Source organism: Prionailurus bengalensis, chromosome X (assembly GCF_016509475.1).
Source record: "Prionailurus bengalensis isolate Pbe53 chromosome X, Fcat_Pben_1.1_paternal_pri, whole genome shotgun sequence".
NCBI classification, from domain to species: Eukaryota; Metazoa; Chordata; class Mammalia; order Carnivora; family Felidae; genus Prionailurus; species Prionailurus bengalensis.
This window is the reverse complement of record NC_057361.1, coordinates 127,115,972-127,186,185: the sequence shown is the minus strand read 5'-3', so window position 1 is coordinate 127,186,185 and position 70,214 is coordinate 127,115,972. Positions and strand designations below refer to the sequence as shown.

General features: G+C 50.2%; 2 protein-coding genes across 4 annotated transcripts; one reads left to right on the top strand and one right to left on the bottom strand.

The window, feature by feature from the left end:
- Positions 1-32,231: 32,231 nt before the first annotated feature.
- Positions 32,232-32,439, bottom strand: LOC122477178 (40S ribosomal protein S29-like). Its single transcript, XM_043570039.1, is given in 2 exon segments — positions 32,232-32,381; positions 32,383-32,439. Coding segments are annotated over 2 exon segments (207 nt in total).
- Positions 32,440-36,143: 3,704 nt separating this feature from the next.
- Positions 36,144-68,578, top strand: PDZD4 (PDZ domain containing 4). 3 transcript variants are annotated; one of them, XM_043569798.1, is made up of 8 exons: positions 36,144-36,515; positions 62,312-62,547; positions 63,503-63,593; positions 64,106-64,204; positions 65,180-65,242; positions 65,725-65,826; positions 66,104-66,214; positions 66,405-68,578. In XM_043569798.1, the coding sequence occupies exons 1-8, from the start codon at positions 36,456-36,458 to the stop codon at positions 67,923-67,925; spliced, it is 2,283 nt and encodes a 760-aa protein (XP_043425733.1). In that variant the 5' UTR covers positions 36,144-36,455; the 3' UTR covers positions 67,926-68,578. The 3 variants fall into 3 exon arrangements, with proteins under 3 accessions (XP_043425733.1, XP_043425732.1, XP_043425734.1); XM_043569797.1 differs by having other exon boundaries at positions 62,312-62,565; XM_043569799.1 differs by lacking the exons at positions 62,312-62,547; positions 63,503-63,593.
- The last annotated feature ends 1,636 nt before the right edge of the window (positions 68,579-70,214 follow it).

Below are 70,214 nucleotides of genomic sequence, written 5' to 3'. Positions count from 1 at the left end.
AGACACCCCTTCTTGTATGTCTTCTTTACAAATGTGTATTCAGGTCTTCTGCCGGTTTTTAAATTGAGCTATTTGGGGTTTTTTGCTATTGAGTTGTAGGAGTTTTTTTTTTTTAAACACACATTTTGGATATTAGCCGTTTATCTTATTTATGATTTGCAAATATTCTCTTCCGTTTTGCAGGCTGCTTTTTCAGTTGTGTTGATTGTTTCCTTTGCTGTGCTGTATCCACGTGGGGCTTGAACTCACAACCCTGAGACCAAGAGTTGCATTCTTTACCAACGGAGCCAGCCAGGCACCCCATGTAGTGGCTATTTAACTTGATGTAGTTGATCGGTCATTCTGACTGGCCTGGGAGATGGCTAGAAGTATGGATCAACATTGATTCATAGGAAACTGCTAATGATTTGGCTGAAAGGTCGTGACCTGGCAAGAACAGGTTTGGAAGTTGGGGGACAGGTTTGGGGAAGAGGAATGTAGATGGGCCTCTCAGAAGGGCATTCACTGTAGGGAAGACTCTCAATAGCCAGATGGATGCCACTCCAGTGTTGTCTCAACGGGCCCTTGAACTAAATGGCTATGGTGACAGGAGGGCTTATGTATGACTTCAACATTATAGACTGTCCCTTGCCAAGGCCAACCTGGCCCTCGCTGCAGCTGCGGGCCTAATCCACTCACAGCAGAGACTCACTGCCCCATGAATTGCAGCCAATTTATGGCTCCAGAGTGGAGACAGCACTCTGAAAAGTGCTCAGGGGCACCTGGGTGGCTCGGTCGGCTGAGTGTCCGACTTCGGCTCAGGTCATGATCTCACAGTCCGTGAGTTCGAGCCCCATGTTGGGCTCTGTGCTGACGGCTCAGAACCTGGAGCTTGTTTCCGATTCTGTGTCTCCCTCTCTCTCTGCCCCTTCCCTGCTCAGGCTCTGTCTCTTTCTGTCTCTCAAAAATGAATACACGTTAAAGAAAACATTTGAAAGGTGTTCAGACCCTTCAGGAATTAAAGTTTGAGAAACTCCACCAGCTATAGATCCTCAAGCGGCCAAAGTGCTAGCTGCTGGTAAGAGAAATATGGAAAAGACAGAAGAAGAAGGAAGGTATAAAAATCAATTTGGGACAAAGATCTACTCATCTTGCAGCTGCCTAAGTTTATTTATTCTGTGTGTGCTAATTTCTCTGCATAAATCATTTCTCATCAAACTGGTCTTACAGCCCCTTTGGCCTTTGGAGATCATTTTGTATATACCTCCCTTTCACAGAATATATATATATGTGTGTGTGAATTTTGTCTTTGTTCAAAAATTATGTTGTTTATTTTGGTAGGCAGGTAAATCACTTGCCAATCAACTTGATCCTTTTAGGTTAGTTTTTTTTTTAATGTTTATTGTATTTTTGAGAGAGAGAGAGAGAGAGAGAGAGAGAGAGAGAGAATGTTAGTGGGGGAGGAGCAGAGAGAGAGGGAGACACAGAATCCGAAGCGGGCTTCAGGCTCTGAGCTGTCAGCACAGAGCCTGACATAGGGATTGAACTCATGAGCCATGAGATCATGACGTGAGCCGAAGTTGGACGCTTAACCGACTGAGCCACCCAGGCGCCCCTTAAGTTAGTTTTAGTCTTTGTTAGAAAAGTTTTATTGTCGAAGGGGGGATGGGCTAAATGGGTAAGGGGCATTAAGGAATCTACTTCTGAAATCATTGCTTCACTATATGCTAATTTGGATGTCAATTTTTAAAAATAAAAGAGAAAGTTAAAAAAAAAGAAAAGTTTTGAATATCTTTTTATCTAGGACTAGTGTAGCATTACTATTAAGGTCTGACTCTCTGGGGTCTCTGATAAAATACCCTGAATTTTTATTGAGAATTCTACTGTCTGGCTAGTTAGAAGATGAATATCTTCTACCCCTGTGTGAGCTCAGGAATTGTGTAGTTAACCATTTTGTTTGGGTTTTGCTTGATATCATGGAACTTCACTTCATGCATATACAACTTGGTCATTAGCAACACGCCCAAGTAGACGTCTACCTAGATTTTTGAGGTACTTCCTTTGTGTAACTCATTCCAGGTCCCTGGCCTGAAAATTCTTCCTGCCTCGACTTTCTCACAGTTAAATCTCTATCTCCTCAACGCAACAAGACTACCTTGATCTGGTTCAGTCCCTCTTCCCAGAACTGTGTTCTTAGAAGAGTCTGCTGAAGTGAAGCCAGGGAAATTATAGGGCTTACCTCATTTGTGCCCCCTTTGTGAGAGTCCCTTGGCTCCTATTTTCCAATGCTTGGTCACAGTTTCATGTGTTTTTGTTATTTTCCTCTTTTTCTTGTGAAAAACAATGTAATTCTTTTTGAAATTTCAAGTTAAGAAAATTATATATGGTGCCAATAGAAAAAGATACTGAAAATTTGCATATTTGGTTCATGATTAAAATTTTTATTTGGCTTTATTTATTTTTTAAATGTTTCTTTATTTTTGAGAGAGACTGAGTGTGAGCAGGGGAGGGGCAGAGAGAGAGGGAGACACAGAATCCGAAGCAGGCTCCAGGCTCCGAGCTGTCAGCACAGAGCCCGATGCAGGGCTCGAACCCACGAACTGCGAGATCATGACCTGAGCTGAAGTCGGGTGCTTAACCAACTGAGCCACCCAGGCGCCCCCTTATTTGGCTTTATGAATTTAGTAGTACAACATTTTAATATAGTAAAACAATCAGTGAAATGGTAGAAATTACAGACACAAATGAATTACAAAGTTTGTGCAATATTACTTTTAAAATCCTTTTAACTTTTAAATCTAGTGTTAGAACTGAGTCCTTAAATCATTGATCCTCAAGTTTTATAGTGTACAGGAATCATCTGGAATCTTTGCCAAGGAGCAGATTCCTGAGTCCCAACTCTAGTATTTTAATTGACTCAATTTTGAGTGGGGCTGAGATATCACCATTTTTCAGTAATACTTTTATTGATTCTGATGTAGGAGGTCCAAGAGAAAATGCAAATGAAATGTCCTTGTGCTGTTGATATTTTCCTTAGGAGTAACTGTTTAATGACAAAGGACCATATTGGTTCTGCTGGATGAAAACATAATTTAAGCGTTACAATGTCTGGAGGCTACGCAGGTCTTATGCGCAATCATTCCAAATAAGAGAACGCAGAAACTAAAAATTTTCTTTTCTGATTTGAACTTTTTGCCTCTCAACTCAGGAGAGAAAAGACGAAAAGATGATATTTAAATTGGGCATGGGTTAAAACATCTTCCAAGCCACCTTTGCGAGAATATTTAAGTGCCTTATGATCACAATGAAGACGTATCGTATTTGAAATGTTTGACAGAGCTCAGGTGGAAGCTGAAACCGCCTAACGTCTAGAAGAATGGGGGAAAAAGAAAATGCCATTTGTGACAAGATTTCATAGCACCCGAGCTCTGGTTTTAATCGGCTCCAAAAGGCAGTTGGCATCAGGTGCTATGCCATGTGCTAGTATTACTTGACTCTGAAGTGAGTCTCTGAAGCTCATGTCTGGGGAGGTCTGGGAGACTGAGGACATTCTCCTTATACTGAGTTTTCCTCTACACTGTGTCCAAATTAGGGCTTTTGCAGGGTTTGGGAGGAGAGGTCACTGTGTCCCAGAAAACCCTAAAGAATAAAAGCTCCTGTACGATGTTCCCTTGACCCCTCCAAAGGTTCAGATTAAAATCATAACAGGCTTGGGAGATTCATTCTCTGAACTTCAACCAGAATCCACAGGCTGGGTTCTGATTTGCTGGAGGCTCTCCATCTATCCTGGAAATTGCTTTTAGCAAAATTTGCAAAGTCCACGAGTGCTGGCTCTTGGCAAAATAGAAAAGAAAATGTAAAAATGGGCTTTGTGCTCCTGGATCTGTGCTTTGAGAAATCTAAATATATTTTAACAAACACCGATGTAGGAAGTGCTAAACCCATATCCCTACCAGTTTCTTTTCCTACTTGAAGTCTTTCCTTTATTGAAAAGTTACTGGATAGCCAGACATAAAGCACTCTGCATATTTCCTTCATTAAGTTTCTTATGAGGCAATCTTATGAGGTAGGTGCTATTTTTATGCCCATTTTGTAGGAAAGCTAATTGAAGATAAACACTATATATTAAATAACTTGCTTACGAGTAAAAGCTAAATGGGGTAGAACAATGGGGGAAGAGTCAACATTTAAATCCAGGCTATCTGACTCTGAGGTTCATGGTTTTAGTGATTACACTGTATTGTAATAACTCAGCCTCTCAACCTATCCTTCCTGGCTATATCCATAAAACACCTATGCCTATAAGGTCCACTCTTTCCAGACCATCTTCCCTGACTTGGGATAATATATCATCAACCTCCTTGAGTTTTGAAGCTCAGACTTTCTTGCAGGCTTAGAAGTCAGTATTCCAATCATATCTGACAGGTCCCTTGTTGGACTGCCTTTGGAGCTCCAAGTCTCTTTTTCAGCAGCCAGATTGGGAATCCAGTACTGTAGACATAAAATGCTCATACTTTCTCATGACACATGAATTCCAATGACTCTTCCTCTTCCAGTGCTGACCTGTTCTGGAGTAGTGCCTGGATTTTTCCTTCTGTCTTCTTTCCCGTTTCACAAAGTTCTGCTTGGCTTTTGTATTTCTACTTTCTAGGACTAGACTCTGTTCTCAGGTTGTCATCTTTTGAGCCAGACATCTTCCACATACAGACACAGTGTTCAATGGTGACGCCACCTGGACTCCTTATTGGTACGGTTAGATTGGATTCCCTATTACCACCTGAGTGGATACACTTGAACAAACATTTAGGGAGCATTTTCCGAGTGCAGGCTCTGTGTTAGGGCCCCAAACACACGACAAGGCATGTTCTCTGTCATTGTCATGTTCACAGTCCAGTGACTGCCCTATATTAAGGAGCCATTTCCTTTCATTTCCTTTCATCAGTTAGCCTTATTCACGGAGTTTTTCCTATGCAACTGCCTTCCTCCAGTTTCACCTTAGTAGGAATATCTCTGCTTGGTCTGTTACAGTTCAATCTTCGAACCCAGATTCGTTAGAGGCCCACCGTGGCACGTGCTTGATAATCTGAGCAAGAGCACCTCCTGTCTCTTCCATGCCACTACTGAGACGTGACCCGAGGCTGACCAGCTGCTTGCCTTCCTCCTCTTCAGACACACGCTCTAGTGGCGTGGACTTTTTTGCTCTATAAACCATTCGAGATTCAGCAACGTTGAAGTTCCTAGCGAGTCTCAAGCACTCACTGGGAGTGAAAGTTGTAGGAGAAGAGTGGTTGAACTCTTCTGAGACAAGCACTGGCAGACAATATCCCACAAGCCCCAATTTGGCCCATCCCCTGTTGCTGCAAATAAAGCTTCATTGAAACACAGCCAAGCTTTTTCATTTCAGTGTCGCCTATGGCTACTTAAAGTATGTACAGTCTGATCGTTTATAGAACAGTCTACACGTCCTTGTTCTAAGACATTAAACTCTTTAGGGAGCATATTAAATAATAATACATGGTTATCTTAAGCACTCTAATGGTTAAGAGAGTAAATTTAAGATGGATATATAACAAAAAGGATACACTCTAATAGTCTTTGTATTTTTTGGCCAAGTCTCTGGCCGTATCAGTGACCCTCGGTCCCACGTTGTTCTCGCACTTCTTCCAAAGGGGACGCCACTAGTCCTTTCGTACTTTTTATGAGATGGTACAAAGTATTTGGAGTCTTAGGGTCTTGGTTGATGTCTTCTTGCCATGTTGCCAAACAGCATTTAAGTTCCATTTGTCCAACCTTCTTCAAATTCACGTTCTACCACCATTTCAGTCCCAAGCAGAAGAAACCTTCCTTCTAAGCTCAGTGCTTTTATATTTGACTTTGGTTGATTTGTTTTCTGAATATAAACAGTTTTATGGTCCTTGAAAAGGTGAATTTGCTCCTCTAACAAGTTCTCCGGAGATTAAACCAACTTTTTAACAATATTACTAATAATGATAAAAACAATAATTGTGAATAATTATTACATATTATAATTATAGTGATAGTGAGCATTATAATAATAACCTATACTAGCTTTGAATGCTTATTATATATGTGGGAAATGGTTCCAAGTTCTGCACATAAATTAAGTCATACAATCCCCATATTTCAGTCAGTCTCGCACCAGAGCCCATGTTTTCAATCACCATGCAAAAGACATATTACTAGGGAGTTTTTGTTGGTTCTTCAACCTGGGCAGAACATAAGTGGTATTACTAGTTGAATGTCTCTGAGGGTGTTCCCTAAAAAAATAGAATACACACATATAGATAAACATATTTCATATACATATATATATACATACTATGCATTAAGTACACCATAAATGTTTATTGAAAGATGCATAGAAAATTTGCTTATCCAAAATATTGTCAGAAAGTATATGGAAGGCATCGTTGTGGTTTAGAAGGAATGCTTTGATTACTTACCAGACGTAAGCATACTCTCCTAGCAATCGTTTTGCTGAGAGTAACACAGTTGTGTAAATTGGATTAAAACACAGAAGCAAACAAAAATCAATTTTGGACTCCTGACCAGTGATAGAAATAAGTATTACAGCTATGTACAATTTCTTCCTATATTATATTATATTATATTATATTACATTATTATAATTTATTTTCTGCTTCCTTTCCTTTCCCCTTAGTACTTTATATAGCAATTGTTTTGATAGGTAATTTTACAATTTAGTCACTGTGTCACTTAATGTTCAAATGGAACTACGACTTATTTAGAGGAGAAATTATCAATACTGTGGCTGTGATTTGGAGATGATTACAAAGGCTGTTGGGGCTTTGTGTCTCTCTTCCTTGGGGATAGGGTGGGAGCATGTTGTTGTTGTTGTTGTTGTTGGTTTTATTATTTTTTTAGAGAGATGGGGCCAGAGCGAGTGATGCAGAGGGGCAGAGAAAGAGAGAGAATCTTAAGCAGGCTCCATGCCTGACATGGGGCTCGATCCCACAACTGTGGGATCATGACCTGAGCTGATATCAAGTGTCAGATGTTCAACTGACTGAGACACCCAGGCGCCCCAGGTAGGGTCATATTTTTATCAATAATGCTGCCATTTTGTCAGGCAGAGACAAAAAGTTGTCATCATTGCCGATTGAAGTTCAAATACATGTAGAAGTGTTTGTACTGATGCTGAGAAGCCAAGGGGGGCACGGTGGGTGGAGGGGAGGGGGGTAAATACAGCTTTGTGATGCTCGCACTGGGACTCCACAACCACATTTCTTCCTTGTCTCCTGGCTCTCTGTTAGGCTCCAGCAGCAGGGACACTAGAGGAAGACTGTAAGCCTGGAGAAGGGGACAAAGATCCTGTTCCTTCCTGTTTGCTTTCTGTTCCTACTGCTGTCACCCAGCCTTGGCCTGCAGCCTGGGAGCATCAGTTGATTTCCAGCTAATTTCAGCTTTCTTAGAACTCATCAGGGGTCACCCTTCCTCAGAGGTCGAAGTCCCAGACCTGTGTGGCCCTTCCTCTAGGCCTTGGCAGTACGGGCAGCAGGCACTCAGCACCCTCTCCTCAGAGTCTGATTTCCAGCTCTGCAGAGCCCCTCCTCTGAGCTTCGAGGTCCATAACCCAGCACCTTCCTTTTCTTCTCCCAGTCTTGAAGGTGGGAGTGGCTTCCCGCCCTCATTGCCTCTGTGCTCAGTTCCTCTAGTACCCAGGCGTCTGCTGTTTGGTTAATCAAGCCTCTATATTAAATCTGCTCTGTGGAAATACTTTGTGTACCTTTTGTTTTCCTGGCTGGATCCTGACTTATAGTGCACTTTAAAGGTTATATGCCAATTATATTCTCAATATACCTAGCAAAAGAAGAAAAATGGGCAAAGTAGAGGAAGAAGGGGTTTACAGAAGAAAACCCCCAAAATGTTAAGAGGCATGTAGAGAAGAGGCTCAAAAAGATATTAAGATGCTCAAAACCATTGGTTATCACAAAAATCCAAATGAAAGCAACAATGAGCTATCACTTTCTATTCATTAGCTGGCAAATACACATACACATCTAGAAACAAACATAATACCAAATGCTGGCAGAGGTGTAGGGATATAGGGGCACCTGTGTACTGCCACTGGGAATATAGACAGACACAGCCATTCTGGACAACAACATATGAGTATTAAGTAGATGCCTAGCCTCCACATCTAGTAATTCTGTTTTTTGGTATATGCCACAAAGTAGTTCTTACACAAGGTGTAAGGTGGCATGTGTAAAAGAAGCTCATTGCAGCTTTGTTTGTGGTGCCCGGGAAGCACAAGCAATGTGGACATCCATCACTGAGGAAGGAGTAAGTAATTTGAAGTACAGTTCTCACCGAGAACAAGCAGACAAGCTCAACCAACTATGGAAAACATTTGCTTGAAAATATCCGAGTGACAGGGGTACCTTGCTGGCTTAGTTGGTGGAGCATGTGACTTTTGATCTCGGGGTTGTCAGTTCAAGCCCCATGTTGGGAGTAGAGATGACTTTAAAAATCTTTAAGGGGGCACCCAGGTGACTCAGTCGGTTAAGCATCCAACACTTGGATTCATCTCACAGTTTGTGAGTTCGAGCCCCATGCTGGGCTCCGTGCTGTCAGCCAGCTTGGAGCCGGCTTGGAATCTGCTCCTCCTATTCCTCTGCTCACTCTCTCTGTCTCTCTCTCAACAATAAACAAACAAACTTAAAACATTTTTTTAAATAAAAATCTTTAAAAAGAAAAAAAGGAAGAAAATATCCAAGAAGAGATAACAGGTAGTGAAGCATTATGGGGCCAAGATATGGGAGAAAGGGGAAACAGAAAGAAGTGATCTCAGTTGCTGATTCCAGAAGAGTCAGCTGGGAGTATGAGAAACTGGGCACAGCTGTGGACAGACTTATGAGGCAAGGGATCCTGACTTCGGGTTCAGGGCCCACCAAAGAGGTGGCATCTTTGAGTTGAAAACCCAAAGGTCTAGGAGTAAACATAAACTGTATATAGAATAGCCCTATAAATGGACTGTAGCCCTGTCCCATAAGGGACTGTAGTCAAGACCTGAGCTGTTTCAATACCTAGAAACTGGATTAAGGAAATCCAAGATTTCTAGTGTCTTAGCTGCCTGCCAGAAGCAGATATAAATCTTTTCTGGAGGAAGATAGCATCATCCTTTGCCTCATTTTAGTTATGCACTTTTCTATATACAATGTCCAACATTCAATTAAAAACAACCAGGTGATAGGGAGGGAAGAAAGTGTAATAAAAAATAAAGTTACAAAAGCAGCAGATAACAATAACAGAAGGGCCCTTCACTGGCTCAGTCAGTAGAGCAGGCAACTCTTGAGCTCAGGGTTGTGAATTCAAGCCCCACATTGAGTGTAGAGCTCATTAAAAAACAAGCAAAGAAACAAACAAAACACAGTAACAGAGCTCCAGGGACTCCAGCAAGGGAATTAATGCCAGACTTTATTTTGTTTATTTATATATATGTATTTATTTTGAGAGAGATGGAGAGAGCGTGACTGGGGGAGGGGCTGAGAGAGAGGGAGAGATTGAGAATCCCAAGCAGGTCAGCGTGCAGAAACTGTGAGATCACGATGTGAGCCAAAATCAAGAGTTGGATGCTTAACCGACTGAGCCACCTGGCACCCCTATAGACTTTAAAATAATTCTAGTTAATACATTTAAGGACATAAAAGACAAAACCGAGAAATTGTGAGACATTTTGAAACTACAAAAAGAATAAAATAAAAAGTCTAGAAATGTGAAATACAGCAACCAAAATTAAGAGTTCAGTGGGTTGGTTAAACAGGGGCTGAAGAGAAAATCAGTGAGCTGGAAGTTAGGTCAGAAGAAAATAGCCAGGGGCGCACATTTGGCTCAGTGGGTCAAGTGACTGACTCTTGATTTCAGCTGAGGTCATGATCTCACAGTTGGTGGGATCAAGCTTCCGTCTGGCTCTGTGCTGACAGCATGGAGACTCCTTGGGATTCTCTTGCTCTGCCCCTTCCTCGCTCATGTGCGCACACACACACACACACACACACTCTCAAAATAAATAAATAAGCTTAAAAAAAAAAAAGAAGAAAATAGCCAGAATAAAGTCTGGAGAGGTAAAAGGGTAGTACAAGTGTAGAATACTTGCATCCAATGAAAGTATCTATGATAGACCACAAAAGTGGCAATAAATTCTTCCTATTGCTGTATTCACGTCCTTTTACAACTTGACTTTGCAGCTCCTCCCTTCAGGAGATGGGATCCATTTCTGCATGGTCAAATATGGCCTTGGCCATGTGATTTGCTTTGGTCAATGGGACATTACTGAGTGTGAAGCTTAAAAAGCGTTTGTACGTCAGGACTTTCTCCCTTGCTGCTCTCTGGAATACTACGACCACTACCATGTGAATCCACCTGGGCTTGTCTGCTGAAGACACAGGCCCCAGTGACCCCAGCGATCCTGTCAGGTGACAGTAAACACATGAGTGAGCCCAGGCGAGACCAAAATAAGAACCATGCAGCTGAGCGTGGCCTAAATCGCTGACACACGTAATTGTGAGTGAATGAATTATTGTTTGGTTGAGGTTCACTGCATACCAAAGCTAACTGATAAACTTTGAGGAGGAAGTAAAATAAAAACACGTTCAGAAAGAAAAAAACCAGAGTGAATTCCTTATTAGTAGAGCTTCACCAAAGAAAGTCGCAAGCTTTTGAAACATGGACTGTAATTGAACAATGCTGAGACATCTAAAGAGCATAATTAGTGGCCTTGCCTTGTTGAGTATGATATAGGTCAGTTGTGCTGTCCAACTTGGTGGTGAATCATATGTGGAACAAGGTGTATGTTAGGTATGCACAGTAGGACCAAGTTACAAGGTGTGTCTTAACACCCTTTGTCAACTGTAAACCCTAAAGTCTCTAAAATATGAGGTCCATTTCTGTCATCAAAAGATCATTTAGGGGCTCAGTTGGTTAAGCATCCAACTCTTGATTTTGGCTCAGGTCGTGATCTCGCGGTTTGTGAGATTGAGCCCCGTGTCGGGCCCTGTGCTGTCAGCACAGAGCCTGCTTGGGATTCTCTCTCTTCCTCGCTCTCTGCCCCTCCCCCACTCATGCTCACTCTCTCAAAAATAAATACATGAAGATTAAAAAATAGTAGAAAAAGATTATTCAAATTTGACTATAATTTCACAGTATACTTTGTTGGAACTGGCTCTTGGTGAAGGATTGAAGTTGAATTTTGAAAATATACTATCACTTCCTTCATTTTAGGTAAAAGTTTAAAATGAACATCCTGAGTTTATGAAAATTACTTTAAAAATTCTTTTTCCGGGGCACCGGGTGGCTCAGTCAGTTAAGCATCCGACTTTGACTCAGGTCATGATCTCACGTTTCTTGAGTGCGAGCCTCACCTTGGGCTCTGTGCTGACAGTGCGGGGCCTGCTTGGGCTTCTCTCTCTCCCTCTCTCTCTGCCCCTCCCCCCCTCAAAAAATGAATAAACTGAAAAAAATTTTTTAAACCTCTTTTTCCATTCCTGACAATATATTATTATTCCTCTACCATGAGATTTATCAAAATAAAATATTAAATAGTTGAGATATATATTATCTTTTGCAACTAAATTCTCATCAGTCTGGCCTTAATTCAATAAGATAACAAGCAAGAAGCTAGATAATATACCAAATTTAAAAACTTTAAATATTAGTATACATGGTATGCATTCCATCATTGATGGGGCAGTGTTTTTCTTTACTGGAACAGACATTTACTCAAATCCATGGATTTGCCTTCCCTGCACACAACGTTTCTGTCAAAACCACCATGTGTGGACATACAGAGTGCCTTATCCACCCTCATGGCATTCCACACAGCATTGCTTCTGATAAAGGAACTCACTTCACAGCAAAAGAAGTGTGACCAAAAAAAAAAAAAAAAAAAAAAAAGAAGTGTGTTGATGGGCCCATGCTCATAGAATTCACTGGTCTCACCATGTTCCCCACCATCCTGAAGCAACTGGCTTGATAGAACAGTGGAATGGCCTTTGGAAGACTCAGTTACAGTGCTGGCTAGGTGGCAATACCTTGCAGGGCTAGAGCAAAGTTTTCCAGAAAGCTATATATACTCTGAATCAACATCTAGTAAATGGTGCTCTTTCTCCCATAGCTAGGATTCATGGGTCCAGGAATCAAGGGGTGGAAATGACACTAACTCCCTATAACTCCTAGTGACCTGCCAGCAAAATTTTTGCTTCCTGTTCCTGTGACGTTATGCTCTGCTGTCCTAGAGGTCTTAATTCCAAAGGGAGGTCTGAGAAGGGAAATGATTCATTTTCAGAAATACCAAATAAAAGCTGTGCTGTCTAGTTAACAGTAGGTTTACAACCTATTGGAAATATGTACACCCCCCCCCCCTTAATGGAGTCCCAAACCCTTGGACATTTCACTTCCTGGTTCTTCTTCCCTTCTCCGATTCATTGGCTTATTTTCTCAGGCTTTGCAATGAGCATGCTCCAAAGAACAAAGGGAGGAGGGATTAAAAGTCTCTCCATCACCTCAGGGAATGTATATTTGTTCCAATCAGACTGCTTTTAGTCTTCCATGGGCATAGGGAACGTCCGGGTAAGACTGTGACCTCTGCAGTACTCAGCCAATGAGGAACCGGGGAGGGGGGGACTTGCATGCTAGGAGATAAACAGTCTGCTGTAACTGCCCCTAGGGAAGAGACCAAAGCGGCCGGGCAGCAGTCTTAACTTCCAGTTCAATGGAATCAGTGTTGTGCTTCCGTTGGAGATAAGACTTTCCTCCCGTTAGAAATAAGCCCATCGACACAATCAAAGGAGGGACGCAGGGACTTGGAGCACAGTGAAGCGAGGCTTTAATCCACGTTCTCGCACGAGTGGGCGTGTGATGGACAGGCACACTGGGGCAGCTACAGAAGACAATTTATCATGTTCTTTATATGTTCAAGATACCTGTCCTTTTTCAGGTATGTGGCTTGTTACTATTTTCTACCAGACTGTAGCTTGCGTTTTTATCCCCTTACTTAACACAGTCTTTCAGAAGGCAAAAGCTTTTAATTCTAATGAAGTCTGATTTATCAATGTTTCCTTGTATGGATCATGTTTTTGTGTCATATGTATGAGCTTTTTTGCCTGGCCCTAGGTCCTGAGAGATTTCTCTTCTATTTTTTTTTTCCTTAAGAGTTTTACATTTATGCCTATGATCCATTGTGAGTTAATTTTTGTATAAGGTGTCAGACTTTGGTCAAGGTTCATTTTTTGGCCTATGGATGTCCAGTTGCTCCAGTGGTTCCTTGGAAGTCCATCCTTACTCCATGGAATTACTTCTGCGTCTTGGTCGAAAATCAATTTGGGTATATTTGTGAGGGTCTATTTCTGGGTTCTCTATTCTGTTTCATTGATTTGTGTGCCTTTCCTCTACCAATAACCACACCATCTCAGTTACTATAACCATATAATAAGTCTTAAAGTTGGGAAAAGTGATTCTTCCCACTTTACTCTTTCTTTTTTTCAATTTAATTAATTACTTCATAAATTTACATCCAAGTTAGTTAGCATATAGTGCAACAATGATTTCAGGAGTAGATTCCTTAATGCCCCTTCCCCATTTAGCCCATCCCCCCTCCCACAACCCCTCCAGCAACCCTCTGCTTGTTCTCCATATTTAAGAGTCTCTTATGTTTTGTCCCCCTCCTTGTTTTCATATTATTTTTGCTTCCCTTCCCTTATGTTCATGTTTAAAATTTTTTTTCAACGTTTATTTATTTTTGGGACAGAGAGAGACAGAGCATGAACGGGGGAGGGGGCAGAGAGAGAGGGAGACACAGAATCGGAAACAGGCTCCAGGCTCTGAGCCATCAGCCCAGAGCCCGATGCGGGGCTCGAACTCACGGACTGCGAGATCGTGACCTGGCTGAAGTCGGATGCTTAACCGACTGCGCCACCCAGGCGCCCCTGTTCATGTTTTATATGAGTGCAGTCCTCATATGAGTGAAGTCATATGATACTTGTCTTTCTCACTTAGCACAATACCCTCCAGTTCCATCCACGTAGTTGCAAATGGCAAGATTTCATTCTTTTTGATTGCCGAGAAATACTCCATTATATATCTATCTATATAAATATCTATATACACACACACACACACACACCCCATCTTCTTTCTCCAGTCATCCATCGATGGACATTTGGGCTCTTCCCATACTTTGGCTATTGTCGATAGTGCTGCTATAAACATTGGGGTGCATGTCTCCTTTTGAAACAGCACACCTGTATCCCTTGAATAAATACCTAGTAGTGCAATTGCTGGGTTGTAGGGTAGTTCTACTTTTAACTTTTTGAGGAACCTCCATACTGTTTTCCAGGGTGGCTGCACCAGCTTGCATTCCCACCAACAATGCAAAAGAGATCCTCTTTCTCTGCATCCTCGCCAACATCTTTTGTTGCCTGAGTTGTTAATGTTAGCCATTCTGACACGTGTCAGGTGGTATCTCATTGAGGTTTTGATTTGTATTTCCCTGAAGAGGAGTGATGTGGAGCATTTTTTCATGTGTTGGTTGGCCACCTGGATGTCTTCTTTGGAGAAGTGTCTATTCACGTCTTTGCCCATTTCTTCACTGGATTCTTTGTTTTTTGGGGTGTTGAGTTTGACGAGTTCTTTATAGATTTTGGATACTAACCCTTTATCTGATATGTCATTTGCAAATATCATCTCCCATTCCATCGGTTGCCTTTTAAAAGTTTTGCTGATTATTTCCTTCGCTGTGCTGAAATTTCTTATTTTGATGAGGTCCCAGTAGTTCATTTTTGCTTTGGTTTCCCTTGCCTCCAGAGACATGTTGAGCAAGAAGTTGCTGCGGCCCAGGTCAAAGAGGTTCTTGCCTGCTTTCTCCTCGAGGATTTTGATGGCTTCTTGTCTTACATTGAGGCCTTTCATCCATTTTTAGTTTATTTTTGTGTCTGGTGTAAGAAAGTGGTCCAGGTTCATTCTTCTGCATGTCGCTGTCCAGTTTTCCCAGCACCACTTGCTGAAGAGACTGTCTTTATTCCATTGGATATTCATTCCTGCTTTGTCAAAGATTAGTTGGCCATACGTTTGTGGGTCCATTTCTGGGTTTTCTATTCTGTTCCATTGATCTGTCTGTTTTTGTGCCAATAACATACTGTCTTGATTATCACAGCTTTGTAATACAGCTTGAGGTCTGGCCCACTTTATTCTTTCTTAAAGATCGCTTGTTATTCTAATTTCTTTGCCTTTCAACATAGATTTTAGGATAATATTGTCTATATCTACAAGAAATTTTTCTGGGATTTTTATAGGAATTGCATTAAATCTGCATGTTAATTTGGGGACAATTGACATCTCTTCTATGTTGAGTCTTGTTTAGATCTTTCATGAGGTTTTATAATTTTCAGCATACAAGTCTTATATATATTTTGTTAGATTTATACCTAAATATTCTTTTGAGCTCTTGTAACTGATATTGTATTTTAATTTTGGTGTTCATATGTTCATTTGTAGTATACTGATTTTTGCACACTGATCTTGTAGACTGTAGCCTTGATGAATTCCCATATTAGTCCCAGGAGTTTTTTTGTACACTCCTTGGGATTCTCCACATAAACAATCATGTCATCTACAGATAAAGACAGTTTTATTTCTTCCTTTACTTTAAAAATTTTTGTAAAATGTTTATTCATTTTTGAGAGACAGAGAGTGAACAGGGGAGGGGCAGAGATAGAGGGAGACAAAGAATCCGAAGCAGGCTCCAGGCTCTGAGCTGTTTGCACAGGGTCCAACACAGGGCTCGAACCCACGAGCTGTGAGATCATGACCTGAGCCACAGTTGAGACGCTTAATCAACTGAGCCACCCAGGTGCCCCTATTTATTCCTTTCTGACCTGTATGCCTTTTATTTTCTTTTCTTGCCCTAACTCTTGCAAGCGTTGCATTGCAAGCCAATGCATTGCCAAGAACTTCTAGCACTATTTGAATAAGAGTAGTGAGAGCAGACATCCTTGCCTGGTCCCCTCTAGATCTTAAGGGGAAAACAGTCTTTCACTTTTAAGTATAATATAAACTGTAGAGCATTTGTAGCTGCTTGTAATCAAGTTAGGGAGCTTCCCCCTCTCTTCCTATTTTTCTTAGAGTTTTTAATCGTGAACAGGTGTTGCATTTTGTCAAATTTTGTTTGTATCAATTAATACCAGGATGTATTTTTTCTTCTTTTTTTAAGCTGTTAATATGGTGGATTGCATTGATTAATTTTCAAATATTGAACCAGCCTGTATCCCTGGAATAGACCCTCTTTGGTCTTGGTGTATAATTCTCTATCCTGCTGAATTCCATTCACTAATATTTTATTGAGAATTTCTAGGGGCACCTGTGTGGTTCGGTCAGTTAAGCATCAGACTTTGGCTCAAGTCACGATCTCACGGTTTATGACTTCATGCTCCACATTGGTCTTTCCATTCTAAGCACCGAGCCCACTTCGGACCCTCTGTCTCCCTCTCTCTCTGCCCCTCTATGCTCATCTCTCTGTCTCAAAAATAAATAAACATTAGGAAATTAAAGAAAAAGGAATTTCTATGTTTAGGGGCATCTGGGGGACTCAGTCAGTTGAGTGTCTGCCTCTTGATTTGTGCTCAGGTCATGACCTCATGGTTCAAAGGATCAAGCCCCAAGTCAGGCTCTGCACTGAGAGCTTGGATCCTCCTTGGGATTCTCTCTCTCTCTCTCTCTCTCTCTCTCTCACTCTCTCTGCTCCTCCCTCACTCATGCTCTCTTTTTCTCCCCCAAACAAATAAAAACTTTAAAAAACTGTGTAAAAAAAGAATTCCTGGGGGCGCCTGGGTGGCGCAGTCGGTTGAGCGTCCGACTTCAGCCAGGTCACGATCTCGTGGTCCGTGAGTTTGAGCCCCGCGTCAGGCTCTGGGCTGATGGCTCGGAGCCTGGAGCCTGTTTCCGATTCTGTGTCTCCCTCTCTCTCTGCCCCTCCCCCGCTCATGCTCTGTCTCTGTCCCAAAAATAAATAAAAAAAACGTTGAAAAAAAAAAAGAATTCCTGTTTATATTCATTGTATTCAGGGATACTGGTTTGTAGTTTGCCTTAATTTTTATCTGTCTTTGTCTGGTTTTTGTACCAGAATAATACCAGCTTCATAAAATGAATTGATGAGTGCTCCCTCCTCTTCTATTTTCTGGAAAAGATTGTATAGAATGGACAGTTATCTTCTGTTAATGTTTGGCAGAATTCTCCAGTGAAACCATCTGGGACTGGAAGTGTTTGTTTTTTTTTTTTTTTTTTGTGGGGGGAGATTTTAAATCAATTCTATTTCCTTAATAGTTATGGGGTGATTCAAACGATCTATTTTATATTGGATGAGTTGTGGTGGTTTGCGTTTTCGAGGAATTGGTCCGTTTCCATTTCTGTTTTTGTCACACGTATGTGTGTGAGTTATTGGTCGAATTCCTTATTATCCCTTTGATGCCTGGAGGGTCTGTGTTGACATCCCTTATTTCATTCTTGATATCAGGCATTTGTGTTTTCTCTCTTTTTTCTTTGTCAGTTTTCCAGAGGTTGGTCAATTTTATTGATCTTTTCAAGCAACCAGCTCTTTGTTTCATTGATTCTCTCTTGTTTTTCTGATTTTGATGTCCTCTTTTTCATTTTTTATTTTATGTTTTAAGCTCTATACCCAGTGTGGGGCTGGAACTTGCAACCCTGAGATCAACAGTCACATGCTCTACTAACTGAGCCAGCTGGGTGACCCCGATGTCCTTTTATCTTTATTGTTTCCTTCTGCTCTAGGTTCATTCTACTCTTCTTTTTCTAATTCCTCGAGGTAGGAGCTCAGGTTGCTGATTTGAGACTTATCCTTTTTTTTCTAATGTATGCATTTAGTGTATAAATTTCCCTCTCAGTGCTACTTTAGCTGTGTCCCATACACTTGGCGAAGCTGTATTTTCATTTTCTTTTTTTTAATGTTTACTCATTTTTGAGAGAGACAGAGAGAGCATGCAAGAGTGAGGAGTTGGTCAGAGAGAGAAGGTGACAGAGAATCCCAAGCAAGCTCTGCACTGACAGCAGCAAGCCCGATGTGGGGCTTGAACTCACAAACGGTGAGATCATGACATGAGCTGAAGTCAGATGCTTAACCGACTGAGCCACCCAGGGGCCACTATACTTTCATTGTCATTCGGTTCAGTGTATTTTTTAAAATTTCCTTGGACACTTCTTTGACCCATGGATTGTTAGGAAGTATATCATTTCATTTCTAAGTGTTTGGAGATTTTCCTGTTGTCTTTCTGTTATTATTAAGGTGTTTGGCCGATGGGTGTCAATATCAGAAAGGAGACCAAAAATGCCATGTAATTTTAACTTTTTTCTTGTCTCAATGCAAGGAAAGGCAGTCTTTCCTATTTGGGTGGCCAGAAAGCTGCTGCCATTGAGAAGCTACTTGGGCCTCTGAGGTCATCCACTCGCCTTTTCTGTCATCTGATATTACCTGTTTAAAGCCTTCTTCGCCCTGTGCCCCAGACGTTTGCAAAAGCATTTGCCAGTGTGTTTTCCATTTCGAGCCTCGCTTGTGGAATTCTACAACCAGATTTTGCTCGTTTGGTGGAGCAAGCATGCTGGGGTTCGGACACCACCACCCTCCATGAGTCTGGAAAAACTGAAGGCATGGGAGACCCACTGGGAAGGGTTACTGACGGCCGTACACAAAGCCTTTGGGGACAGGTGACCTGAGAGAAGCTGCAGCGGCGTGCTCAGGAGAGAGTGAGTCCCTCACATGTCTCACCCTCGGTTTTATTGGGGATTTTTGTCTCTGAAAATATATGGCCATGGATCCAAGGGTATATCAAAATCGCTCCTTGTCCCTGACCACCTTTGTCTTGACTCTCGAAACTCAAATGAAGAGAAGGTGGGAAACTGGTGGGGACTGACGATTACCCAAGCTCAGCAGCAGATACCCTGTTTGGGGGACTCCAGAGGAAGACGGACAAAAGAAACCAAAAACTGCTGTGTTAGTTGCTCAGTTGGAACTTTTTTTCTAAAGAGAGTGAGCTCTACTCTGGCCAACCTGTAAGGGAGAGAAAGGAAGAAAGAGACTGTATTTCCTTGTCTGAAGAAACTAGGATAGTGGAAGAGGGATTGTAGAAAAAGACTGGAGGAGGAAGAAACTCCAGGAACAGGATAATCAGGAGCCTAGAGGGACAAGAACCTCAGCTAGGAAACACTCAACGAAAGGCTCAAAACTCCGGGTGCTTGGCTAGCTCAGTTGATGGAGTGTGCGACTCTCGATCTCAGTGTTGCAAATTTGAGCCCCATGTTGGGTGTAGAGGTTACTTAAAGTCTAAAAAAAAAGGCTCAAAACTCAAAGGCTGAGGGAATCTCAGAGGTGGGGACTGGGGACTCTGTATGTCAACAGTGTTTCCTAAGGCTAACCCATCCTTACCTTTTTGGGAAGGTACAGGTAGCTGGTATCTTGGATTACCTTTCTACTGTTCCTCTTCCTTCGTGGTCTCCACACAAATAGGTTCTCTGGGGATGTGTGTTCTTACTTGCTTCCAAATTGCCCAGAAAACTGCTGGGGAGAGGTTGCCCTTTTCTCCTTCTGGAGGGGATGTCTGTAGAGCTCCTGGGGGAAGACACTTGATTTGGTTACTCTGTGCCTTCTTCTTCTTTTTTTTAAAGGATTCTTTAAAAATATTTTTTTAATGTTTATTTTTGAGAGAGAGAGACAGAGACAGAGACAGAGCACAAGCAGGGGAGGGGCAGAGAGAGGGGGAGACACGGAATCTGAAGCAGGCTCCAGACTCCGAGCTGTCAGCACAGAGCCCAATGCAGGGCTTGAACCACGAGCTGTGAGATCATGACCTGAGCCAAAATCAAGAGTTAGATGCTTAACTGACTGAGCCACCCTGGCACCCTGGTGGTTCAATTTGAGATATAGAACCAAAAAAAAAATTTTACTGAAAGGATAAGCCATAATCATGTGTAAAACAATATCCTTTGTGAAAAGCTGCAGTAGAAAAAATAAAACCCATTATAAAAGAATTAGAAAAACAAGAGAAAATTTTGAAAAGGCACTCACCCCCTAATACTTCCACATTTCCAATAAAAAAGAACGATGCTGGGGGTGCCTTGCTGGCTCGGTCTGTGAAGCGTCTGACTTCGGCTCAGGTCATGATCTCATGGTTTGTGAGTTCGAACCCTGCATTGGGCTCTGTGCCGATGGCTCGGAGCCTGGAGCCTGCTTCGGATTCTGTGTCTCCCTCTCTCTCTGCCCTTCCCCTGCTCATGCTCTGTCTCTCTCTTTCAAAAATAAATAAACATTAAAAAAAGTTTAAAAAAGAATGGTGCTGGGTGTCTGGGTGGCTCACTCATGAGCGTCTGACTTTGGCTCAGGTCATAGTCTCATGGTCCGTGAGTTCGAGCCCCGCATCGGGCTCTGCGCTGGTAGTGTGGAGACTGCTTGGGATTCTCTCTCTCCCTCTCTCTCTGCCCCCATCCCCCTTGTGCTCTCTTTTTTTCAAAATAAATTTTAAAAAATCAAAAAATAAACTTAATTGCCTCCCAACATCCCCCCACCTCCAAATATCATTCCAGTGGGGATCAGGGCTTCAACAAGTTGTTAAAGAAGAAAATTCAACTGTGTAAATTCAAAGTGATTCATGATTCGGGCAGCATCCTGTCTAGCAAGTGGAAGATTACTCTAAGGAATTGTACAAAGTGGAAGGTTTTTAAGGGAAGAAGGTAGGCCCCAAAAGTTATTAGCAAAATACGAAAAAAAGCATTATTCCAGGCAAGGTCACATTCCCTTAGGGGGAAGGACAAGGAGTCCTTTTTTATTTTTTGAGTTTATTTATTTTGAAAGAGAGAGAGCACAAGCAGGGGAGGGCAGAGAGAAGGAGAGACAGAATCCCAAGCAGGTTCCACACCATCAGCATAGAGCCTCAAAGCAGGTCTCGAACTCACAAACCTTGAGATCATGACCTGAGCTGAGATCAAGAGTAGGATGCTCAACCAACAGAGCCACCCAGGTGCCCCAGGACACAAGGAGTCTTATTAGGTGGATGACCTCATCTTCCTTTGGGGGATGGAGAAGGCCCATGGGACAGATTCCTTCATTGGCACTGATGAGAAAATTTCTGACTGACCATTACGACTTACATTTCTAGGGTAACTTGACAGTGCGATTAGCTTGGGTACTAAGCCCTGGTTGGGTGACTTGGCCTATGTCATGCTATTTGGGGCCTGCGGTTTTCTTCTGAACAATTTCCCCCTTTTGATTAGCCTGTCAGCGTAACAGAGAGATGTGATTGAAACCTAAGGCGTTAGCACGTCTTTGCGCCACGGCTCTGCTCTGTGGTGCTTGTGGCTCTTAGCGAGCCTCAGTGTGATACTCACGGGTCACGTTGTTGCAGAATCCCTGTGATCTTCACAGGCTACAATTCCAGGTCCACAACCCTCAAGTCAGCCATTCTTTTCACTTTTCCTCTGAAGTTCCAGTTGCAGGGACATCACTTGCTTGGTAGTCAGTAGCTGTGAACAGGCATTTACAGCTTTTGAGAGGACACTATCCACCAGGGGGATTTTGGTAACTATAACCAGGACAGTTCATGACGTTTGGAGTGCGCTTCAGAGCCATGGCCCACAAGATGCAAACCAATCCGAGAAAGACCTCAGTGAAGGAGTCACCCTTTGAAGCCAAGTGGCTTGCTCCGTGATCTTATGGGAGGGAATTTCAGCATCCCCGGAAGTGTGAATCCAGATATGACAGGTGATATCAGCCACAGTACAGACACTTCCTTGCTCAGCTAAAAAATAATCCAAGGCTATCCTATTTTCAACAACTATGTGGGCTAGAGAACCTAAGGATCTTTAGCAGAAGATTCTGTAATAATTTCAACTGAGGAAAAATTTCGGATCACAGACTTATTTACATTTATCCCTAACCAAGTCAGGACAGGCCAGAGGAATGAGTCTTGTTCATGAACACTTGTTGGTAAGGCCTTTCTAACTCAACAATTTCAATGCAGGGAGTCAACCGATGAAATCTCTTGCTTTGCTTGTGAGAAACTGGGGCATAATTACATTTCTTCCTGGGCTGAAATAAAAGGTTGGTCTAATTTCCAGAAGTGACTTCCCCACTTTGCAATGGCCTGGGAGATACAGGAAAGGAAAAGGAGAAAGGGTTTCATGTTTAACGCTCTTTTTAAAGTTTTTTTAAAAATTTATTTATGTTTGAGAGAGAGAGTCAGCGGGAGCGGGAGAGGGGCAGAGAGAGAGGGAGAGGGAGAATCCCAAGGAGGCTCCATGCTGTTGCCACAGAGCACAGAGCCTGATGCGGGGCACGAACCCACAAAACCGTGAGATCACAACCTGACCCAAAACCAAGAGTTGGACAGTCAATAGCACTAGAGGCAATACCCGAGGCCAGGGAAGTCCAGCAGTTCTGACAAATCTATAAGTTTGAAGTTTGAGGATCATCAGTTCTCTTGACCTTACCTGATGATTGAGGATGACAGGGGCAGTGATAATTCCAAGAAGTCTGCGGGTTTTTGTCAAAGCTCACATGATTTGCCCAGTGAAGGGGGTTCCTTGATCACTGGAGACTGGAGAAGGTAGAGCAAGTGAGAAACACGTTCTGACAGCTTCCTCGCCACCATGAGGACCTTGGCCTTGCAGCAGGAGAAAGCTTCAACCTATCTGGAAGACACATACACAATAACAAGAACACATTAACAACCCATGCTGAGTGGCAGTTGAATAATGTCCAGCCACAGGCGTTTAAAGGGTCCAGAAGGAGGGGCGCCTGGGTGGTTCAGTCGGTGATCCTTTCAGCTCGGGTCAGGATCTCACAGCTCAAGAGTTCAAGCCCCACGTCGGGCTCTGCGCTGACAGTGCAGAGCCTGCTGGGACTCTCTCTCTCCCCCTCTCTCTGCCCATCCCCTGCTCAGGCTCACTCTCTCTCAAAATGAATAAATAAACATTAAAAAAATAATAAAATAAAGGGTCCAGAAGGAGATCCAAAGCCTCGGAGAACAAAACCAGTTTTTCCAGGATGATGAACCTAACAGGTCAGACATAGCCAGAAGATTGTTTTCATAACTTTATAGAAGTCTTTTCGCCAACATCTATTCATAATTTAAGTCACCTTAAATGTTTACGGTGGGTGAAAAAATGCAAAACCCAAAACACAGGGCTTACCAGCAGGCCAGGAAGAACCAAGTGGCTTAATTTCTGATTCAGGAGCAGACCCTTGCCACGTTACAAGGATGGCAACAGTCTGGCAATGAAGAACCAATTTTTCAAAAAACAAGTATATCTTTATGTAACCAAACCAACAAGGGTCCGCTCCCGGGGGAGTCACAGATACACCATGTGGAGTGGTAGCGCAAAGTAAACTTTACTTGTAGAAAATAAGGAGATCTTGTGGGTCACTGGGGTTGGGGGGGGGTCCGTCTGCACAGGTGTGAATAGGGGTTGAGATCAAACTGACCTGGGTGGTCTGGACAACTGGGGCTCTTCCTTACACCAGTTTATCTACTCTTGCCTTTTTATTGCAGAGAAACTAAAAGATATCTGCCTGTGCGACTGCCTCAACTGCTCTTTAAATTACAGCCATTCCAAAGGCATATGCTTCCCGAATTTATAAAATGTCCTCATAAATCGGCAAATCGAAAGAATCTTGGTATATTTCACAATACTGTCTAGTTTTCACTAGAGATTAAGGTTTCTAAGGGTTAGGAATTCTTAGTAATAGCTACTAGACTAAGAGAAACAGCTTTGTATGCCAGGAAAGTAAGATGTGTTTTTGGTTACAGAAGGCATGAGAAATGGAGGTGGGTTTTTTTTTTAATTTTTTTAAATGTTTATTTATTCTTGAGAGCGAGAGAGAGAGAGAGAGAGAGAGCATGAGCAGGGGAGGGGCAGAGAGAGAGGGGGACACAGAATCTGAAGCAGGTTCCAGGCTCTGAGCTGTCAGCACAGAGCCCGATGCGGGGCTCGAACCCATGGACCATGAGGTCATGACCTGAGCCGAAGTCGGATGCTTAACTGACTGAGCCACCCGGGGGGCCCCTGGAGATGTTTTTTTTTTTATTGAGGGAAAAGAAAGTAATTTTGTCCTAAAGTGAGGTTGATTGTTTAAAGAAGAAAAACAGGGGCATCTGGCTGGCTCATAGTAGAGCATGTGACTCTTCATCTCGGGGTTGTAAGTTTGAGTCCTCCATTGGGTGTAGAGATTACTTAAAAAAAAAAAAATCTAGGGCACCAGGGTGGCTCAGTCATTAAGCATCTGACTTTGACTCAGGTCAAGATCTCACGGTTTGTGAGTTCAAGCCCCACTTGGGGTGAGCCCTGCTTCTCTCTCTCTGCCTCTATCTCTCTTTCTCTCTCCCTCTGCCCCTTTTGGGATTCTCTCTCTCTCTGGCCCTTGCTCACTTGTGCCCTGTCTTTCTCTCTCAAAAAAAATAATAAAATAAAATAAAAATAAAAAATCTTTAAAAATAAAATAAAGAAGAAAAACATAGGGTAAAATCAGAATGTGGAAAGGAATCTTTGAAAGGGACTTTTAATGTGTGGCCAAGCTGGCTAAGAGTAAAATAAGTTTATTTAAAAATGAGTGTTAATATCAAAAGTACGTGGGGCACGGGGGACCGAGAAATCTGTACAAACAGACCTCGTTAAACTCACCTTTATCCTCTGTCTTGCCAATTCTTCAGATTCATCACTTCTTTGTATAAAAGAAAGGTTGCCTGCTTTGGTCACTTCTTCAGGTTTTCAGGCTTTGAGAAGGTTCCCGTGTACCTGCAAAAATTCAACAAAATCTGTGCTTTTTTCTTGTTCAGCTGTGTTATGTCAGTTTTATTCTTAGATGCAGCTAGAGACCCAAAGATAGTAGAAGACACCCCCCTCCCCCCCCCACACCCGGTTTGGGTCACCACCCCTTCCCAAGGACACAGATGCATTTGCAAAAGCCCTCTCCAGGAGCCACAGAAAGATGGGTGATGGGTAGAAACCAAACAGGGAGAGTGGTTCTGAGGCCACAGGCAAGTCTGTGCAGAGATCCTGGGGTCTGAGGCAGAGAGAGGAAGGGTCCCTCTGAGAATTGACAGTGTGATCCATTCACAGTATCCCCCCCCCCACCTCAGGAATTCACAGGATGGTTATGTTTCAGGAAGCAACTGTGATCTGGCCTTGAGAATTTCCAATGGCCTCCTTACAATTTACAAGTAGCCCACACCTGATATGGATAAGCAAATGCCTCTGCCCTCAAAGGGACTTGCATTTCAATGAACTTCAGTTTTTAAGGAGTGGAGAGTTGCAAAAAAAAAAAAAAGAAAAGAAAGAAAGAAAGAAAGAAAGAAAGAATGGACAATATCCACTCCCCAGGAACCCCTAGTTTGCATTTACTCCAGGAGGCAATTGTGATCTGACCCTAAGAATTTCCAAGGGCTTCCCTTAAAATTTAAAAATGCCTAAGACTCCTCTGTATAAGCAAAGGCCCCCAGGCCCCCAAAGAGACTCAAATCTCAATGCAAGGTCCTTTTAAAGGAAAGGAGTACTTTGGCTGGTTTCCTGGCATTGTTAAAACAATCAAAACAACCACCTTGGACCTGCTGATAAGACCCTATAGAGCCCTCCAGAGCATCTTCAGCCTAGAAAAGTCTTTTCCTCTCCTCTCTTCTCCTCTCCTCTCCACTCCCCCTCCTCCTCTTCTCCTCTCCTCTCTTCTCCTTTCTCCTCCCTTCCCCTCCCCTCCTCTCCTTTCCTTTCTTAGAAAAAACCTTGGCTACTACCTGACACTATACATAAAATCAATTCCAATTGTACTGAAAATCTAAAAATAAAAGGACAGCAAAGCTTGGAGAAGACAACGAGAGAACATCTTCATGATCATGGGGTTGGGGAAGATTTCTTACGACACAGAAAGCACTAACCATAGGGAAAGTGTTGGTACATTAACATTTTCTGGGCTCTGCCAGCACTAGGCCAATGTGGTATTCACATGCTGCCAATGTACCTCCCACGCATGCCACAGTGTGGATTCTACTGGATGGATTCTACGATCTCCATTCTCTTTGCCCCAGTTCTCCAAGCTCCTGTACTATGCGCATACATATACAGAAATGAAGTACCACTCAGCCTTGCGTAATACAGGGCCTATCTCCTCCCCCTGTTCCTGAGGTCCTATAGCTCTGGCCTTTTGCAACGGATACAGGTTTACCTCTTCACAGCAAGCCCCGGACTTAGACAAAGTACACTGGTCTTATCTGGGATATGCTATCACCGGACAGGCCTGCTATTTACTCTGGCTGCCTGTCCCCTGTGGCTTCCATGCAAATTCTTAACATTTTAAAATATTCTTTTAAGTTTATTCATTTATTTTGAGAGAGAGAGAAGACAGAGGCAGAGACAGAGCGCTCTCAGAGCCCAGTGCAGGGCTTGAACTCAGGGACCATGAGATCATGACCTGAGGGGAAATCAACAGTCCAAAGGTTAAGTGACGGAGCAACCCAAGTGCCCCCATGCGAATTCTAACTACTTTGGGAAACCCTTAAACTTTGCTTAGGGCTGAGGATACGTGTCTCCCAGTTTTGCTGAAAATGGAGTTGGTAGGGGGTCTCCATGCACCTCCCTGCTTTTGTGAGATCACCAGCAGAGTTGAAGCACTGTCTCTCACCACCATGTTCGTGTTTGTACTCGGTTTTAAGAGAGCGAATGTTGGATTTTATCAAATGCCTTATTAACACCTACTGATGTGATCAGGTAGTTTCCTCTGATTTGCCAAGTAATGACTTCTGTGACAGGACTTCCTGATGTTGAACTATCCTTGTAGTTATGGACTAGACCTTATTTGGTCATATATAATATCTTACTCTTTTGCTGTATTGCCAGATCCAATTGCTTGTTTTTTCTTTAGAATGTTTGCACTTGTATTCAAAAGTGAGAGTTGTCCATAGGTTTTGTTCTAGACTCTCTTTAGTAGGTTTAGATATTAAGTTCGTTGTTGGCTTTGTGGGAGTGAATGTCAAGACTAAGTAATACAAGGGCACCTGGGTGGCTCAGATGGCTAAGCGTCCGACTCTCGCTTTCACTTCAGGTCATGATCTCGTGGTTTCGTGGGATCAAGCCCTGAGTCAGGCTCTGTGCTGACCACTCGGAGCCTAGAGTCTGCTTTGGATTCTGTGTCTCTGGCTCTCTCTCTGCCCCTCCCCTTCTTGTGCTCTGTCTCTGCCTCTCTCAAAAATAAACATTAAAAAAGAGAGAGAGAGAGTCTGTTTCTTGGTTTGCCCCTCTCTCTCTTAAAAAAAAAAGCATCATGGGGCGCCTGGGTGGCTCAGTCGGTTAAGCGTCCGACTTCAGCTCAGGTCACGATCTCGTGGTCCGTGAGTTCGAGCCCCGCGTCAGGCTCTGGGCTGATGGCTCAGAGCCTGGAGCCTGCTTCCGATTCTGTGTCTCCCTCTCTCTCTGCCCCTCCCCCGTTCATGCTCTGTCTCTCTCTGTCTCAAAAATAAATAAACGTTTAAAAAAAAAAAAAAAGCATCTGACTTCAGCTCAGGTCATGATCTCACCGTTTGTGAGTTTGAGTCTCCTACTGAGTGAGTTCAAGCTCACCTCGGTGAGACCCGCTTCTCTGCCCCTAGTGAGATTCTCTCTCTCTCTCTTTCTGTCTCTCGCTCACTTGTGCCCTCTCTCTCTTTAAAAAAATACAAAAAAGGAAAGAATGCAGTTGAGTATCTTGCTGACTTTGAGGTGAGGAAGATTCCTGAAACCAGACATAAAAAGTATTAATTCCCCTGAACAGAAATTGGTAGATTTAACTATATTAGAAGTGAGAACTTCTGTTTACCAAAGATTTAAAGAAAGTGAAAAGGCAAGCCACAGACTGCGAGAAACATTTGTAATACATGTAACTGGCAAGGGATTAGTATTCAGAATATGTAAATAATTCCTAGAAATAAATAAGCAAAAGGAAAAAAAATACAACTAGCAAAAGCCAAAGCCAGGCATAACACAGAACAGAAAATGCATATGGCCAAGAAACCACTGAAGAAAAGACTGACCTCAGCAGTAACCAGGGAAATGGAAGAGTAGTGAGAGACCATTTCCACCCACCCGCCTGGAGGAAAGTTTGAAAATGCCAGGAGTTGAAGATATCGATTCCAAGGGATCTTTTATACCCCACTAGGAGGATAAATTGGTAGGGCCACTTTGGGAAACGATGAGCCCCCCACCGGTCAAATTGAACACATGCATACACACTCGTGCACACGTGTGCGCTATTCCACTCGTGGGCACAGACAGGAGAAAACCTGGCTTATGTTGTCCTACGAGACGTGCACACAAATGTTCACACAACCCTTCAGGAAACGGGGAAATGAATTATGGGATATTACATGCCAGTAAAAACCTGAATGGACTACAGCTACAAACAACATCTTTTTAAAAAATTTTTGTTTAATGTTTATTTATTTTTGAGACACACACACACACACACACACACACACAGTGCGAGTGGGGAAGGAGCAGAGAGAGAGAGAGGGAGACACAGAATCCGAAGCAGGCTCCAGGCTCTGAGCTGACAGCACAGAGCCCAACATGGGGCTCAAATTCACAAGCCGTGAGATCATGACCTGAGTCAAAGTCGGACATTTAACCGACTGAGCCACCCAGACGCCCCTAAAAATTTTCTTAAGGGGATACCTGGCCGGCGTAGTCAGTGGAGCAGGTGACTCTTGATCTCGGGGTTGTGAGTTCGAACCCCACGTTGGGCATGGTGCCTAGTTTAAAAGAATAAATAAATAAACAAATAATTGAAAAAATTTCTTTAAAAAAATAAAAACTAAGGATGGACAAAATGGGTGAAAGGAAATAGGTGATACAGGCTTCCCATTATGAAATAAAGAAGGTCACAGGAATAAAAGGCACAGCATAGGGAATCAGTGGTATTGTAACAGCATTGTACGGTGACAGAAGGTAGTCACAATGGTGGTGGGCACAGCGTGACACCTCGACCTGTTGTACACCTGAAACTAACGTAACATTGTGTGTCAACTATGGTCAAAAAAATTGAAAAAATACGAAAACAAGGGGGAAGCAACTCAAATGCCCATTGACAGATAAATGGAAAGGCACATGTGGTCCATTCAGCCTTAAAATGACATAAAATTCTCAGGACACCTGGGTGGCTCTGTTGGTTAAGCGTCCAACTCTTGATCTCAGGGTTGTGAGTTCAAGTGACTGATGGGACATTTGCTTCTCGAGAAATAGTCTTTACCTGAGAGTGCGGCCTGCGGGCCTCCCACTGCAGAGAAGGGCATGGATTTGCAGAAATGAGAGGGAATTTTTCATTTTTTGATATGGGAGGAAATTTTAAAAAAAAGATATGAAGTTCTGATACATGTTACAACATGGGTGAGTCTTGAAAACATTATACTAATTGAAAGAAATCAGTTATAAACTGACAAGTATTATACAATTCCACCTAAATGAAATATCTAGAATGGGCAAATTCACAGAAACAGAAAATAGGTAAAAAATTACCAGGGGCTGGAGGAAGGGAATGGGGAGCCAGTGCCTAATGGAGATACAGTTTCTTTTTGGGGTGATTAAAATGTTTTGGAAATAATGGTTAGAGTTGCGCATTGGGAATGTAGTTAATGTGTCTGAATTATACTTAAAAATGGTAAAAATGGCAAATTTTGTGTTATATATATTCTATTGTAATTTTCCAAAGCAAGAGAATGATGAAATCTTTTTTTCAGTAGGTTCCACACCTAGCATGGAGCCCAATGTGGGGCCTGAGACCCTGAGGTGAAGACCTGGACTGAGATCAAGAGTTGGATGCTTAACCCACTGAGCCACCAAGATGCCCTGAGAATGATAAGTCTTAATGCAGGCTATTGGCCACTATAGGGTCATGATGGTACATGTAAGTTACTGGTAGTGGTCCTGTGCCACGGTCAGGTGGTAGCTTCGTGGGTGTTAATGAGTTTATTTTTAAAATAAAATGTGGGGTGTTTGCTGGCTCTGTCGGTGGAGTGTGTGACTCTTGATCTCAGGGTTGTAAGTTTGAGACCCACGTTGGATACAGAGATTTTTTTTAATGTTTTATTTTATTTTTGAGAGACAGAGACAGCATGAGTGGGGGAGGAGCAGAGAGAGAGGGAGACAAAGAATCCAAAGCAGGTTCCAGGCCCCGAGCTGTCAGCACAGAGCCCGATGCGGGGCTCGAACCTACAAACTGTGAGATCATGACCTGAGCCGAAGTTGGATGCGTAACCGACTGAGCCACCCAGGTGCCCCAAGATTAGTTTTAAATGATCTCTAAAAAGGGGGGCTCCTGGGTGGCTCAGTCAATTAAGTGCCTGATTCTTGATTTTGGCTCAGGTCATGATCTCATGGTTTGTGAGATCAAGCCCTGTGTGGGGCTCTGTGCTGACTGTGCAGAGTCTGCTTGGGATTCTCTCTCTCCTTCTTTCTCTACCCTGTCCCTGCTCACACTCTCTCTCAAAATAAATAAAATACACTTAAAAAAAAGTTAAAAATCTTAGGCAAACCATAAGAGACTCTTAAATACAGAGAACAAACTGAGGGTTAATGGGGGGTGGGGGAGAGGGGAAAGTGGGTGATGGGCATTAAAGAGGGCACTTGTTGGGATGAGCAGTGGGTGTTGTATGGAAGCCAATTTGACAATAAATTATATACAAAATTTTTAAACCTTAAATCTTTTTTTAAGTTTATTTATTTATTTTGAGAGCGTGAGCACAAGCACGTGAGGAGCAGAGAGAAGAGAAACAGAATCCCAATCAAGCTCTGCACCATCAGTGTAGAGCCCGATGCAGGGCTTGAACACACGAATCATGAGATCATGACCTGTGCCAAGGTTAAGAGTCAGACGCTTAACTGACTGAGCCACCTAGGCACCCCTTAAAAAAAATCTTAAAAAAAAAATAAACAAAATGAAAGTGGGTCTTAAGTGGACAAATTTTATGGATAGTGAGTAATCAGATTCTGTGCATCTGGATAAAAAAAAAACTAGAAAGGTGCAGCGACTGGATGGCTCAGTCGGTTGAGTCTGACTCTTGATTTCAGCTCAGGTCATGATCCCAGGATCGTGGGATCTGCGTTGGGCTCCACACTGAGCCAGGAGCCTGCTTAGGATTCTCAGTCGGTTGAGCGTCTGACTTTGGCTGAGGTCGTGATCTCTCAGTTCCTGAGTTCGAGCCCTGTGTCAGGCTCTGTGCTGACAGCTCAGAGCCTGAATCCTGCTTCAGATTGTGTGTCTCCCTCTCTCTGTCCCTTCCCCACTCATGCTCTGTCTCTCTCTGTCTCTCAAGGATGAATAAATGTTAAAAAAAAAAAAAAAACTGAAGAGAAGCCGGACAGAGTTTCTGGGCTGGGGTCTGGCCTCAGCTTCCCTGGGAGTTCCTTTCTGGGGAAGCCAGTGGGCAAGGTCATGAGTGACTACTGGGAAACAGGGTTCCCCAGATGGGCATCTGGCAGGGTTGGGCTGGGGACCAGGAACCATATCCAGTGAAAAAATAAAAGAGTAAGCTCCTGACCTCTTTGCAGCTACCAAGTGTGGCTTGAAGTGGAACCCTTCTACAAGGTGATATGGTGTCTTCAGGAGATCCAAGCTTCAGGGCATGGAGGGATAGCAGCAGAGTCATGACAGGACCAGTCCAGATAAAAACTTGGGTGAAGCTCGCCCTGGCATTTGGTCTTCAGGTTAAAGAATGTTACAACAGCCATGACAATCATGGTGGAGACAGCCCTCCTGCTATGCGGGGGTGTCCTTCTACTCTCCTCCTCGTTGTTGAGCTCAGATCGAAGTAGCTATCCCTGAATCAATTGACTGTGTCTGATCTTTCTTCCCCCACTCTCTCAGAGGGCTTCATATTTGTTAGGATCTTTCTTTCTTTCTTTCTTTCTTTCTTTCTTTCTTTCTTTCTGGGAGAGGGTGCAAGTGAGCAAGGGGCAGAGAGAGAGAGAGAGAGAGAGAGAGATTTGGGGCTTATCTGAAGCAGGGCTTGTGTTCATCCGATGCAGGGCTCAAGCTCACCCCATGCGGGACTCAAACTCACAAACCGTGAGATCATGACCTGAGCCAAAGTCAGATGCTTAACTGACTGAGTCACCCAGGAGTCCTCATTGAAGTGGTTTTATTTTATTTTATGTACAACGAGTTAGCAGTAAGGTAGGCATCTTGGATCTGTGCAGTTAAGCTAGGTCTCTTGGATGACCCATTCAAGGAAGTTCACTAAATCCAACTTAATGAAGCCTGGGTCTTTCAAGCACTGATGGAAACACCAGCGGCACATATTAAGGCCGGGTTTCCGGATCAGACTGTGGTGGTTTAAGCAGATTCAGCAAGAACTGAGAACCCTGGCCAAATTTCCTCCAGTGGCTCCAGTAGAGCTGCTGGTGACCCATTTTGTTCTCTCGGACGCAACGAGGCAAAAGGCTGTTAGGATTTTCTGATGGCAAAAGGAAACCGCCACTAACTCCAACAAGGAAAGGGATGTATTTGGCATGATGCTGAGTAGATCACTGAATTGGTGGAATGTCTGCTCAAGCAGGTCTTGGACACACAGGCATGACCTGTTTTGAGTGGGGTGCAGAGCAAACTGCTGTGCCATTACAGCCATAAGACACAGCCAACCTAAAGGCTCGAGAGGATCTGTCCATGGTAGATGGACAGTCAGGTCATGATCTCACAATTGGTGAGATGGAGGCTCACGTCGGGCTCTGTGCTGACTTGGGATTCTCTCTCTCTCTCTCTCTCTCTCTCTCTCTCTCTCTCTCTGTGCGTGCTCTGTCTCAAAACAAATCAATAAGCGCTAAAAAAAAAGAAGCTGGCCATGGGCCATCAAGTACCTACGTGACTGAGGCCGTCCATCATGAGCTAAGTAAGTACTGGCAGACCCACTGCCACTGCAGAGGTTTCCAAGACCCCCTCCATGGGCCGGATTAATTTGGTGGAGCAGCTCACAGGACTCAGAGAAACTTACTAGATCACCAGTTTATTATAAACGTATATAACTCAGGGGTAGCCTGATTGAAGAGATATGTAAGGCAAGGTATGAGGGCAAGGCACAGAGCTTCTGTGTCCTCTCGAAGCATGTCACTCTCCCATACCTCCAACCCAGGTCTCCAAACCCTGTTCCTTTTTTCTTCCTTTTGGGTTTCAAAGGAGGCTTCATTACAAAGGTGTGATTGATTAAATCATTGGCCGGTGGCCACTGATTCAATCTCCAGCCCCTCTTCCCTCTGTGGAGGTTGGGAAAGAGGAAGGAAAGTTCCAACCCTCTAATTACTCAGTTGGGTCTCCTGGCAACCAGCCCCATCCTTAGGTGCCGTACAAAAGTCACCGCATTCACAAAACAAAAGACACCTTTATGACTCTCATCACAGGAAATTCCAAGAGTTTTAAGAGCTCTGAGCCAAAAACAGGGACAAAGACCAAACATATATAATTTTCATCATAAATCACAATGTTACAGTAAGAGGCCAGAAGCTTTGGAGAAGAGGTGGAGATACCTAATGTACCTAGGGGAGTGCACGGGAAGGGTACGTGGATTCCTGTGTCTCTGCCAATGACCCCTGGCAGAGCAGGAAACTCAAACTGAGCCACCAGGTGGATAGAAGGAACCCTGTGGTGGTCAGCCAGCTTCTCTCCATGGTGCAATGGATCCATGAAGGCAATGGCTGTGGTGGAAGGGCTGGAGGTTCTGCGTGGGCCTAGAAGGAAGGGTTCTCTCTCAGCAAGGTTGATCTCAATACTGCCATCATTGAGTGCCCAATCCACCAGCAAGCAGAGATCATGTGGAGCTCTTGGTGTGATGCCATTTCTTAAGGGGACCAGCCAGCCGTTTGGTAGCAGAAAGGTTGTATCGGATTCCTCTCACCCTGATGGGGGGGAGCAGTAATTAGTCCAACTTTGGATTTGGATTTGCCTTCCCTATGCACAGCATCTCTGCTAGCAATCCCTCTGAGGGCTTACACACACCTGATCTATTGACATGGTATGCCACAGAACAATACTTCAGAGCAAGGGTGTCTTTTTCCAAGAAACGAGGTGTGGCAAGAAGCACACATGCATGGGAGCCACTGCCCTGCCTCACACTGCATCACCCAGAAACACCCAGAGCCCATTGAAGGTGCAGCAAAGATGCTGGCTCAGGGCAAACATCCTGTGGTGCTGGGGAACCTTACTCCATAATGTGACAAATGCAATGAGTCAATAGTCAATACAAGGTGCTGCGAACCAAGGAATGGGAATAGGATTGCTGCTCTCCCCATCATCATTCTCAGTGACCCAGTCTATGCAAGCACTTGGGTGGCTCAGTCGTTTAAGCATCGGACTTTGGCTCAGGTCGTGATCTCATGGTTAGTTTGAGCCCTACATGGGGCTCTCTGCTGTCAGCGGAGAGCCTACTTGGGCTCTGTTTTCCTCTCTCTGCCCTTCCCCTTCCCCTGGTCGTGTCCTCAGGTGCGCGCGCTCTTTCTCTCAAAAAGAAATAAACACATTAAAAAGAAGGAGCAGTCTATGCTGTCCTTGAATCTGGACTTCGCTATGTGTGGTGGATAGAATTCTGTCCTCCAAAAAGTTCAAGTCCCCCTCCCTGGTACCTGTGAATATGACCTTATTTGGAATTCAGGCCCTTGTAAATGTAATCAAGCTAATAAGAGGTCATGCTGGAGTAGGGTGAGCCCTAAATCCAATGACCAGTGTCCTTATAAGAAAAGAGAAGGTTGGACACATACAGAGGAGACACAAGGAGAAGAAGGCCAGGAGAAGACAGATGCAAAACTCTGGAGCAGACCCACCGTTCGATTCCTATCCTCTTGCCCAGGAGTCAGGGAGGAAGAAGGGGCCTTCCCCAACCGCCGCCGTCTAATTAAACTGCCCAGTGTGGTTAATGATTCCGTCACTTGCCAACGCCTGGAAATGAAGCGTGCAGCAATTTAATCAAGTGATCTTCTGCAGCGGGGGGGGGGGGGGGGGGGGGGGGGGGGGGGGGGGGGGGGGGGGGGGGGGGGGGGGGGGGGGGGGGGGGGGGAGGGGGGGGCTTGGGCTCAGCAACTCTCCCGGGCACCCCATGGGAACCCAGCCCTCAATCCGACGCTGCTTTCCACGCAAAGGCCTTCTCTCTCCAGGCTTGTCCAAGAAGAGAGACGGCAGGTTGTGGGAGAGAGAGAAACAGATGGAGGGAACGTCGAAGCGGTGTGCCCGAGCTCGGGCTGGGGCTGAGAGACACAGGTAGGCAGGGGACTCAGGTGGGCCAGTTCCGTGCGCGCGCGCGAGGGACCCAGGGCATCCGGAGCCCGGGTGGGCTCTCCCCCCACCTCTTTTTATTTCCTTGTTTTTAGCTTATTTTAACAAAGGTGTCCATTTAAACGACAGCGGGGGAACGCCTCACTTGAAGGCTAGAAGCAGTCATTAAAGGGAAGTCGGAGGGAGGGGTGGAGACCCCGGGAACTGGGCTGAAATCGCGCCCCCTCCCGAGGCCCCGAGCTCTCTGGGGGATCCCGGGAGGCGCTCTTCCGAACAGGACGCCTGTCCCTCGGGCCCGCACCGCGTCGGCCGCACGTCCAGCGCGGAGAGCCCGGGGACCCGACGCCGGCGGTAGCGGGGAGCCGGGACCCCCCGACCACCCAAGCCAAGGCCCCGCCCCCGCCTTTCCGCGCCCGCTCCCGCGGCCCCCGCCGCTCGCGCTTCCACCCCGCCCAGCTCCCCTCCCCCGCGCGCGTGCGCCCCGTCCCCGCGCCCCTCCTCCCCCCCTCCGCCGCCGCCGCCGCCGCCGCGGGCGCGCGCGCGTGCCCGTCGTCCCGGGCGGGAGCTGGAGACTGCGGGGCCGACTGCGGGCCAGAGAGCGGGCGCCGGGAGCGCCGTGAGCGCGGCCGGGCGAGGCGGGAGCGTGGGCGCGGGCCTGGCCGCGGGCGGGGACCGCCGCCGCGCCGCCGTCCCCCAGTCGGCGGGCCGGGCCGCGGCGCCGAGCGCGAGGGCCGGGCTCCCGGGGCCGGTGGCCATGGGTGGGAGCCGGAGGCGGCAGCGGCAGCGGCAGCGGCAGCGGCAGCGGCGGGCCCCGCGGGCGGGGAGGCGCGCGGCCCACGGCCCCTGACGGCCCCCGGCGGCCCGGCGCGCCCCCGCGCCTCCTGGGGGGCCGTCGCCCAGCAACGCCCGGCGCGCCCGCCCATCCCCCGCTGCCCTTTTTCTCCTGGCCGGGTGCGAGGGAGCATGCCCGCGCCCGGCCTCAGCCAGCCCAGTTAACCCGAGGGGCGTGGAGCCGCCCCTCCCTCGGGCCGTCCTCCCCTCCCCCGCTAGGCGGCCCGCCCCCTGCGCTAGGGTATGGCCCCCGGCCCGGGCCCGGGACCCGAGGTCCCGCACTCCGGCCAGTGAAAGGCGTTTTCCCGTTCCCGCCCTCCTCCCCCCGCCGGCCAGCACCATGGGATGTAATATGTGCGTGGTTCAGAAACCGGAGGAGCAGTACAAAGTGATGCTTCAGGTAGGGCGGCGGGGCCGCTGGGGCGGGGGGCGTGGGCGCCACCTGGGGAAGAAGCCGGCCACAGACCTGGCTGGGGCTGGAGGGCTCGGAGAGGAAGAGGTAGGGAGCCATTCCCGCCCTCAGTTTCGGGGGCTGCTGGGTGTTGGCGCTCCGTGGGAACCGGCCACAGATGGCGGGGGGGGGGGGGAATGAAGCTGCGTGGGGATGGGGTGCAGGGCGCATCCTTCGGGCGCCCAGAGGGGACGTGAGCCCTGGATCCGGCTCGGCCCGGCTCGGGAAGTGGGGCTCGGCCCCGGGTCCGGTGCGCCTGCACCCCCGGGCCCGGGAGCCCGGAGGCGCGGTGCCGCCGGCGCCGGCGCGGGATGGAGGTTGCATAGCAACGGGCTCCGTTCCCGGCACACGCTGGCCCCGCTGGCCCCAGGGCGGAGGAGGGAGCCGGGCACCCGCGGCGCGGGGGGCGGCCGAATTCAGGTACCCGCGGCCCAGCGGAGCAGGAGCGCGTGGGCGGTCTGGGTGCTTAGCCCGGCGCTCACTCTCCGGCCCGGCCCGGCCCAAATGGTGGGTTCCCAGGCCCGGGGTGCCGCGGGCTCAGCGCGGGGTGCGCCCTGTGCGGGCGGCGGTGCCCGGCTGGCTCTTTGCCCTGCGGGGCCTCGGGCCCCGAGTCGCGGGTGGGGGCGGGGGCGGGGGGCGTGGACCGGCAGGTGCTCCGCGAGGAGGGAGGGGATACGCCCGGCCGCGGGCTCGGAACCCGAGCCCAGCCCGGTGGCCCGGAGCGGGGTTTCCTTGCCTGTGCGTGGCGTGACTTCGTGAGTGCGTGCCTGTGCCCCGTCTGTGTGTGCGCGGAGGCTCCTGCGGCCCCGCGCGTGTGTACTTTCTGTGTGCGCTCAGAGGGGTGTCTAGGAAAATGTCCCGGATGGAGGGGCCTGAGACGCACGCCCCGGGGCTGAGTGGAGGGAGTTCAAGGTCGGAGGGAGTCGGGACCCAGGGGCAGACTGGGCGCAGACAGGTATGCACTTCAACTCCGGGTTTACCGGTCAGGACTCGGGAGCGGGTGCTAGTCCGCGCGGTGTTGAACGCGGGAATGGGGTCTCTTGAGAGGAATAGGGGGAGCTCCTGTGAGCATCGGTGGGAAGCGGTCGGGGGGGGGGATGGGGGCTGCCGCGGGAGCCCAGCTTTAGTGCTGTGAGCCTAGTTCTGGCCACTGCGAGCGGGAGGGGGCGGGACGGGGACGGGGAACCTTGGTCGGTCCTGGCCGCGCCACTCATCCAGTGTCTCAGGCCCTGTCTCCCGGGGCGCGCGCCGCCCTCCGCTTTTCCCGCTCGCCGCCCTTCGCCTTCTTTCTTCCTTTCTCGCCATCCGCCCCGGGCTGTTTCCTCTCGTCGTGTTCTCGCTGTTTGGAAATCTTGCTCGGCCATTGTCATTACCCGCTCGTGGAATCGGCTTCGGTAATAACTCGGGCCCGGACCGAAAGGCAGTCCCTTGGAATCCCAGCGGTGGGGCACCGGGGCTGCCGGCGAAAGGTTGGGCTGCACTGGTTGGTCGGTGACACCGTGGGATCCCACCCTCACTGCTTCCTTTCTTGCAATCATTCCACCGAAAGGCAAGCGACCCCAAGGCTGTGGGCTCTTCACTTCCTCAGAGAGGGATTGATGTAGTACTTCATTTAAGGCCGACCTCATGGGGGTGTGTGTGGAAAGCCGAGGGCCACCTGCGCAGCGCGACAGGCTTGAAATGAGCCGTGGTTTAGAGGCGACACGGAGGTGACCCTTCGGGCTCCCCCTGGCACTTGGGGGGAGGCTGCCACAGTTGAGGCTGGGACTGCCTTCAGGGAGGCTCCATGTGGGAGGAGCGCTTGGGGTGAACCTGTGCAGCAAAGCTCAGAGCCAAGCTTTCCTTGAGAGAGAGGCCAAACCCCGGGCGAGTAGACCCCCAGGAGGAGAGCCCGTCATGCCAGGTGTCCTCTGCAATTTCCTAGTCTGAGCTGCAGCCATCACAGACCAGTCTCTGGGGACACTGATCCCTTTTAAAACTCTTGAAGAAATTTGGACCGAGTCAGAGGCTGGATGTAGTTTTGGGGCACCTGGGCGGCTCACTCAGGTTAAACGCCCAACTCTTGGTTTGGGCTCAGGTCATGATCTCACCGTTCTTGGGTTCCAGCCCCACGTCAGGCTCTGTGCTGACAGTGCAGAGCCTGCTTGGGATTCTCTCTCTGTCTCTGTCTCTCTGCTGCTCCCCTGCGCTCGCTCTTTTTCTCTCTCTGTGTCAGAATAAATAAATAAATAAATAAATAAATAAATAAATAAATAAACTTAAAATTTTTTTTAAAACTCGGGACACCTGGGTGGCTCAGTCAGTTTTAGGCTCAGGTCATGATCTCGCAGTTCGTGAGTTCAAGCCTCACATAGGGCTCTTTGGGGACAGCTCAGAGCCTAGAGCCTGCTTCAGATTCTGTGTCTCCCTCTCTCTCTGCCCCTTGCCTGCTCAGTCTGTCTCTCAAAACTAAACTTTAAAAGAATTTTTTTTGATTAAAAAAAATAAAGAGGAGACAAAAGAAGATTGAATACAAAGGATCTGGAAAACAGGGAAAACCATCCGTTGTCCCACAAGACCCCATTTCTCGGGGCTGGAGCCCCAGGCACAGCAGGGAGAGCGTTTCCTGGCCCAGTCTGATCTTTTTCTCAGAGCAGAAAGGAACTTTTGTCCCCAAAGACCAGCCGGACCCCTTGCCTGTAGACATGGTGCTCCTCTAGTGTCAGTGGCACTTCTCCCTGTCCAGGCTGTGTCTGCCTGTGGCCTCTGCGCCGTATGAGAGTAAGGGACCCCACTGGGGACACAGTGCAGCCCAGGGAAATGCACATACGTGCATACCTCTGCCACCCCGTCAAGAACCCCAAGTCTCTGTCCTAGCCTTCAGTTCCAGGTCCTTTGCTCCTGATGGCTCACATGCACAGAACAGACGACAGCTTTATTGAGGTATAATTCACATACCCTGGTAATAGGTGCAGTCGGCGGTTTTTACTATGTTCAGAGAGCTGTGCAACTGTCCCCACTACCTCATTCTGGAAGATTGTCCTCGCCTTAAAAAGAAACCCTGTCTTCTTCTTCTTCCTTTTTTTTTTTTTTAAAGTTTATTGATTTTGAAAGAGGGGGGTGGGGAGAATCCTAAGGGCTAATGGCGTGGAGCCCAACACAAGGCTCGATCCCACGAGATCTGACCCGATCCCACGAGATCCTGACCTGAGCCGAAATGAAGAGTCCAACGCTCAACCACCTGAGCCAGCCAGGTGCCCCAGAAACCCCGTCTTCTTAAGCAGTCATATATGCATTTAACCCAACGCCTCCCAGCCCCTGGCAACCACGAATCTACTTTGAACCATACGAGCCATACAAATACAGTCTTCGATTGTTTATGTGTGTGGCTTCTTAGATTTATCATGTTTTCTTTTTTTTTTTTCAACGTTTATTTATTTTTGGGACAGAGAGAGACAGAGCATGAACGGGGGAGGGGCAGAGAGAGAGGGAGACACAGAATCGGAAACAGGCTCCAGGCTCCGAGCCATCAGCCCAGAGCCCGACGCGGGGCTCGAACTCACGGACCGCGAGATCGTGACCTGGCTGAAGTCGGACGCTCAACCGACTGCGCCACCCAGGCGCCCCTATCATGTTTTCTTTTAAAAAAATATTTTTTAAGTGCTCTCTACCCCCAATATAGGGCTCAAACTCACAACCCCGAGATCAAGAGTGCCCCTACCATGTTTTCAAGGTTCATTTATATTGTAGCCCAAATAAGTACTACATTTCTGTTTTTAAGTTTATTATTATTATCATTATTATTATTTTTAGTAATATCTACACCCAATGTGGGGCTTGAACGCATGACCTGACATCGAGAGTCACACATGCTTCTGACCAAACCAGCCAGGCGCTCTCCCTAAATCTCTTTTTACTGCTGAATAACATGACAGTGTGACTGTAGCAAATAATATTTATCCGTTCATCCATTGATGGACATTGCGGTTGCTTCCACCTTTTCACTATTGTGAGTAATGCTGCTGTGAACATGGGTGTGCAAATATCTGAGTCCCTGCTTTTATTTTAAATTTAGTTATTTTGAGAGAGAAGGGAGGGCAGGGGAAGAGAAAGAGGGAGAGAGAATCACAAGCAGGTTCTGCACTGTCAGCACAGAGCCCGATGCCGGGCTTGAACTCAAAAACCACGAGATCATGACCTGAGCCACAATCCGGAGTTGGACGCTTATCGGACGGAGCCACTCGGTTGCCCGTTATTTCATTTTTAAAAAAATTTAATTTTTGGTCCGACTTCAGCTTGGGTTTCGGAGTTGAAGACCCACGTCGGGCTCTGCGCTAACAGCTTGGAGCCTGCTTGGGATTCTGTGTCTCCCTGTCTCTCTGCTCCTTCCCCATTCTCTCTCTCTCTCTCTCTCTCTCTCAAAAATCAATCAACCAATAAACAAATGTTAAAAAAAGAGAGCACAGAGGTACTGGACCACTGCCTTCTAGCTAGCGGTGCTGCTGGCTGGAGTGGTGGTCATTAGGATGCACTCTGTGGGCGGCCTCCCTGGGGTCTACTCTTTAAAAAAAAAGAAGATTTTAAGTAATCTCTATATCCAACGTAGGCCGCAAACCCACAACTCCAAGATCAAGAGTTGCACGCTCCTACCGACTGAGCCAGCCGGGCGCCCCGAGTCCCTGCTTTTAATTCTTTCAGGTATATACCCTGAAATGGAGTTGCTGGATCGCATGGTAATTCTGTTTAATTTTTTGAGGAGCTGCGGAACTCTTCGGCAGGGACAAGCCATTTTACATTCCTGCAGGAGTGGGAGAGGGTTCCAGTTTCTCCACATTCCCCCGACACGTGCGTCTGATTTTCACCATCCTACTGTCTGTGCGGTGGTATCACGGCGGGTTTGATTTGCATTTCCTGATGTCTAAGTGATGTGAAGTATCTTTTCGTGCGCTGTTGGCCACTTAGAGATCTTTTCTGGAGAAATGTCTGTCTTCATGCCAGTGCCACGCTGCTTTTACTCTGGCCTTGTCAGTAAATTTTAAAATCAGCAAGTGTGAGTCCTCCATTTTTGTACCCTTCAAGACTGTTCTGATTGTTCTGGGTCCCTTCAGTTTGTATATGAATTTTAGGATCAGCTTGCCGGGTTCTGAAAAGAGGCCAGCGGAATTGAATTTGTAGATCAATTGTGGGTGGAGTATGACCCATGAACATGGGATGTCTTTCCACGTGGGTCTTCAATTTCTTTCTTTCTTTTTTTCATGTTTGTTTATTTTGAGAGAGGGGGGAAAACATGAGCAAGGGAGGGGTAGAGAGACAAGGAGAGAGAGAATCCCTAGCAGGCTCCGCGCTGTCAGCACAGAGCCCGACGTGTTCCCAAACTGGGCTCAGTCTCACGAATTTCGAGATCACGACCTGAGCCGAAATCAAGAGCCCTTTGCTCAACCCCTTCAACCAACTGAGCTACCCAGCTGCCCTGGTTCTTCAGTTTCTTTAAACAGTGTCTTGCACTTTTGTTACATTTATTCCTGAGTATTTATTCTTTGTGATGCTTTTATAAGTAGAATTGTTTTCTTTTTCTTTCTTTTTTAAGTTTGTTTTTCTTTTTTAGTAGTCTCTCCACCCAACATGGGACTCAGACTCACAATCTCGAGACCAAGGCACGCTCTTCTGACTGAGTCAAGCCAGGCACCCCTGGAATTGTTTTATTTATTTATTTATTTATTTATTTATTTATTTATTTTTATTTAAAAATTTTTTTAAATGTTTATTTATTTTTGAGACAGAGTGCGAGTGGGGGAGGGGCAGAGAGAGAGAGGGAGACACAGAATCCGAAACAGGCTCCAGGCTCCTAGCTGTCAGCACAGAGCCCGATGCGGGGCTAGAACCCACCAACCGTGAGATCATGACCTGAGCCGAAGTCGGACGCTTAACCGATTGAGCCACCTGGGTGCCCCTGGAATTGTTTTCTTAACTTCTTTTTCATTGTTCTCACTGGCACTGTATCGAAATGCAGTTGATTTTTAGATATTGATCCTGTATTCTGCAACCTTACTGAATTCATTTATTAGCTCTAATTGTTTTTTAGTGGATTCTTCAGGATTTTCTATATGTAGGGTTATGTCATGGGCAAATAGAGATAGTTTTACATTTGCCTTTCCAATCCGGATGCCTTTTATTTCTTTCTTGCCTCTTCCCTCTGGCTAGGATCTCGAGTACAATATTGAATAGACTGGTGAGAGCAGACATCCTTGCCTTGCTCCTGATCTAACAGGAGAAGCTTCCAGTCTTTCACCAGTGAGTATAAAATTAGCTGTAGGTCTTTCACAGATGCTCTTTATCAAGTCAAGGAGGTTCCCTTTTATTCCTAGTTTGAGTGTTTTTATCATGAAGAGTTGTTAGATTTTATCAAATGCTTTTGCAGTGGCTATTGAGATGCTCACGGCTCGGGCCCCTTATTCTACCGCCGTGGCCTGCCACGAGCACCTGCCATGAGCACCAGCCACGAGCACCAGCCACAAGCACCTGCCACACACGCACTAAATGTGGCATGTCGGAGCCCTACTTCTATTTCTGTCATCTTCTTCTTGTCTTCCACTTAACCGAGCAGGGGTGTTGGGGTGCGGGCGGGGCTGGGGGCGGGGATGCGACATACTGACAAGCTTGAAAATGTAGAAAGATCCTGCGGTCTTGCCCCTTGAGTTAGGAAGAGGAAGGATCCAGGTTGCAGACGGTGGAAGGTGGGGAGGGAGAGCATCAGCACCAAGGCACACAGTGCCTTCTGAGAGCCCTTCCTGGAGCCCTTCCTGCTGGGGGCCTGCGTCCTGCCCTCTGGCACCTGGACCCCTTTGTCAGGGATCTAATCAAGCCCCTCTTTGTCGCCCCCCCCCCCGGTCACCCCAGTCTTCCATACCTTGGTTCCCCCGCCCCCTGCCACCATCACGGTCTTGCTGGCAGGTGCATAGGAGACCCCCTGTGACAAAGGAAACTGGCCTCCCGGCCTACTCCGCCCACTCCCTGCCAGGCCTGGCCACACCTCCACTCTTCTCTCAGTCTGGGGGCCCAGTGCCTCACCACCACCACCTTCCGCCCTCTGTCCACATTCGGAGACGTCAAACACCAGCCTGCCTTGTGGCAGCAAGGTCTTTCCTCCGGCACCTGCTTGCTGAGCCAGCCACCGTTCTGTGTGCTGAGGGTCCACAGACCCCTCTCTCCCTCCCCCTGGGCCTTTTCACAAGGGGAGAGGCTGGCCACGAGCAAAGAGGCGACGGTTGGGGGAGAGAAGGACCCACGGGGCTGCGGGGGGCCATGGGGAGGGCAGTGGGCTCACGCCTGTCCCCTCTTTCCATCTTCCTCCACCCTGCACGGCGGCTCTCCTCGCCCTGACGTGCTCTTTCCCCCTTGAGTGGGGGCGTCCTGTGAGCCGGACTGGGCTGTGTCCTTGCACACCGCCTGTCCTGGAGTGGGCCCTCTGGGAATAATTGTGCAGTCCGTGAACGGGGCATTGAAGTCCAACAGCCATGATCTGCATAGCGTCACCATGTTTTACCATTGTCTCAAATGTTTTGTTATATATTTACACGTATATTTAAATGTTTATGTATTTGTATATATATTTTAAAGCTTATTTATTTATTTAGAGAGGTACAGAGACAGTGTGAGTGGGGAGGGGCAGAGAGAGAGGAAAAGAGAGGCTCCCAGGCAGGCTCTGTGCCGACAGCACAGAACCCGATGCGGGGTTCATACTCATGAACTGTGAGATCGTGACCCGAGCCAAAGCCGATGCTTAACCAACAGCCACCCGGGCACCCCTGTCTCAAAATCTTTAAATGCCTTTCCTGCCTTCCTTCCTTCCCTCAGTTCCAAGGACTGTCTGAGCCGTTGATGGAAAATCCTAGAAAATGCAAACTAATCTGCAGTTACAGAAAGCACATCAGCATTTGCAGGGATGGGCAGGAGGGAGGGATGACAAAGGGACACGAGGACACTTCAGCATGATGGAAATGGTCAGTCTTGATTGTGATGATGGTTTCATGAGTGTATGTTTACAAAACTTTAAACTGTATGCTCCAAATATGTGCATTTCATCATATGGCAAGGACACCTCAGTAAAGCTTTTAAAAACAAGAAATGCGTGTAACACACACTCACCGAAGGAAAAAGCACTTAGCCCAGCAGGGGCACCTGGTGGGGGTGGGCGGGTCTTTCCTTCCTTCTACTTTAGGGTCCCCACCAGGGAAGAACGGGCCATGTGGGAATAAAGAGTGCCCACCTCCCAAGGTCATCGCCATGGGGACATCACCCACCTTTGCTGAGCTGCACCAGTTCCCCTGGGATCTCATTTGGCCCGGGTTGGAATTGTTGCCATCAGGCCATTCGGTTGGTGGTGAAGGCAGCTGGATGGAGACAGCCTCACTCATGGACATGACACTGTTAATGTCCAGTGACAGAAGAATGTTCACTATTATTTTCTATTTGGGGCTTCTCTAATGGGAAAGGAAGGGGGGGGGACACAGGAAGAGGAGCCCTGAGTTGTGAAGAAGTGTAAGGCATGAGACGAGTTAGGAGCCAAAGGAGGAAACTGAGAAGCTGGGGCTCAGGGGCTGGTTTGGGCTGTGGCAGGCATGTCCCCTCTTTGTAGTGCAATCTGCCTCTTGCTTTCTGTGAGCAGTGGAAATGAAGGGCACCTCATAAAGAATATCCTTTCGATTACTGCTAGACTTGGATCATGCCCTTGGACCAGTCAGGTGAGCCCAGAGGTGGGTGGGTGGATATTTTCAGTTGTGGTGAGCTTACACCCAAAGCTTGATCTTGACCATGACCTCAGGAATTGCTTCGCGTTTTCACACAGGCTGCATGGGGTATCCTCCCTTCCCAGCACCCGAGGGGCCTGCTCGCAGCTAGAAGGGCACGGGAGCCGGGGCCGATGGTCAGATTACAGCAGACCCTGGGTGGCCACCACCCATCCACTCAGCAGCTTTGGGGTGGGAAGGGGTGAGAGGGAAGGAGAGACCCTTTGAACCATCTACCTGGTGTTTGAACCCCATTCAGGTGTGCGCGCGCATCCTTCCCGGTTCCTCGAGAGGGCGTCCTGGGCCAGTGCAACGCCACTGCGAGGCCCTTGTTGAAATGCAGACTCTGATTAAATGGGTCTGGGGCCTGAGATTCCGCTTTTCTCACAGGTGCTCAGGCGATGTCCATGCTGCTGGTGCTTGGACCGACCACAGCAAGTAGCAAGGACTTCCGGAAGAAATGGGGTAAATCAGTGAGGCCCTGAAGCACATCAGCGCCACCTTACAATGCGATTGTTATAAACAAGAGGCAGGGCATCACCTTAGACCTACCAAACCAATTCCCAGGGGTCATTGCCCAACTGAGGTCCCCAGGGACATCGTCTACTTTTCTGTGCTGGGTGCAACTAACCAATCCTCCTCTCCCATCCACCCTTACCAACGTGCAGACAGCTGACATGGACACCCACACGTACACCGAACTACCAAACTATGAAGGCTTCTGGGAGGAAGCCCCCACCCATGCTTCCTTTTCTTTCTTTCTCCTGCCCCTGGGCAAGAAGGGGTGGGCACGATTATGGGGTTGGCTGTCCTGGTTTGTCCAGGCAGCCACGACCGGGGGCCTGCCAGTTGCCGGGCCAGTGACATCATGATGGAGCGTAATGCCGTGTCCCCGCTGGAATACAAACTAAGGACTTTTTTTTAGCCACTGATGCAATTCCTTTAGGCAAGGATCATCCTTGGATGGTAAAACCATTACATAAAGGTGGTCAGGGAACAAGATAGTCGTAGGGTCTCAAGGTATTACCCCAGGTTTCTTGTAAATTTGGAAGGGAAAAGGAGAGACCTGGCAGCCACGACCTTGACCACGTGATTAAACTAAATCAAGCCTCCCCAACAATAGGACAGCCTGATCCAGTACCTCCTGATGCTGTTGGTGGGGAGGGGGTAGAACCCAGCACTTTGTCAAAGCAGTTAAGCTGAATGTAACGAGGGCAGATCCAGACTCTGGGGCTTTGTGCAAGGCAGCTGCCCTGCACTCTTCCAAGAGGTCAATGTCATGCAATTAAAACAACAACAACAACACAGAGTGGATAGATTGTTCTGGATTAAAAGATACTAGACACACAACAACCAAATGTAACGTGTGTGGCCTTGATTGGATCCCGGGTCCAGAAAGAAAAACAAACAAGCTTTAAAGGCATTAGTGGTACAATTGGAGAGATGTGGGAGCAGCTGATGATTGGGTTGTGCTAAATCCATGAGCATATTAAGGGTGTTGTGGTTTCTCCTGGAGTGGGAGCATTGGTGTTGGCACCTCCTTTGCAAAACGTGTGTGTAGAAAGGAGAGAGCAGGTGTCGCAGTGTGCACTCTGGGGGCCAGCTGCCTGAAGGGAATGCAGGTATCCGCTGTCAGATGTTGCGAGGGTCCTGTGGATTGACAAATTTCAAACTCCAGAGTTGGGAAAATAGGAACGAGGACTTGTGCTGGGCCATTGAAAAGAGAAGTGTGCAGAGAGCCTGCCCTTGGCTCAGGCCTCCTTTCTCTGGCTTCTCTTCCCGCCCCCCTCCCCCCCCCCCCCCCCCGACGCTTTGTGTGGAGCTCGGTGTGGAGGTCCCCGTGACACTTCTCTGGGCCCTGGAAGCCAGAGACACAGGTACACCCAGGGTATACCCTTGGGCACTCGGGTCAGCCAGCCTAGAACCATTGATCAGGACTCGGGGCCCCAGGGCAGGGGGCAACTTCCGGCTTCTGCTCCCCCCCCCCCCCGCCCATTTCTTAATCCGCAGGTGGGGTTGGCGGAGTCCTCACGTAGCAGCCTACGGCCCCACTAGAAATTTATGTAGTTAACCCCCTACTCCCCGCGTTACCAAGAGTGGGAGGGGCCTTTAGCAGGCCCCCGCCGGACACACAGGCCAGCGCTCCTTTCTCAGCCCCCTCCGCCCTTCTGCCTCCTCCTCGCCTTGCCCAGAGATGTCGGATCCCAGCACTTGGGACATGGCGAGGAACCCCCCACCGCGAGCCCCCGCACCGCTGCGCCCGGCTCCTTAGGTCAGGGCCTGGGGACTGGCTCCGGCCGGGGGTGGGGGGGTCGGGGTGTCGGAGGACCCGCGGCCCGCGCGGGAGGCGAGCGTGCCACCCCACCCGCGCGGCCGCCACCGCCACCGCCGCCCTCTTTGTCTGCGGCTCCGCGCCCGGGGGGCGGGGCGGGCGCGCCTGGGCCCCGCCCTCCGCCGCCCGGGGCGTCGCAGCCGGGGGCGGGGCGGGGCCGAGCCCTCCCCGCCGCTCGCGCGCGCGCGCGCGCGCGCGCGCGCGCGCCCCCCCAAGCCCTGCAGCGGCCGGTCGGTCGGCCCGCTTCCCGCGCAGCCTTCGCCCGCCCCCGTGGCCCCCTCGCCTACTCCCGGCGGCCCCCACCCCTTCTCGAGGTCCGGTCCCCGCAGTCCTTCCCCCCACCCCCACCCCGCCGTCCTGGGCAGGAAGTTTCCCCCGTGCGAACCTCCCGTCGGCGTTCAGACCGCTCCGGTGTCTCGCCTGGTAAAATGCAAAGGCGGCGCTCTCCCGCAGCCCCCGGCCACTCCCACCCCATTCTTTGCAAAAGTTCCCCAAAGGCTGAGTCTCTACGGGCCGAGCTTCAACCCCCCCCCCCCCCCCAGCCAGCTGGGTGCCCCCCTCTGCGGCGGTCCACCTCTTAACAAATGCAAATGCCAACGGTCAGTCCTTTCCTCCTCGTCGCTCTGTCCTGCTCTGATTCCCCCCTCCTCTCTGGCTGACCCGTAAACTCTGGGTCTCTCTCTCCACCCGCTCATGGTCCTCCATGGGCCTCTTTCCTTGTCTACGTTCAACCCCTCGTGGTCTCCTCCATCTCATGGTTTTATTTTATTAAATTCTTTTTTATTTTTAAGTAATGTCTGGGCCCAATGTAGGGCTCGAACCCACAACTCTGAGATCAGGAGTCACATCCTCTACCGACTGCGCCAGCCAGGCGCCCCATCTCATTTTAAATCAAGAACATTCCCTAGTTGAATTCCTTAACAGTGGTCACATGACAACCAGTTTGGTGGTTTGGGTTTGGGACACATGTAGGTGGAATGGGGCAATGGGGATGTCTGCATGTTTCAGGGGCTTCACATCAGAGACAAAAATTTTCCATTAATAAAACATGCCCACCTCCTGTGTTTACACCAACCCCTGCATCCTCCCCAGGGGTCCTCACTTCTGTGGCCTCTGGGGATCTAGGCGGCAGTCTTATATTTTTATTGTGGAAAAAAATATGACATAAAATTTACCGTGAGTGCCATGTATACATTCACAGTGTTGTGCAACCATCCCCACTGTTTATTTCCAGAACACGTCCACCATCCGAAAAGGGAACTTCATACCCATGAAACAGGCACTCCCATTCTCCCCTCCCCGAGCCCCCTGCAACCACTCATCTGCTTTGTGCAGATGAGTGTGATTTCCATTCATCTGGAATCATACAGTATGTGCCCTTTTGTGCCTCTGCCTTCGTTTCCCTGACTAGACTGTTCCCATCCATGTCGTAGCAGGTATCAGGACTTCATCCGTTTATGTGGCTGAATGACCCGCTGTGTGGGTGTTACTGCACTGTGTTTATCCATCTGTTGGTAGACATTTACGGTGCTTCCAAATTTTGGCGATTATGAATAGTGCTGCTCTGAACATTTGTGTACGAGTTTTTGTTTGGATGCCTGTTTTCCATTCTTGTGGGATTGCTGGGTCATATGGTAACTCTAGACTTTTCCACATGCACTGCCCCATTTTACATTCCCACAAGCAATGTGTGAGAGTTTCATTTTTCCACATCCTCATCAACATTTCTTTTCCATTGCTTTTTAGATCTTATTTTTTAATTTTTTAAAAGTAATCTCCACATCCAATGTGGCGCTCGAACTCATGACCCCGAGATCGAGAGTCGCATGCTCTTCCGACTGGGCCAGCCAGGCGTCCCTCTTTTCCATTTTTTAATTCCACCTAACCCTAGTGGGGCGGGTGAGGCTGTATGCTCTAGATATGCCCTTTCCTGATGATGGGTGATGTCAGGCACTCTCTCTTGCGCTTGCTGGGTGTCCTTCCTCCCACCCTGTCCCTTGTCCCGAGCCCAGCAGCAGGTCCTGGCAGTCCCCATCTCCACTGCCACCTCCATGTCAGGCCAAGCTATCGTTATCTCTGGTCTGGGCCACTGTGGTTGCCTGCTGGTCTTTCCCCTGCCGCCACTTGGTCCCCTGCTCCGTGCTCCTCACGGAGGCCATGACGATGGCCGGCCTCTCCTGTGTGTGCGCGTTATTCTCTGGGAGCACCAAGGGCTTAGTGATGCCTGGAATGTTCTTCAAAGTCCCTCCCGTGGCCGCCTCCTTGTCATCATTCAGGTCTTGTGCCAGTATCCCCAGGGAGACCGTCCCCACTTCAGCATTTTCTCCCACATAACTCAGTGGGATGAGTTATGCAGCCCGATGGCTGGTTTCTTGCCTGGGTTCTGCCCTGGGGCACCAGCCTCCCCTGCCCCAAGGGATCACGTCTGCCTCATTCATGGCTGTTCTTCCAGTCCTCCCAGTGTTCTGATGAGTGTTAGTCTGGGGAAGGCTGTGGGCCTGCTGCGCTCGGGAACACATGCCCTCTTCCTTCCAGTGGTTCCCAGATGACTGAGGACACAGAGGGTCATTTGTGCACCCATAACCCTGTGCTGAGCTCATCTGCTGGGCTGTCTGCCGCGGAGCTCCTGACATGCGCTTTGCCCCCTTCCCCTCCCAACGTCTTGCCACAGCCTGAAGCAGTCAGCTTCTGGACGGGTGCCCTGGGGCAGAGGGGAGCCCTCCCTGCTGCCTGGGCCCCCTTCTCCACTGTCCCTCTGCTTCCTGGAGAAGCCACTTGGAGACAGCGCAGGTTTGGGCCTGGAGTCCCTTGTCTTCAGCCCCCTGGGAACGAGAGAATGCAGTGGGCAGTGGCCTAGTCGCCCAGACCCACTTCCATACAGCCTCTGACGCCCCACTCCCCTTCCTTGCTCACTCCCAACACCCCTGATTGCCAGAAAGTTCTTCCCACCCCCACCAAAACTCCCTCCTGACTCTCCTTTATTTTTATTTTATTTATTTACTTTTTAATTTACAACCAAGGTAGCATCTAGTGCAATAATGATTTCAGGAGTAGCATCCAGTGATGCATGCCCTACATATAACACCCAGTGCTCATCCCAACAAGTGTCCTCCTTAATGCCCTTGCCCAATAAGCCCATCCCCACACCCATGATCCCTCCAGCAAACCCTCAGTTTGTTCTCTATTTTTAATAGTCTCTTGTGTTTTCTCCCCTCCCTGTTTTTATATTATTTTTGTTTCCCTTCCCTTACGTTCGTCTGCTTTGTCTCTTAAAGTCCTCATATGAGTAAAGTCATATGATATTTGTCTTTCTCTGACTGACTAATTTCACTTAACATAATACCCTCCAGTTCCATCCACGTAGCTGCAAATGGCAAGATTTCATTTTTTTTTTCAACGTTTTTATTTATTTTTGGGACAGAGAGAGACAGAGCATGAACGGGGGAGGGGCAGAGAGAGAGGGAGACACAGAATCGGAAACAGGCTCCAGGCTCCGAGCCATCAGCCCAGAGCCCGACGCGGGGCTCGAACTCACGGACCGCGAGATCGTGACCTGGCTGAAGTCGGATGCTTAACCGACTGCGCCACCCAGGCGCCCCAAGATTTCATTCTTTTTGATTGCCGAGTAATACTCCCTTGTCTATATAGACCACATCTTCTTTATCCATTCATCCATCGATGGACATTTAGGCTCCTTCCGTACTTTGGCTATTGTTGATAGTGTTGCTATAAACATGGGGGTGAATGTGTCCCTCCGAAACAGCATACCTGTATCCATTGGATAAATGCCTAGTAGTGCAATTGCTGGGTCGTAGGGTAGTTCTATTTTTAGTTTTTTGAGGAACCTCCATACTGTTTTCCAGAGTGGCTGCACCAGCTTGCATTCCCACCAGCAATGCAAAAGAGATCCTCTTTCTCCGCATCCTCGCCAACACCTGTTGTTGCCTGATGTGTTAATGTTAGCCATTCTGACAGGTGTCAGGTGGTATCTCATTGTGGTTTTGATTTGTATTTCCCTGATGGTGAGTGATGTTGAGCATTTTTTCATGTGTCGGTTGGCCATCTGGATGTCTTCTTTGGAGAAGTGTCTATTCATGTCTTTTGCCCATTTCTTCATTGGATTCTTTGTTTTTTGGGTGTTGAGTTTGATAAGTTCTTTATAGATTTTGGATACTAACCCTTTATCTGATATGTCATTTGCAAATATCATCTCCCATTATGTCAGTTGCCTTTTAGTTTTGCTGATTGTTTCCTTTGTTGTGCAGAAGCTTTTCGTTTTGATGAGGTCCCAGTAGTTCATTTTTGCTTTGGTTTCCCTTGCCTCCGGAGACGTGTTGAGTAAGAAGGTGCTGTGGCCCAGGTCAAAGAGGTTCTTGCCTGCTTTCTCCTCGAGGATTTTGATGGCTTCTTGTCTTACATTGAGGCCTTTCATCCATTTTTAGTTTACTTTTGTGTCTGGTGTAAGAAAGTGGTCCAGGTTCATTCTTCTGCACGTCGCTGTCCAGTTTTCCCAGCACCACTTGCTGAAGAGACTGTCTTTATTCCATTGGATAGCCTTTCCTGCTTTGTCAAAGATTAGTTGGCCATACGTTTGTGGGTCCATGTCTGGATTCTCTATTCTGTTCCATTGATCTGAGTGTCTGTTCTTGTGCCAGTACCATACTGTCTTGATGATTACAGCTTTGTAACACAGCTTGAAGTCCAGGATTGTGATGCTCCCAGCTTTGGTTTTCTTTTTCAAGATTGCTTTGGCTATTTGGGGTCTTTTCTGGTTCCATACAAAGTTTAGGAGTGTGTGTTCTAGCTCTGAAGAATGCTGGTGTTATTTTGATAGGGATTGCATTGAATATGTAGATTGCTGTGGGTAGTATTGACATTTTTAACAATATTTGTTCTTCCTAACCAGGAGCATGGAATCTTTTTCCATTTTTTTGTGTCTTCTTCAATTTCTTTCATGAGCTTTCTATAGTTTTCAGGATATAGATTTTTCACCTTTGGTTAGGTTTATTTTTAGGTATTTTATGTTTTTGGTGCAGTTGTAAATGGGATCAATTCCTTGATTTCTTTTTCTGTTGCTTCATTATTGGTGTATAGGAATGCAGTTGATTTCTGTGCATTGATTTTATATCCTGCGACTTTGCTGAATTCATGGATCAGTTCTAGCAGTTTTTTGGTGGAATCTTTTGGGTTTTCCATACAGAGTATCATGTCCCCTGTGAAGAGTGAAAGTTTGAATTCCTCCTGACCGATTTGGATGCTTTTTATTCCTTTGTGTTTTCTGATTGCTGAGGCTAGGCCTTCCAGTACTATGTTGAATAACAGTGACGAGAGTGGACATCCCTGTGGTGTTCCTGACCTTAGGGGGAAAGCTCTCACTTTTTCCCTATTGAGGAGATATTAGCCATAGGTCTTTCATATATGGCTTTTATGATCTCGAGGTATAATCATTCTCTCCCTACTTTCTTGAGGGTTTTTATCAAGAAAGGATGCTGTATTTTGTCAAATGCTTTCTCTGCATCTATTGAGAGGATCAAGATCACATGATCTTGTCCTTTCTTTTATTGATGTGATGAATCACATTGATTGATTTGCAGATATTGAACCAGCCCTGCATCCCGGGTATAAATCCCACTTGGTTGTGGTGAATAATTCTTTTAATGTGTTGTTGGATCTGGTTGGCTAGTATCTTGTTGAGGATTTTTGCATACGTGTTCATCAGGGAAATTGGTCTGTAGTTCTCCTTTTTAGTGGGGTCTTTGTGTGGTTTTGGAATCAAGATAATGCTGGCTTCATAGAATGAGTTTGGAAGTTTTCCCTCCATTTCTATTTTGTGTAACAGCTTCAAAAGAATAGGTGTTTACTCTTCTTTAAATGTTTGGTAGAATTCCCCTGGAAAGCCATCTGGCCCTGGTCTCTGGTTTCTTGGGAGATTTTTGGTTACTGACTCAATTTCTTTACTGGTTATGCCGACCCTCCTTTAAAGCCTGGGTCTTGTCTCCTCACCCCACTACCTGACTGGCTACCCCAAGCCTGTCCACCCCCTGGTGGGGAGGGGTCCCACCCCTGCCACCTGGCTTGCATTGAGGGGCTGGGGTGGGCATTGTGGGTGGGATGGGCATGGGCTCCTTCTGAAGGCAGACCTGGGGGCCTGTCTGCTCTGCCTCCCTGCCTCTTGGCTGGTGCTTACGGAATCAGTGCTCTCTCCCAACCCCAGGGCCCTCCTGTCATCTTCTGCTGAGACACTGGGACCCACACCTTGGTCACCCACAGAACACCTTCCATAAATCCCACCTTAGAGGGAGCCAGTAGGGAGCAGGCAGAGGGGGCTGGGCCAGGGGAATGGGGGGGGGGGTGTCTGCTCAGTCCTGTCCTGTCCCCCTAGTTAACCTCTTTTTTTTTAATTTTTAAAAATGTTTTATTTATTCTTGAGAGAAAGAGAGACAGAGCATGAATGAGGGAGGGGCACAGCAAGAGAAGGACACAGAATCTGAAGCAGGCTCCAGGCTCTGAGCTGTCAGCACAGAGCCCAACGCGGGGCTTGAACTCACAAACCATCAGATTGTGACCTAAGCCGAAGTCGGATGCTCAACCGACTGAGCCACCCAGGCACCCCCCGCCCCTAGTTAGCCTCTTGAGGCTAACTGGCCAGACCCGTGGTCAGGCCCTTCCGTCTTCTGGAGCCCATTTCCCAGTGGCCCCTGCGGTGGGTGTGGGGCCCTCTCGGCCACTTCGTCTAGGGGGTGGGTGGCTGTGATCCATCCCCCCCACCTGGGCCCACAGCCCGAGGGCCCCCCGGGGCCTCCTTCACTCCCTCTGGGACTCCAGGCACCTGGAAGCCGCCTCTTCCTTTTGTGGGACACCCAGGCAGGGCAATGAAGGCAGTAGAGGGACAAAGGAGTGTCTCCTGAGTCTCGTCGGATCGGATCGGGTGTGGATGTGGAGTGTGATGTAACTTCATTACCACCACTCTCCTTTAATCGGCACCCAAGGGGCTGGAGCCTGGAGGCTGCAGTCCCCGCTTGGGCTGCCCAGGAGCCAGGAGCACAAACCAGAGCCTGCCACCGAGTCTGGAGCCGTGGGGAAACTGAGGAAAGCTCGGAACATATCACAGGCCACGTTGTTTCTGTATGTTTTCTCTCTGATTATAAAGGTGATGTTCATCGGAGAAAGTACTATAAAAAACAAAAGAGAGAAGAATCCCCTGTAAATCCATCTCCAAGATACAACCACTGCTAACGCTTTTCTATTTTTGTGAATTTCCTGATAGTCTTTAAAGAAAGTATTGTGTAACGTTGAACCCATTCGCACATACACACGTACGAGTGAAAACTCAGCCAGCCACCCGTCCCTCCCTGCCTCTGTCCGAGCTGGGCTGCCTCCTACTCACTGAGACCCTTGCTCCCAGAATTGGGGTCACACTGCTTTAAGCAGATCTTTTTGCTTAATATTTTATCGTGAGAATTTTCCAGCCACGTTCTTTTTTTTTTTAAGTTTATAAGCACTTTTTCCCCCCAAAACAGTATAGGCATGTTGTATACAGTTTGGGAAAAGGGGGAAAAAAATCTCAGATTTCCCTCGCACAGTGTTTTTATATATTCTTTCTCAGCCTTTGTCCATAAACAGATATTTTATAAGGTAGGCCTCAGAGTTCCCATGTCATTTTATATCTTTTTTTGAGAAACAGGCTTGCTGTTGGCAGACTGTGGTAGGGCAGCCGTATGCTTCAGTGAGGTCGACACTTCATACCGAAGATCGTTGTAAAGGTTTTGCCACTAAAACGAATTTTGGTACCTCAACGAGTTCAGTATAGAATGACCTCAGGGCCTGGCAGTTGCACTCCTAGGCATACACCCCAAAGATCTGAAAACAGGGACTCAGACGAAAAGTTGCACACAGGGGTGCACGGCAGCACTGTTTGCAGTGGCCCCAAAGTGCAAACAACCCAGTGTCTACTGACAGATGAACGGGCCAGCGAAATGTGGTCCCTGCATTTGGGGGACCAGTAGGGAATATTCAGCCGTAGACAGAATGGAGTGCCGATGCCTCCTGCAGCCTCGCGAGAACCTATAAACCATGCTAAGGACATTGTTCAGTTGCATTTATGTGTGGACAGAAAAGAGAGCGGTAGGGGCTGGGGTGAATGTGGAGACAAGGGGCAGGGGGTCACCTTCTGGGGGGATGAAAATGTGCCAGAACGAGATACAGGCTGTGGTTACAGAAAAATGTGAATGAGCCAAGTGCCACTGAAGTGTATACCTAAAAACTTGTTTTAGTTTATTTAGTTTTGAGAGACAGAGAGAGAGAGAGAGAGAGCAGGAGAGGGGCACAGAGAGAGAGGGACAGAGAGAATCCCAAGCAGGCTCCACACTGTCAGCACAGAGCCCGATGTGGGGCTCACACTCAGGAACTGTGAGATCATGACCTCAGCCAAAGTCAAGAGTTGGACGCTTAAACCGACTGACTGCCCCACCCCCCCCCCAGGCACCTCTGAAGTGCACCCTTTAAATGGTAAAAATGGTAAATGTTGTGTTAGGTATATTTTACAGCAACACAAAAAACTATGCTGCTCTGCACAGCCTTGTAATTCACGTGCTGTCATTATCATTTAGAATCTACTACTTAGAGATGATTTATTGGATCAAAGGGGAAATGATGAACATTTTCAAGATTCTTTAGAGTTATTAACAAATTTCTCCAGAAAGTTTCCCCTCTTAACAGCAGGTGAGATTCAGACAGAGTGTGTGACTGGGCGACAGGGTCAGCCAGGATGAGGGAACCCTTAGTGCCGTGGGGTCTGCGAGGGGCCACTGTCCTTGGGACCTGTGGAGCCGGGGCTTGCCAGGTGCTTTGGTGTCTGGGGACCCAGGGCAGCGAGTGCTCTCCCAGTGTGTAAACGGGAACCGGGCCACATGCTAGGAGAGTGTGAGGGCCGCCTGGGCCACATTAGAGCAACGGGCGCACCTCCAAGGCTTCGATCCCCTCTCCCCACCATGTAAGTGGAGTGACTTCCAGCTCAGCCTTGGGTTGGAGCGGCAGGTCTCTGGCCAACCCGCCTGGGCCCATGTCGGTAGCGGGGACCGGCTCCGTGTGTGCGGAGTCCTCAAGCAGGGAGCACCGAGCCCCTCTCTGGAGGGGCAGTGCTTGACGATCCGCTGGCTTTGTGAGCGCACTGTGACACCAGCGGGATTGGCAGTTGGCGGGGGGGGCGTTGAGGTGGGCTTCGGGCGTGTGTGGGTGTCGCAAGACGAAGTGGATTTCTTCTGGATTGTTCCAAAGGCGGGAGGTTTGTACTTGATGAAGGCAGCATCTTCTTTTTTTTTTTCTTTTTTTTTTCTTTTTTTTTTTTTTTTAATTTTTTTTTTTTTTCCAACGTTTATTTATTTTTGGGACAGAGAGAGACAGAGCATGAATGGGGGCGGGGCAGAGAGAGAGGGAGACACAGAATCGGAAACAGGCTCCAGGCTCTGAGCCATCAGCCCAGAGCCCGACGCGGGGCTCGAACCCACGGACCGCGAGATCGTGACCTGGCTGAAGTCGGACGCTTAACCGACTGCGCCACCCAGGCGCCCCTGAAGGCAGCATCTTCTAATAGACTTTCTGACAACGAGCATGGCCAGCAAGCACCGCTCTCCCCAGATCAGAAGTGGCATTGCCAGTGTGATCCTAATTGTGGATTCCCTCTGGATAGAAGGCTCCCTGGCCTGGTGGGAGAGACAGACGTAGAAGCAGAGCTGAGGGCCACCTCGGAGGCTCGGGTGGGGCCCCTAGGGGCCTGGCTTCCCCTCCGAGCTGTGGATGAGGACGTCTCGCCTGCCTGTGGGGAGTCGAATCGCAGGCCTGTCAGGCCATGTCCACATGCTGGGTCTCCTTTTTGTCCCGGGGTTTTCGTTGGGCCTTTCGTGGCGCCCTCAGCATGCGTCTGCTTGCCAGCGAGTGTGACTCTTCGGCCAGGGATGGATGCACCTGGCACCTGTCCTTGCATGGGTGTGGGTGACAGGAGGGAGCCAGGCAGTGATGAGCGGCTACGGGGGGAGGAAAGAAGGATGTGTGAGGCGGGGGACGGAGGAGACCGAATGATAGAGGCTCACCCAGCTTTAAGCAGGGACATGGCGGGGGAGGGAGGGGAGGAGGAGACCCTCTGGAAGGAGAAGGGGATTCAACACAGGGTCAAAACCCGCCCCCCTACCACCGAGCCCTAGCGCCCACCCACACGCGCCACCCGCTCCCACTCCCCACCCACAAAGGCCACCCTCACGTACGCTCTACCCACACCCCTATGCCCGTTCCCACCCACCCACACTCACATGCCCCCAGCCCTCACCTCTGCCACCCTCGTGGGCACCTACCTCCCACGTCCCCCCCAACCGCTGCTTGTATAGAAAGGACGGGCTTTCTTCCACGGTGGCCTGAGATGCCCCGGCGCTGGGCCCCCGCTTCTTCTGCTTCCCACTCGACGCGCTTGTGCGAGCACTCTGAACACAGCCTGGCACAGTCGCCCTTCGGCAAACCGGAGCGGCTCTCTGTCCCTGCTTTGTGGCTATTCGCAGTAACAGCCATCAGGCCACCCAGCCCAGAAAGCTCCATGGCCCCAAGCCCCCCAGTGTCGCCCTCCAAGTAGGTGATGGCATCGCGAGCTGCCCAGCGGGCCTCCCTGCCCCCGGCTGCCCCTCCACACGCAACCGTTTTGAAATCTTTCTCAACTACAGAAAAGCTTCCAGCCGTCCGACCTCGCTTTTGGCCCGTTGGCCTCAGCGTCTCTCCCCTAAAAAGGCAGGTCCGAAGCCGCCTGCGCACACCCATCCCTGACCCCATTCTATTCCTTCCCTTGTGGGCGGATTTGGGTTTGTCATCCTGATGCCCGTTTTCTCCTACTGATACCCTTAATGAGCACAAGTGTTTCCATACACCACACGCACGAGCGAGCCCGATTCTTTGATCGATTCTACCCACGGCACATCCTTGGGCTGTTTCCCCGCATTGGCCATTGTGACACGATGCTGCTGACACCCCAGCGGCCAGAAGGGGCATCTTTCCAAATGCTTATGGCTTGCTTCGGGCTCCCTCTTCCGTGAGTGTTGGTTTTCCTGTTGAGTTGTTTGTATTTTCTTATTGTTTTGTTGGAAATCTTCTGTGTAACGCTCTGGGTAGTCCTTTATCGGTTCTATGCTTGTAAGGATCTTCTCACAGCCGATCTCTTTTCACCGTGCTTATGTCCTTTGTTCAAATTTATGTCTTTTCCATTCTTGCTTGTCTGTTTTGTAACCTTAAGAATTGCTTCTCTGTTGCAACATCATTGACATTGTTCTCTCGCCTCGGAGGTAGGCGATTTTGCTTTGTCCATTTAGGACTTTGATCCATTTTGGATCGCCTGTCGGGGGCTTGGAGTGTGGGCAGCAGGGGAGGAGCGGGAGTGGGTCCCGGGTGTCTCTGTGGGGACAGTCTCTGGCGTGTGTGCACGTTTGCGTGTGACCCGAGGAGGGGAATCTGAGGGCAAGCCGGCCTCGTTTCGGACAATGTTGAGGCTGGTGTGCACGACTTTCTCTAACTCGAGATGGCAGGATGAGGACAGGGCTCGAGGCAGGACGAGAAGAGGTCTTAACACAACACTGGGTCCTCACTGTGTGCCTGCCCCCGAGATACTCTGCCCATCCCCCACACTTCCGTAGCACCCCCCCCCCCCCCCCCCGGTGGCTCTCACCCCCTGTGGGAGGGGCTCATTTCTTACTGGTCACCGGCTGTCTCTGCCCTGCTTACCTTCATTGGCTTGGGGGGCCCACCCTGCGTGAGGAAGGGGAAAGAGAGGAGGCTGAAGGAACACGCGGGTCAAAGGGAAGGCTGCTGGGCTGCCCAAGCGTCACTCTGATGACTCATGACCCATCTCTAGCGGCGCCCATCCTCCTCGTGACATCCCAGCCCACCCCGCATTCCCCTCCCCACTGTCTGGGCCCAGTTTCCATAGCAACGCTGCAGCCGGAAAACCAACAGATTCCAGGGAGAAAGACATTCCTGCATTTCTCAGTGTCACCTGAGCATCCTGTTGCACATTTGTGGCTCTGCTCCAGGAGTTCCGGGGAGACACCTACCCCTTGGAGATCCCGAGGACAGCCCAGCCCTGTTGCATTTTAGGGAAGCACTTGACTTAAGGGCGCTGGGGCGCTGGGAAGCGTCCGAAACAAAAAGCCCCACTTTGGAGCTGTTGCTAATTTCTGTGGTGCAAGTACTCCCATCACGGCCACCAGCGTGATGTCGCTGAACACGGAAAGAGATGCAGGTCCCGCGCCATTATGTAGGATGTCCTCTTTCCAGACACGCGACGCATTAGGAACCCTGAGAGTGCAAACAGGAAAGGGTAGGAAGATCATTAGACAGTCGTGAGCTTGGAGTACTGGCTGCCTTTGCTTGTAATATAATTCATTCCGTTGTAAGATTAGTTCATCAAAATGGCGATAACGGCCGTGTTTAACAAGGGGCTTGCAAATTTCCTGGCAGCTTCACAGTCAACTCTGCTAAGGGCTCCAGGGCCGTTCCTGCCATCCCTGTGTCTACAGGCTTTCCCAGATGGCCCTTTCCTCGCCTTTCCAATGCACACCTGCAGCGGGCCTCTCCCCTGCGCGCTCAGCCTTGACCCTGCAGCCTCTCCGGCCGTACCCGCCACATTCGGACACTTACCATTAGTTGCAAACCAATACCTTCTTGGCTGGTTTTTGTTTTCTTCTTTATGATTTTCTGTGTTTTTCGAATGCTCTACAATGAACCTGTGTTTCTTTGATGATTAGACCCGACTGATTAAAAAAATCTTTTCTGGGGCGCCTGGGTGGCGCAGTTGGTTAAGCGTCCGACTTCAGCCAGATCACGATCTCGTGGTCTGTGAGTTCGAGCCCCGCGTCAGGCTCTGGGCTGATGGCTCAGAGCCTGGAGCCTGTTTCCGATTCTGTGTCTCCCTCTCTCTCTGCCCCTCCCCCGTTCATGCTCTGTCTCCCTCTGTCCCAAAAATAAATAAGCGTTGAAAAAAAAAAAACATTTAAAAAAAAATCTTTTCTGACTATGGAGAGTTTGGAGAGAGGGAGACCTAAATACTGAGGTTATTATTTACAAGGACATAATCAAGTAGCAGATAGGTAATTATTTGGGCTCCATGGCTCAGAGGAGCCACTGGTTGGCCAGGGGGCCCTAGGACTCCCTGTGCTTCCTAAGACGGCCTTCTCCTTGGAATGACAGCCAGGGCTTGATCTGTTATGCGGCAGCCAGAAGACACGATTTTGCAGTTGGGTTGGGCATCTGTGTGAAGAACCCCATCCCCCTGAGACACCCAGGGACAGAGGTGGCACTGTGGGAATTCGGAGACTGGGACCTGTGCCCAAGTGCGGCCCCTCCTCCCTCTTCTTGCTGAACCTCTGTCCTTGCACGGGTGCTGGGTCCGTGGGCCCTGCACTCTCCGTGCTGCCTTCACTTCCCCTTGCAAACCAGCCTCCCCTCTCCTTTCTCCTGATGCGAGCCAGGTGCCCCTGCTCGGGGAGCCTTCCCTACCCCCTTCCTAGATGGGGTGTGGCGGGCCCTGTGCTTCCTTGGTAGCAAAGGTCTGCTTCAGTGGTGACTCGCTGGGTGTGGCCGTTTGCAGTACCCCCACTAGTGCGTGTGCTCCCTTCCGTGAGCTGCCGCCGCCATTTCCCCTCCTTCTGGAACTGCTTCCCGATCTGCACCCTCCGCCCCTCACTGGCCTCGTGGCACGTGTCCTGAACAATGTCCGTGTCTGTTGGGGCCTCAGCCAGGGCCCACCCAGCGCACCCAGGCTGCTGCAGAAACGAGCAGAAACAAGCGGCCAGGCTGGGGCCGGCCCTTTGCCCCCGGTTGCCTTGAGGGCACACCTTGCTCCGCCCAGCGGGGCCCAGAGAGCACTCCACCCTCCGCCCACCACCCACCACCCACCACTGGGGGTCTCTTCCTGGAAGGCTGCAGCAGCCCAGCCTCCTTGAACACCGCCCCCAACTCTGACCACTACAGCCCCGTCTGGCTCATGACCTTGACTCACTCCCTCCCTTCTGCTCCCTCAGTTTCCTCATCTGCACAATGGTGGTTGGGGTCAGGATTCCGGGGGAGATGCACATCAAGGCACCAGAGAAATGGTGATGGTCTTGTAAGGGTCGCTTCCTTGGCACCTCCCTTAGGTTGCCTTGCAGTGTCAGGAGGGAGGCTCTGTGTGTCACCTTCTCTCTTCAGCAAGTCTGTCATTGCCTTGACGACACAGATCCTGTCCTTCGTGTCTGCGTGCTCTTTCCAGCCCTCCGGCCCGAGGACATTTATTGACTGACTCCCGTTGGGAGAGGAATCAAGGTCTTCCTCTAGCCTTGCTGTCAGATGAGCTTCTAGACACCAGCTCTGGCCTCAGTACTGCCCGAAGGAGTGAGGAGGATGGAGGAGTGGGTGGCTTCTGCTGGAGGAGGGCCGGGGCGTGTTCCAGGGCGAGGGCAGAGCCCCCAGACCCAGTGCACGGTCGCCGGGGCTCCCCGAGCCCCGGACGGCACCGTGTAGGGCAGGCGAAGGGGGCTCACTTGAGAATGAGGGTGGAGAGCCCACCCGCCACCGGTGGCAGGTGGCGGAGAGCGGGGCGGGGCTCGCCGCGTGCTCACGGGGGCGTGTCTCTGCCGCAGGTGAACGGGAAGGAGCTCTCCAAGCTGTCTCAGGAGCAAACCCTGGAGGCCCTGCGCTCCTCCAAGGAGCCCCTAGTGATCCAGGTGCTGAGACGCAGCCCCCGCCTCCGGGGGGACAGCTCGTGCCATGACCTGCAGCTGGTGGACAGTGGCACTCAGACCGACATCACCTTTGAGCATATCATGGCGCTGGGCAAGCTGCGCCCGCCCACCCCGCCCATGGTCATCCTGGAGCCGTACGTCCTGTCTGAGCTGTGAGTCGCCCTCAGGAGGGCCCCGGGCCCTGCCTCCAGAGAGGGCACGCCACCCAGACGCTGCCTTGCCGCAGCTCTGGGCACGGCAGGGAGACCCCGACTGGCCTGTCCTCTCAGGCGGGAAGCAGGCTCCTTGGCCTCCAGAGCTGACTGTGGCATCCACGGGCTCAGAAATTTCTAGGCTTCTAGCCTCAGGCTGGACAGCAGCCGGTGAAGGGACCAGGGGAGGCTGACATACAGGTTCCCTGTGGTAGCTACCCCAGGGCCAGGGGACTTTGCTGCCTCGGCCCTTCCTTCTTCCTCCTCTGTCCCCCTCTGCCGTCCATTGTCTTCTGCCTCTCAAGCCTCCCTCTCTGAATCTTCCACCATCCTGGTCTGTCCCATCCATCTCTTCGGCTTCTTTCTGGCCCGCTCAGAAGAAGGGCCTCTTGTCCAGGCCCGTGGCTCACTCCGCTAATCGAAACCCGGGCTGCAGGGAGGTAGTCCCGGGATCCCCTCCTCTGCCGAGAGCGAGGCCCCTGGCCGCCAGCAGCCACGCTTAGCCTTGGGGCCAGGAGGGCTGCCCCTGGAGGTAGAGCGGGCCCTCCTGCCCTCCCCAGCAGTCCTCTGGGGCCTGGATAACTCCTGGGGGCGTTGCATGAGCGGGGCCAGTGCCAGGTGGGAGGGACACCTGTAGTTTGGAGAAGTTGGTACCCTGTCGGCCGGTGGGGGCTGGGCAATGGGGTGGGGCGGGGTGGGGAGAGGTAGGCATGCCTGTGTCCTCAGTGCAGTCCCCTGCACACTCCTGTCCAAGAAGCATTCCCGGCCTTTGCATGGATGCATGTATGTAGCTCAGAAGCAGGGGCTCCGTGCTGAGCGCGCTGGGACCGGCCAGCCTGGGGGCTGAGGCTAGGGCGTGAGACCAGATGGTTGGCCTGACCCCCCTTCTCCTGGGCAGCCCCCCCATCAGCCATGAGTATTATGACCCAGCGGAGTTCATGGAGGGCGGCCCACAGGAGGCAGACCGTATGGACGAGCTGGAGTATGAGGTGAGCCAGGCGGCCAGGCCGGGACAGGGCCCACAGCCAGCTCCAGGGGCCAGCCCCGGGATGGCTGTCTGTAGCCCGGCTCAGGCCTGGCTCCTGTTGTCTGCAGGCGGCCGAGCCTTGTGGCCCTTGCCCACGCGCGACTGGTGACTCAGGCTCACGGGCCAGGTTGGGTCAGGTTGGACTGAGTCGGGGGGGGCACGGGAGAGGTCCCTCAGCCAGTCCGTGTCAGCGAGTGTGTGTCCCACGCATGTCCGTGTCCCGTGCGTCCCGTGTGTCTTGTGTGTGTCTGGGCATTTCCCGGTAGGGTAGGCCGTGGCACACTCGCGCCCCTGGGGATGGCAAGAGAGACCCTCTGAGTCGGAGGCTGGAAGCTTGGCTCAGGTGATGTGCCGCTGCTGGGGGTGGGGCTGGGCCGTGGGGCTGGGCTGTGGCTGCCGGCCGTGCAGCACGCCTCCGCGCTCACACGTTCTGGGGGCTTCCTTCCTCCGCGCCCCCCATTCCCCGCGTGGCAGGAGGTGGAGCTGTATAAGACCAGCCACCGAGACAAGCTAGGCCTGATGGTTTGCTACCGCACGGACGATGAGGAGGACCTGGGCATCTATGTTGGAGAGGTACGAAGGCGGGGCGCAGGAGTAGAGTGTTCTAGGAGGCGGTGGAGCCCCACGCCTCCTCCCTGTGTGCCAGGACATCAGGGCCAGACTCTGATGGTGTCCACCTGCACGGCACCAGCAGCGGGGGGAGGCACCGTGGTGGCGGGTGCTGACGCAGGGTCTGGCACGTGGAGAGTCCCCGCACCTACCCCTGTGGCCTGTCCTTGTCGCCCAGGGCACTGAGGCTGCGCCCAGGGCACTGAGGCTGCGCATAAAGAGCCGACCGCTGGGGATGGGGCCTGCTTAGCATCACATAGGGCAGCTGATGTCTTCCATGTGTGTTCATCCCGGCAGCCCTCCCCAGGGGGGGGATGGGGACAGTGATGGGGACAGTGAGCGAGGCCGAAGTCCCAGCCAGGCTTTGTTCCCCTCCCACGCCCTGCAGCCAGCCTCTCCCGGTACTCACGGGATCCTTCTTCCCCACCGGCCCATGGCAGATGTCTGTGTGTCCGCAGGAGGGTGGATGGCTCCCCAGCTGCCCCCCACGTGCTGGTAGCACTCTGATCAAGTCAGCCTCCGTATGACTGTCTGACTGTCCACCAAGCCCCAGGGCTGATATTTTGGTGTGGACGTATGCGAGGGAAAGTGTCCGGCTGCCGCCATTTACCCAGCCAGTGACAGGTTTCCATGCAAAAAGTATACGAGTGCCAGCTGGGGGCATGGGCCTGGGCCTGGGGGTGGTGGCCAGGGGCTGGGAAGCTCTCGGCTGGCAAGTTCGCAGCTCGTGCTGGGGAGCGGTGACTAGCCCAAGACCCAGTTTTGTTCCTGCCTCCTGGAGCTTGGAAGCGTCTGGTCTGAGCTGCAGACGGAGCAAGCAAGGAGGAGGCTTCAGTTTGCTTTGGGGGGTTGGGGGTCCCCAAGGTGAGGCTGCCCCTTGCTACCCAAAGGGAACCTTAGTGAAGCGTGCCGGGCCACCGTGATGCATCTGCCTTGCAGGTGAATCCCAACAGCATTGCAGCCAAAGACGGCCGGATCCGCGAGGGCGACCGGATCATCCAGGTGAGCAGGGCCGGCAGGCCTGACCGAGGCCTTGCTGCCCTGGCCGCCCAGCTACCGGTCCATAGCCAGCCCCAGCTCTCTCCAGCTGTGCCTGAAACCAGGGAGAGAGCTGGGTCTCCTCCCTCTCCTGTACTGCTGCCCCTGGTGGCTCCCGTGTGCTCATGGGATCTGCTGGCATCGAGGAGGGCCTGTGCCGCTCTGGCACCTAGTCAGCCTCTCCATCCATCCTGCAGGCATGAGCACCCCCCCCCCCCCCGCCCCACACCACATTGTCCTCGGGGCACAAGTGCTCTTGCACGGGCCGGGCTGTCCTGGTCCTGAGCACCTTCCAGCCAGTTTCCATCCTGTCAGAGCTCCAGAGCCTTTCCTGGCTCACAGTGCTCTGCCTGGAGCTCCCTGCGAGGGCATCCGTGCAGTTCGGCCGGGGCCCGTGCCACAGCCAGCCCTGGCGTTCTTGTTGACGGTCCCTTGGCTTGTCACAGATAAATGGCGTGGACGTCCAGAACCGGGAAGAGGCGGTGGCCATTCTGAGCCAGGAGGAGAACACCAACATCTCGCTGCTGGTGGCCCGGCCTGAGAGCCAGGTGTGTGTGCCCGGTGGGATACTGTGGGACCCCTGGCATCGGGCTTCTGCCTTGGAAGCTGCTGATCTGTGACAAGGGCGAAGATATGCCAGCGGCCCGGCCCCGCTGGAGGGTGGGTAGTGTCTTTGGGGCGAGTCTGCCCTTCCGGCCTCGGATGGCTGAGTGTTCACCTTCACTGAGACCAGGAGGCCGGGTGTGAGGCCTAGAGGCCGCTGTGGGGGGCGGTGTCTGGGGAGGTCCTTAAAGCAGAGGGGACAGCACGGGCCTGTCTCTGCAGCTGGCAAAGCGGTGGAAGGACAGTGACCGGGATGACTTTCTGGATGACTTTGGCTCTGAGCATGAGGGGGAGCTGCGCGCACGGAAGCTGAAACCCCCCGCTGCCCAGCAGGTGAGGAAGGAGGCCGGAGGCGGGTCGCGGGGAAGGCATATGGGAGGCCGGGGGTGGGGGGGTGGCGGCGGAGGGCTGGACCCAAAGGCCCTTCCGACCCTCCGACCCTCCGACCCTCCGACCCTCCGACCCTCCGACCCTCCGGCCTCCGCGGGCCGCACGCTGAGTGGGGCTCGTCTTTCTGCCTCAGCTTGGCAACGAAGAGGAGAAAGGGGTCCCCGATGTGGGCACGGGCCTGAGCAACAGCCAGGAGCTGGACAGTGGGGTGGGCCGCACCGACGAGAGCACCCGCACCGAGGAGAGCTCCGAGCACGACCTGCTGGGCGACGAGCCCGCCAGCGCCGCCGACACCCCCGGGGCCCTGCGCAAGAGCCGTGACCTGCACTTCAGCATGGACTCCCTGCTGGCCGAGGGGGCGGCGCTGGGCGGGGGCGACCTCCCGGGCCTCACGGAGGAGGAGTACGAGCGCTACCGCGAGCTGCTGGAGATCAAGGGCCACCTGGAGAACGGCAACCAGCTGGGCCTCCCCTTCCCCAGGGCGTCTGGCGGCGGCAACAGCGCCCTGGATGTGAACCGCAACGAGAGCTTGGGCCACGAGATGGCCATGCTGGAGGAGGAGCTGCGACACCTGGAGTTCAAGTGCCGCAACATCCTGCGGGCGCAGAAGATGCAGCAGCTGCGTGAGCGCTGCATGAAGGCCTGGCTGCTGGAGGAGGAGGGTCTCTACGACCTGGGGGCCGGCGAGCCCAAGAAGCACGAGCTGTCGGACATCTCCGAGCTGCCAGAGAAGTCGGACAAGGACAGTACCAGCGCCTACAACACCGGGGAGAGCTGCCGCAGCACCCCGCTGCTCGCAGAGCCCCTGCCGGAGAGCCCCCTGCGGCGGGCCGCCGCCGGCAACTCCAACTTGAACCGGACCCCTCCCGGCCCCGCCGGCCCCACCCACCCCAAGGCAGCCCCTCCGCAGGGGAGCCCCGCCAAGTTCCGATCTCTCTCCCGGGATCCCGAGCTGGGCCGGAGACCGCACTCGGAGGAGCGAGTCCGCCGGAGCCCCAAGCCGGGCGTGACCCTGGAGCGCGTGGGCCCTGAAGGCAGCCCTTACCTCTCGCGGCGCCACCGCGGCCAGGGCCAAGAGAGCGAGCACTACCACAGCTGTGTGCAGCTGGCCCCGCCGCGCGGCCTGGAAGAGCTGGGCCACGGGCCCCTCACTCTGGCCGGCGGCCCCCGGGTGGGCGGGGCAGCGGCGGCCACCGAAGCCCCCCGCATGGAGTGGAAGGTCAAGGTGCGCAGCGATGGGACCCGCTATGTGGCCAAGCGGCCGGTGCGCGATCGCCTCCTCAAAGCCCGGGCCCTGAAGATCCGGGAGGAGCGCAGCGGCATGACCACCGACGATGATGCGGTGAGCGAGATGAAGATGGGCCGCTACTGGAGCAAGGAGGAGCGGAAGCAGCACCTGATCCGGGCCCGGGAGCAGCGGAAGCGGCGCGAGTTCATGATGCAGAGCCGGCTGGAGTGCCTGCGGGAGCAGCAGAACGGCGACAGCAAGGCCGAGCTCAACATCATTGCCTTGAGCCACCGCAAAACCATGAAGAAGCGGAACAAGAAGATTCTGGACAACTGGATCACCATCCAGGAGATGCTGGCCCACGGCACTCGCTCTGCCGACGGCAAGCGGGTCTACAACCCTCTGCTCTCCGTCACCACTGTCTGAGCCCCGCTGTGCTCCGGGGCAGGCCTTCTGCCCCCCTCCCCCCCCCCAGGTCCAGGGAGCCTCCCAAGACCCTGTCCCCTGCTCTCCCTTAGAATCTAGTGTGTGTCTGTGTGTACGCACGGCGTGTGTGCACCTGTCTTTGTGTGTGTGCACAGGACCTTGTTGCCAGAGAGAAGCCCCCGAGGAGAAGGGATGCCTCTCTCCACCGGCTACTTCCTGCTCTCCAAGCACAGCGGCCACGTCGCCAGCTGGCACGGGGGACACCCTTTCCGCTGTGTGCCGGCCACGTGTGCCTAACGCGAGCGCAGGCACACGCACGCGCACACGCAGTCCCCTCTCCGGAGCTCTCGGCGTGGGTACTTGGGGGCGTGGGTACTTGGGGACGGGAAAGGACTGAAAAGGAGAGACGAAGAGGACTGTCCTAAGCACAAGAGAGTGCCTGGCTGTGAAGCTGAGCACGGCCTCGCCCCCTGCCGGGAGACTTGGTTATTTGTAGACAAAGGCACCCCTGAGTTTTGTGGTTTTTCTCCCTTTCTGTGCTTGCCGGTTGTTGTTTTTCTGTTTTGTGGACTTGCCCTGGGGGCTGGCGGCTCCTTCAGGCGGCCTGACAAAGCGGAACCCCCAGTGATGGCTGGGAAGGAGGTGGGTGGGGGGGGAAGGAAGAGAGGGAGGGCTGGGGCAGGGGGAGGGAAGGGTCGGGGAAGAAGGGGAGAAGGGGAAGCAGCTTTCTTGGTGGTCTCCGCCGTGAGGTGTGGGGATGGGCAGCCTTCGATGCGGCCTGCGAGGCCCACTCTGGAGCCCACGTCCTTCCCCGATGACCGAGGGAGAGCCAAGATGGAAGTAGCAGTGGAAGAACTCAGTGACAAGACCCGTGCTGACCTTAGGGAGCGGCCGCACCCAAGAGGGACGGGCCGCCCAGCCGGGTTGCCTGGGGAGAAGACGCTCCCTAAGTGTGGACCCGGCCCAGGCCTCGAGGCCATCCCGGCTCAGAGAGCCTCAGACCAGAGGCACACAGGCTGCCTGCCCCTGCCCCCCCATTGGCATTGGGAGAATAAAGTAAGCTGCCTTTTTGAGGTGACTCCTGGTCTCTCTGTGTTCATTCTCGTTGGGCCAGGACACGGGAAGAAGGTTTTGGGGGGCAGGCATGGGCAAGGCAGGGGCCCATTGAAAGCTATGCTCTGTGCCTTCTCGGTGTGTCACTGAGGAACGGCAAGGTCTTCTGAAGTCCGTCGTGTACTCTGGGAGCACACACGACAGTCACCTGAATTATTTCAGAAGTGTGACGTGGTCACAGGGATGGCGCCCAGATGCAGGAAGGATGGCAGAGGACTGGCTTAGCGCCGGTGGCAGGGCATGTGGATGAGGCCGGCACTAGGTGGTCTAGTGGCACTAGGTGGTCTAGCGGAACCCTTGAGAAGTGGGCTCCACCCCCCCCCCCCCAGCTCAGGAGGCACTCTAGAAGAGGGAAGGAGCTGGGAAGCTCTTTTTGAAGTATATTTTGAGAGAGAGCGCATGCAAGTGGGGAAAGGGCAGAGAGAGGGAATCCCAAGGCTCCACACCATCAGCACAGAACCCGATGCAGGGTTCGAACTTACAAACTGTGAGATCAAGACCTAAGCCAAAACCAAGAGTTGGATGCTTCACCAACCGAGCCCCCCAGGCGTCCCAGAGCTGGGAAGTTCTAGAAGGCACAAACTCCTCTCCTTATTTGGGGACCCCCACGGGGCCTAGTACGGAGCTTGCTGAGTAAAGGTCTTTTGGCCACATGGGTGAACATCTAGGTGGTCAGAGGCCCCTTCCATGTTGGGAACTCCCAGAGGGGCAGCCAGATGTTCGTGGTTCCGTTCAGTGCAGCAACTGGGCATGTGCTAAGTGCTGGGTGGGGGACCAGGGCCCCAAAGACCGCAACTCCGGGGGCCCCAGCTCATCTTGTGTGCAGTGCCCCCTGGGGTGGGCAGCAGAGCAGTGAAGGAGCTGTCTCCCAAGCACACGCAGGACGCTGCCAGCAGCCGAAGTGCACAAGGAGGCATTAAAATTGTATTGAAACATCAGTGTAGGCCTCTCATTAATCCCCCTGATTGACTGAGATGGGTATGAGCGGGAAATCCCAGTAAGTGTTTCCAGAAGCCACCTGCTCTGTGGGAAAGGCTGGGCCCTGAGGGCGGGCCACAGCTGGGGGTGGCGGGGGGGGGGTGCGGAGAAGGCCGGGTCCGATGGGTCCATCACACCGCAGGCCTGGAACCCCAGCACATGGGGAGGGAGGAAAGGGCTTGTTGGTGAAAAGGGGCA

Bases quoted from the DNA above. Each gene is read 5' to 3' on its own strand.
- PDZD4 (XM_043569797.1), top strand. From the start codon at position 36,456: ATGGGATGTAATATGTGCGTGGTTCAGAAACCGGAGGAGCAGTACAAA. The intron at 36,516-62,311 runs GTAGGGCGGCGG...TCTCTGCCGCAG, and splicing joins AGTACAAAGTGATGCTTCAG to GTGAACGGGAAGGAGCTCTC. The intron at 62,566-63,502 runs GTGAGTCGCCCT...TCTCCTGGGCAG, and splicing joins CCGTACGTCCTGTCTGAGCT to CCCCCCCATCAGCCATGAGT.